This window comes from Ostrea edulis, chromosome 4 (assembly GCF_947568905.1).
Source record: "Ostrea edulis chromosome 4, xbOstEdul1.1, whole genome shotgun sequence".
NCBI classification, from domain to species: Eukaryota; Metazoa; Mollusca; class Bivalvia; order Ostreida; family Ostreidae; genus Ostrea; species Ostrea edulis.
In genome coordinates, this window is record NC_079167.1 from 7,590,386 (window position 1) to 7,654,153 (window position 63,768).

Sequence of the window (63,768 nt, forward strand, 5' to 3'; positions counted from 1 at the left end):
GAACGAATTAAAACTACCTCTCAAGCATGTATTGAAGATGAGAGAGAGTTACAGAATTTGATAAATAGGAAGAAGAAGACCCTACAGATAATGTTCCAAGAGCTGAAAGAATTAGATAAGGGCAGATTTTCCGTGATCATTGAAGTGATTTCAGAGTTTGTAAAACATGTGATTCCGCAATGTGACTTAATTCATGAAAGTGCAGATAATACAGTCGAATCCTTCAAAAACCTACAAACGATTAATTTTCGAAAACTTTACAGCCATAATTGGATACGAGTGGCAGAAAGGGCAAAGCTCAAGAAGGCAGGATTTGTTACGGGGGTCGATATGTTTTTGGTGACCAATCCTTCCGTGCAACCAGAGGATTTGGATTTGCACGTAACAGGGGAGGTAATGAGGACCAGAAAGAGACAAATGACTCCACCACACCATTCTGTATCTCAGAAACAACCAGATATACCACAGAAAGAAATGAGAACCAACCTTACTAACAGCACGACAACTTGTTCTAGTTTGAATACAGTGCTGAAAAACGGATTAACCATGAAATTTCCATCGCCGTTAGTGGTAGAGTATTCTGAAGATGAGATAGAAACAATAGAACTGCCAGAGGAATCATCTTGTCGTCTTCCAAATCCATTCCACGTCAAAGAATTCTGTGTTTTGCCTGAGGACGACCATCCCTGCATCAGAGTGAGCGGGGACTATTCAGTGGCGTCAGACAATGATCGCCCCGACACTTCAGAAAATAGCGATAGATCTATAGGAAGAATGCGTGACATTATCAGAGTGGTTGCAAACACAAATTACAAGGCTCAGAGAAAAAATGAACTCAGTTTCAAGAAAGGTCAAGTAATTAAACAGATGAAGGCATTTAGCGAAGAAGGATTTGCGTATGGATACACACGTAGAAACAAGCTGTCACGTAAACGGTATGGGTGGTACCCCATCAGTGTCGTATCCATTCAGTAAAACTGTCACACTTGGAATCGATGGTTCCGGAATTGTATCTGAAAAGCAATCATTTGAAGAAATAGTTTTTAAAGCATTTGAAAGTTATTATCACATTATCACTTTTAAAATATATATATATATTACAAATCTAAGAAACTGGTAAAGCAATATAAAATGTCACCCCATGGGATTTTAAAATGAAAGTGCTTGCGTTGGAATTTTATCTTTGTTTGTGGTTTATAACTACATATAAATACATCTAGCTAGTAGCACTACAACTACATTAAAAATACGTTTGTAGATTAGTGTAGTTGTAGTGCTAGATGTATTTATATGTAGTTTTTGCTATTATTCTCTGTTGATATTGGCCACATTATGTAATTTTTCGTTTGTCCTGAAGAAGGGACGGGTTGACAATCTGGTTGTTCGTGTCGTTGGTCATTTTAGTGCTTTGTATATATATATATATATATATATATATATAAAATCCAAAATATAAGTAAATATCCACACAAGTAATAGTATAATAAAGAAAAATTAGAACGCCGAAAATAACTCAACCGGTTTCATTTTCAATCTTCAGGACTTATTGCTTAACACACACACACATATATATATATATATATATATAACAATTACACAAGTTTTCGGGTTGACCCGTCTCTCTCTCGGGTCAAACGAAAAAGTTTACGGCAAACCAATCAAAATGGAGTGACGGTCAAACATGGACCCCTTGGACACACCAGAGGTACCCAGAAGGAGTAAACATCCCCTGTTCGCTGGTCACAACTTCACGGAAGCCGATAGGTGCCAGGGTATAGAATTAATATTTATCTAATTGGCGGCCGCCATTTAATTTATGTGGCGGCCGCTACTTAATTTAACTGGCGGCCGTCATATAAATTAACTGGCTGCCGCCAGTTATTTTTATATGTGGCGGCTGCCAATTGCAAAAACAATGTAATTCGTATCGCTGAGTGATTATTTTGGAAAGCTTTAGAATAGTACGCAAACACGCAGCATCGTTTTTCAAAGTGTATAGGGACAGTCGTCGGAGAAATTGTCTTCTACATTATTGTTGACAAGCAGAAAAGGACCTAAAATGTCTCTTTTGTCCAAACTTCGTACTCCTAAATTGGAGGGAGGGGGCTCCGTTCATCCTTCAATTGATCAGTTAATTAATTATTACATTTTTACCATTCATTACTACCACCAAAAGAGTGGGATGGGAGCCAATCCGCCAATTAATCTTATTTCACATGTGAAAATAATTTAGTTTGCATGTGAAAATAACAGAAATTGAACGTTGTCATGGAGGGTCAGCCCCGTGGTTCTACGTATTTAACAGTACAATCGAAAAACAATAATTTAATGCTCTTAATTGTATATATATCACATACATATTACTAAGCATTGGGGAGGGGTTGCACCTCTTTCGTTTTGAGAGAGAAAGAGAGAGGAGTTGAATAACTGGCGATAGCCAGATAAATGATTTAAATTGAGTGTCGGCCGCCATATAAATTAAGTGGCGGCCGCCAGTTAAATAAATATTAATTCTATACGATGGCACCAATCTGCTTCCGTACTCCACAGACCTTGAAAGCCTAGCTGCATGAGAAACCACCGAGAAAATGTCCTTTCACCCAGAGAAATACAATGTGTTAAACATCAGCAGTGAGACCAAGCCCACAAAAACATCATATACGCTGCGCGGACACACCCTAGGTAACATTAGTGAATAGTGCCAAATACCTTGGATGCATCTTCACATCTGAACTATGTTGGGAAGAGCATGTAAACATCTATAACAAAGCCAACAGAACCGTTGGCTTCTTGAAACGCAATTCAAAACTCTGGCTGCAGTAGGGGTCGTATTTGTCCTTCCACCTCTGGCTGCGGTAGGGGTCGTATATGTACTTTTTCAGTTTCCGTACTTGAAAACCCTCTACTGCCTTTATTTATGAACCCATTTACATGATTTTGGTACCAATGGAACCAGAAAAATGTACTCAATAGCCTAGGGCAATAGGTCATAATACTTTATTGTCTTATACAATTATTGGTTTTGTTGGCTTTGTTATAGATGTTTACACTAGATATTGAACTTGGGTGACCTTGAACTGTTAAAGACTGTAATTATCATTAGTGGTTGATAACCCAGCATTTACATCATTTTTATTTTATAAATAAATCAATTTAGTACATGTATTTTTCATGTCTTAAAATGAATATGAAATGTACTAAGCATTTCTTTTTCTGATCAGCATAGAAAGAAAGACTTGCCTTTCAACTTGACATAAAAGAAGCCTTATTTTTAAAAAGAATCGAGTTTAATTTAAAAATATAAACATCAGGATTAATTGACTAGAGTGTACATTGTATTATGAAGTATGCATAACTGACAAATACCCCAAGCGTCTGTTGTTTTTACATCTCCACTTAAAAACAGTCTAGGCATTTATTTCTTTAAAAAGGTCATACACGACATTTCTAAAACTATTTTTTCATCTCCTCAATACGAAGGGTTTTTACATGATTTCCAAAATAGGTTTAAATTTCATATTGTTGCAATATTATCATACTTCGTATATCAGCGTGGTTAGATCACCTATTCAGTAATGCAAGGGTCCCCACATTCAATCTCGATTTTTCTTCACTAACTTAATTAGTAATTTCCAAATATACAACCTTCTGCAATACACAAGAGTTTACAGCAACAGTTTTCTTGCCACAACCAAGAACTATCAAATTATGCAAACTCTATAACAGACCTGGTAATATACCAAGATTTTTTTGGGGGAAATAAGATAGAATGCGGGTGAATTGTACCTAAAATGTCATGAAAAATTATATTGTTGAGAAACATTGTGTATGACCTCAAGTCGAACTTATAACAACAATAATATAATGTACAAACTATGTTCTGGAAGTTACATTCTTCACTTATGATCAATCTTATCAATAACATCTACCATCAATATAAATTAGAAAACTGTATGCAGCGTTCCAAACCCCATATCTCAAGAAAATTTGTTACATACATTACAAGGCTACAATGCTCAAATGAATTGTAGTTTGGGTGAGCTAAAAATTATTGTTTCAATACAATTCATTTTTAAATTTCTTGCAGTACAATCTACAAGTACATATATATATATATATTTATATATATGTCACATCATGCATGTATAAATGAAATTGTAATATGCATGAACATAATTTTGTCAGCAAGGAAACATTTTGTAATGCTGTGGCTGATTGTTCATGCATTAAGTCATTCACAACAGTTATAACATCTTTTAAAACATTTAATTATGATTTATCAAATTAAACAGAACATGGTCTTTCAAAAAGTGCTGATCTTGCACAAAATAACTTATTCTGGAAAGTAAATAAAGCTAAGTGAAACTTAGATGTTCTGCTGGGTAGAAGCTTGTGCTAACATTGTAATGGCTGACAGGGCCTCTGAATTCAGCTGTCCATCAGGACATTCAATCTCGTACTGGACTGAAGGGAAGCTGTACACCAGGGTACTGCTAGCTCCTTCCTGGTCCCCTTCAGTTGTTGACTCCACGTAAAACGTGTTCTCCGGGGCAGGCTCAGTCTCCTGAATGTAGTATTCTTCTATCTGACCAGGCTCCACTTCGATACGGATGTTCCCTACTACATTTGCCACACTGGAACTTCCTGTATCTTGCACTGTTTGAATGATAATGTTTCCTGGGGTCGTTTTTGCAACTGTTTTGGTTGCTGGTTTTGCCTTGTTCTGCAAGGCCTTTGGTTTCCTTATTGCCATAGGTTTGACTTTTTTCTTTTTCCCGTCACGATTTGGATCGTGTTGTTCCATATGGCGATTTAAATATTCCTTTCTGAAGAAACCTCTTTCACAAATTTTGCAGAAGTGGTTTTTCACAGCATCATGGGCTGATCTTTCATGACGTTTCAAACTCTCTGGAAAAACCCATGCATATACATGTCAATGAATATTCATAATAATATTTGCATATAATATTCTATGAAAAAAGTTCCAAAGAGTCTTATTTAAGTTACACAATGTTTATTTGCGTACCTTGCTCACATAGAAATGTGACTCTTAAGATTGAAACACTTTAAAAAGTGGATAAAAAATAAGCCCAAACCTGCCATTGGACAACTGCATGACAATATGCCTAAACACTACAGGTCTTGGGATGATTGAATTTTATTTGACAAGCTATAATTATTGTACTGTTGTTATAAAGATATATATATATTATTACTACAGTAACTTGATCCAAAGAGTCGGATCACGTCGAGTTGACAGGCGCGGATCATAGCGTTGAGTTTGATCTGATGATCCACGCCTGTCAACGAGACATGATCCAACTCTTCTGATCAAGTTACTGTAGTAATTATAAATTTATATACCCCTTATGCATTTTAAATCCACATTTATAAGATAACAAGAGGCCCAAGGGCTTAGAATCGCTCTTCTGATAAATTGTACAACCCCACCATTTCTATTCTTAGCCTCTTAGTATTCTAAATCTTTAGTTAAATCCTAAGAATTCAAAAAAAAGTAGGTCAATGTGACCTACTTTTTGGTTTACACATTTTGAGAACCCAAGAAATATCAACTGACAAAGTTTGATGATTTTAAGCCAATTAGTATCTGAATATTGAAATATAGCTGTCAAAATCCAATCGTAGGTCATGGTGACCTACTTTTTGGTCAGCAAACTCCGAACATGCAAGACCCATCAACTGACAAAGTTTGATGACTGTAGGTCAAATAGTATCTGAAATATATAAATATAGCCGTCCAATTCCAAAAGTAGGTCAAGGTGACCTACTTTTTGGTCGAAACCCTTCAAACATGCAAGACCCAACAACTGACAAAGTTTGATGACTGTAGGTCAAATAGTATCTGAATTATATAAATATAGCCGTCCAATTCCAAAAGTAGGTCAAGGTGACCTACTTTTTGGTCGACACACTCCGTAGACTCAAGATGCATCAACTGTCAAAGTTTGATGATTGTAGGTCAATTAGTGACTGAAATATATAAATATAACTGTCAAATGCCAAAAATAGGTCACAGTGACCTACTTTTTGGTCGATACACTCCGAAGACTCAAGATGCATCAACTGACAAAGTTTGATGATTGTAGGTCAAATAGTGTCTGAAATATAGTAATTTAGCTGTCAAATACCAAAAGTAGGTCACGGTGACCTACTTTTTGGTCGACACAAACCGAAGACTGAAGACGCATCAACTGACAAAGTTTGATGATCCTAGGTTTTACAGTGCCCAAAATATGCATCTAAAATTGAAAATGTGAAATTTGAATATCTGCAAAATTCAAAAAGTAGGTCACTGTGACCTACTTTTTCATAAATATGTTTCAAGGCTTCAAGATGCATCAACTTACAAGATTTGATGATTCTAAACCTCTCGGTATTTGAAATAACAACTTAAAATATATCTATAAATGATAAGCCATAAAATTCAAAAAGTAGGTCACGGTGACCTATTTTTCAGTTGACGCATTTCAAGGTCCCATGATCCACCAACTGACAAGTTTTGATGATCATAGGCTTCAAAGTGTCCAAGATATGCATCAAAATTAATTTTAAAATAAATACCTGCAAAATTCAAAAATTAGGTCACCGTGACCTACTTTTGAGACAACTTGACACAAGGTCCTAAGATGCATCAACTGTCAAAATTTGATGATCCTAGTCCTTATAATGACTAAAATATCAAAGATTTAAGGAAATATAAATTTAGGTCAACTTTGAAGTGACCTTGAGACCACGCCCTTTGCCCCAGGGTAATGCCTTGAACAATTTTTAATCTACAACATATCCTCATCCTTGTGTGTAAGTTTGGTGATAATCTGCCCAGTGGTTCTTGAGAAGAAGATTTTTTAGCAACCACTACTTTTGTTTGTATTTTCCTGATTATCTCCCCTTGTTAAAGGGTCACATCCCTCTATTTAGTATGTATGAAAGCCCTTGGGCCAATGATACCCTGTAACAAATTTGAAAAAAATTGGCCAAGGGGTTCTTGAGTTACAGCCCTTTTTCTAAAAAGTTTACGCACACCGCACAAATGGCCATAGTAGCATTAGCTCTTTGAGCCTTCGGCTCAGAAGAGCTAATAAATGTAATCCAGATTATCAAAAACACAGACATACCATGAAATTATATTTTGTGTATGTAGTTTTCTTTGTGATGCGATCAATATTTTCCACAAAAACGTTGAATTGATACATTGTGACGTCATCAGTTTCAGAGGATACTGATACGGAATCAGAAAACCAGTGTGGTGATCCAGAAAACCGGATCATACGCTGTGAAATCCACAGTATCAAAGAACGATATATTGATGGGTATATAATAAAAAACATTCCCATAGGTAATCTTTGGATTACTACGTATAGATGCTTGATTATTGAATAGCCTCATTGTTCATTTGAGGATTTTGTAAACCTTAACTGTAGCCCCGCCCCAATCCCTGTCCAGCAGAGGGAAGGCATGTGTTAGTACAGAATTGAATCTACATTACATTTGAATTATTGCATGCAGTGATTCATTGAATGATATCATTAATCTAATTTGAGATATCTTTCATTCCATTGACCAAAACTATCCACAATTGTTTTAATGACCTTCATAATTTGATGAATCAATCATTGATATCATTTAATCCAATGCATGTGCTCAATAATCAAATCAATGATATCACCACTTTCATTACAGTATGAAAAAATTCAATTGATTCAATAACAAATATATTTTGGTTCCCTGGTTCAACAATCAGTAAATATGGAATATCAGAATAAAATTTTACAAGAAAAAAAAGTTATTAAAAACATTAAATAATCTTCAAATCAGGCAGATATTTTTGCATCCAAAATGAATTTTCTTTAGCTATCACAAATTTGCATACAAGAGTTGCCAAGTGATGCATAATTTTCTGAAGAGTTCAAAATTGTTATAAATTCCATTATCATGTATTGCATGATATACTAGCTACTGTGATGTATCATATCAGCTGTGAAATTCAGCAAGTCAGTAGAGTGATAATGGTGATCCTTGAATAATTCTTTGAGATAAATTGTATACTCCTTGTGAGACTATTGAGAAGATTTTCAAAGAACATTATTATAAAATTAAGTAAACAAGAATATAAGCCCCTCTTGTGGCAATACTGACTAGAAGATAACTCCAATTTTTCACTATCATTATCCTTTTCAATATTACCACACTGGAGACATCTGTTTCTATAACAATTCTTGTTTAAAGGACACATCGCATGTTTTTAAACTTTTTAATTTTTTCAGCAAAATTAATTCATTTCATGCCTAAAACTACTTTACTTGTGTTTTAAATGAAACAGTTTGCGTAGTTTTCGAGTTTAAAAGCGATGAAATTCAAATCTTGCGATATGCATATTTTCTTCGATATTTTACGCGCCATTATCTGTGACGTCATATGCGACCTCGAGCGAGAAGATTTGAAAACAGTTGATAGCCATTTCATAAACAGATTAGATTTAATTGACAAACAAACAATTATCACATTAACAGCTTGTAAATAACACTGTATTAGGGTGTTTTGTGCCGTTTAAGGGTGTACTTGCTGTCAGTAGAGAGGATTTGGACTGTGTTTTTTATCAATTTTCGAAGGAAGGTATGAGGGACAAGACGTGAATATTTTTTGTCGGCTCAACGACTTTGCCATAAAACCCCCCAGTAGAATTTGTCCCTGTACTTTTTCTAACAAGCACTTGGACAAATACGTAGATAAACTGCGAGAAAGTGGTTCTATCGAAGCTACGCACTGTAACATATAAGCCTACGGCATATGCTTTCCGTTCTGCTCTCGAATTCAATACACACTCGCACCAACTGACCTTCACCTTGTAACAACATAAGCTGAACTTTGCTAGCAGTGTCTACCAACTGGTAGTTTTAAAAAAGAAATTTAAAGATAAAAGATAATTGGACTTTCAATTATAAATAATAAAATATAATATTTCCCGACTTTGAATTGAATTATAATGCTTTCATTTTTTTTTTAAGGAACGCGTATGTGTTTACAACAACAGCACGCCGCGCTCCCACTTCCTACGTAACAACGTGTTGATAACAAAAAATAATGATTAGGCCGAATAAAATTGCTTTAATAAAATAATTTAAAAGTATTGTGATTTTCACAATAAGTTTGATCATTATTATTTTTTTTTTTCTTTTTCGAAATGCACCCGTGACAGTAGGCCTGGTTGTCAATGATACATAATCGTATCATAATTTAGGCCTATCTAACTTCTCCAAAAATAAATTTAATAATAATTGCACTGTTTATTTTAGAAAAGCAACAACGCTAATTACAGTTGTTTACAGAAATGGCATTACCAAATTGTGTTTAAACAGGGATCCGATGTAAACATTATTTACTCGCAAATTTATGCAGATTTCATACTCGCTTTTCTCGCTACATTAGGGTCGCTATTTGTATGCACTGGTGGCTAAAAGATATAAGACTCTGGAAATTTGTCAACATCAAAATAAATGTTATCCATGGTAAATAAATTAGGCCCCTAAAACTCGAGTTTTAAAAAATATCTAACACTACGTTTACAACAAGTTGATCGACGAAGGTCGCATATGACGTCACTGTACCACGTGACTACCTATCTAATTAACTAGGCTTTTTGAAATCGGGGCTTAGATTTAAGTCCGTATTGTGGCTAATTATCGCAATACTTCAGCGAACGAACTATTACAATTAATTTCTATAAGCATAAGGAAGACAAAATGCATATAATTCTGTATACTTTGAAAACACGAGATGTGTCCTTTAAACAATTTTCCCTCATTATCTCCCCTTGGACATTCTACATATTAAATTGAAGGGGCATGGACACAATTTTTGATCCATTGAAAATGATAAAGATCTATTACCAACTATAAATAAGTCGATTAAAAACATTTTTAGACACATGATTCACTTCTTCTTTTTTTTAAAGAAAAAACCCAGGTCCCAAAATCGTAAATGCAAACATTTGTGAGATCAATGTGCGTGCACTGTAAACAAACGCTTGTCATAAATCCTATGTGGAAGTGAGAAGACCAAGATTCTTAAATAGAGATGTCAAAAGCACTCAACATTTTGACATAGGTTAATGATAAATCAATTTAGGTGCATCTTCAAAGAAAAAAAAATTGAACTATTTCATTCTAAAACTTTTTTCACTGAAGCCACTTACTTTGGTGCCATGTTTTAAATAGTCAAGTTACATGTAAACATAAACAGGGCTTGTGCCTCGTTTTGAAAACGAAAAGTTTAGATGTCTCAAACACATCTTTATGTCAGTTTTTGAAATTTAAGTTTGTTTTTATGTTTTACACGTATCAAATACTATCATATCAATTATCTTTTTTCCCCACTAAAATCGTGTCCATGCCCCTTTAATGATTTCTTGCTAAAATCAGTATTTAATTTGTGTCCCCTTTCCCTCCTAATGTATACAAACACTTCAGTCTATAGTGTAAAATCATAATCAGAATTAGGGCCAAATTAGACCATTAATAGTTTAATAGTGAACCTATTTCTTTAGTACAAACCCCATTTATAAATTCTGAAACAAAACAAGCACTTTAATAGGGAAAGAAAATGTTCCATACTTCTGCTGCAGAATTTCTTCCCGCACTGAGAACAGAGATGTTCTTCATCTTCTGGAGGATGTTTGAACTTCAAATGCTTCTCATACCGAACATCAGTGGCAAACTCTCTGTTGCACAGCTTACAGTAGTGGATATTGTTACCTCCCTTGGCATGGATTTGAAGGTGTGAACGCAGGCTATTGGGAACATGGAATCTTTTACCACATATGTTGCACCTAATTAATGAAAATGTTGGCTTCATCATACAAATAAGGGTGTCAATCTGTTGTTATTGCAGGGAGGCAGTTTTGATGTGTCTTACTGTGTACATGTACCTTTTCTTCATTCAAATTGTTCAATAAAGAATTAACAATTCCATTATTATTTACAATAAAAGAAAGAAAAAATGAAATGTATAACAAAAGCCATCATCAGGAATGCCACAACATTGTTTTGCTTTCATTGAAATCTGAAAACAAAATATACTGTGTACTTACAAGAATGGCTTCTGACCGGCATGTTTACCAAGATGGAATTTCAGTGTTTTCTTCAGAGTGAAGGATTTATCACACAATGTACACGGATAAGGTTTGATGCCCGTGTGGCCATACATGTGAGCTGTAAAAACAAGAGGACCACGGGTCACATCATTCATCTAGGTAGTTGCATTTTTCTGTGTAAAATACCTATTCTCTAGTGGTGTTGCCCTTGCCCCAGTGGTCATAATATATGTGGAAGCATTTGCTTGAATATACAAATTGTAGCCTTTTGGTTCTTGAGAGGATTTTTTACAGACTTTTCTTATACATGTATATTCATGCATAAAACTTTTAACTTCTACTGTAGTTATGCCCTGGACTGGGGGGTGGGGGTGTCAGGGTCACAGTATTGACAATATGGAGTCTTCACTACATAAAAGTTTTGGTTTCTCTGGTGCTGTGTTTCTTAATAAGATTTTTTTTAACAATCCACTCTATTTCATTACCTCCACTTGAAAGACAAGGATGCTTTTTTTTTTTTTTAGGTTTGGTTGAAATTGGCACATTGGTAGTGGAAAGAAAGAGTTTTGGTTCATATGAAGTAAAGACAAGCCTGTACTAACAGGATGGAGAAAATGATGGATACCAGATCGCAAGAAGCAAAACCACCTATCCTGGCATATGTAAGCCAAAGGAACTGACAGGAGCATTGAGAAATGATTTGATAAAATTTCCACTCATGAATGCACTCTTCATCTCAATTTTACCTGTACCTGGTCATTAAATTTTTCAATAATTTATAGTTACCTTTATATTTATTTAGTCCCTTGAACAACATTCCACAAATTTCACATTTTTTATTAATCATTTTGCTGACTTTCTTCTCTTCTCCCGTTGCTTCTTCTGAAATATATGTATAAATGTTGCATTAATGGTGCTAATATACAAGTATAAGATACGTTTGTCCATGAAATAAGTGAACTGAGGTCTATTTTTCCTGTGACGTGTTATGTATAACCTTTACAGCATAGTCAGAAAAATCTGAATCGATTCATTATTTGACATCATTTGAGTATCAAACAAACAAAAATAGTCTTATAATTCAAGTGCTGCATCATCTACATGGTAGGTATAAAGGTTTGGATGAAGAAGAAAGATCATTACCTTCACTAGCACCGTCAGCTGAAGGTTGCTTCTCTGTAGTTTTTGTGGCTGTTGCAACTGTGTCCTTCACTGGACTTGTGCTCTGTATGTTTTCTTCCTCCAGCTCCTCTGGAGGCAGAATAGACTTGACAGCAGTCGTAGTCATTTTATCACTTGCAAACTTGATTCTCGTCTCATTCCCCTCTATGGTGGTGTCAGGTCTGGAGGCATTTTCTGCATCTGTAGGCTGTTCGGTTATCGTCTTGGTCCTACTTAAAGTGTCACTATTTGAACTGCATTCTGTTTTTATATCACCCTGTTTCTGTGGAGTTTGGTTCTGGGACTTGCTCTGTTCTTCTATCTCTTTATCCTGCTCTTTATCCTCCTCTCTTTCTGATTCTTGATTACTCGTCTCATTTTGTGGAGTTTCGTGTTCTTTTTTCACCACTTCTGATATATCATGCATCACTGGATCTGTGAATTTTTCTTTCCCAGCAAGCAACTCATCTACAAACTAGAAAGATTTTTCATTACACCATTTGTTAAGTCACTTGATTTGAAAGCTCAAATAAGTTTTTCATTCTACTTTGTCATCTGTCAACTTGTCTACATTTTCAACTTCTTATCAAGAACCACAGGACAAATTTTGACGAAAACTTACAACAATGCATCCTTAGGTAAACGGAGTTAATGAATGAAGGACTATGCCCTCTACACAAGGGAAAACTTACTTCCTGGCATGACAAAAATTCAAGTTTGTAAAAACCATGAATTCCAAAGCTACAAGTTGTAAAAGTTGTCTTTCTCAAGAGCTACAGGGGTACAATAATTCGAATTCATAGATATACATCCTTTGTATGTACACAAGATTTAAGCTTGCCTAACGTGGCCTACAAGGGGGATCAAATGTATACATTTAAAAAAAAAATCTTTCAGGCACCTATGAAATATTTTGATATCATCACTTTTTATTTTATTTTTATCACAAATATTTTGATACAAGATGACATCTATCAATCTAAGCAGGAATAATGGAGTGTGGATCCGTAAAGGTACATATGCATTAATTTGTTAGTTTTTGTTAATGTGTAAAAACTATGCAACTTCATAATCGCCTCGAAGTCTGATTTTATGTTTTAGATTTTTAATCCCTTTTCAACTTTGCCTATAATTTCAGCTTCGGTATCTTAATAGTTTTACTCATTTTTGAGGTCTTTCAACTTTGCCTATAATTTCAGCTTCGGTATCTTAATAGTTTTACTCATTTTTGAGGTCATGGATTAAATGAATTGTAGTACACTAGTAAATCTATTTCACACATTTAATTACCAAAACCAATCGTGTGAACAGCTATAGTCAGGAGAGTAGCTATGCGTACGCTTTAATATAAAAGTACTAATCGCAAAATGCCTGATTTATACGTGTCCCATCTATGTGTACGCTTTAATATAAAAGTACTAATCGCAAAATGCCTGATTTATATGTGTCCCATCGATAGGTCCAAATATTTGAAAATTATCACTTTCACAATATTTGGTTTGAAAAATATGTATGTTTCAAAAACACAGAAAATAACTTATTTGTTTCACATTAAACTATCAACAGAACTACAAACAAACGGGGAAATAAAGATGTAGAAGAAAATTAGGAGAATGTTAATTAAATCTGAAATATCATACATCAATGGTCAAGATTTAAGTCATCTGACAATTTTTAAGAGCAGCGATGATGATTTCTATATAAAGGATAACTTCAAAATTCTATATATTTTGCTTACTTTGCAATTTACTATGTTTGAATTTTGGATGAAAACGAAGATTTTAGAGCAATAATTATGATATATTTCTTGTAAGTCTCCTATTTTGGGAACTTTTAGAATTTAGTTTCCAGAAATGTAGAAAATTCACTAGCATACAGGAGATTTTGCTCCCTGGATCCCCACCAGGGCTAAGACAGTGTCCGTACTGAATGTCTTGATTTTTAAAGGGAAATGAATTTCATCTTGTTATAGAGACATGCTACTACACCTCAAAAACAAATTATATCAAACCATGCAAACTGTATCATTCCATCCTCAAAATAAATCTTACAGAACAGTTCCATTCAAGCAAACCATAAAGGTCGCAAAACGTTCAGTCACATGACATTATTCTTGACCCTAAATCTTTTTCATCGCGGTTTCCAGAGGAGATTGTAAGTAATTGTTAGCAATCTGAAACGTGCTATTGTAAAAAGTGAAATAAAAAGGCTTAGAAACTTATTCCTATAAAGTTTTATTCTAAAATATCATAGTAATTCAGCAAGGACAAAATATCTTGACTACAGGACAAATTGTGTCATACAGAGAGCGATATATCTTACAAGCGTGGTTAGGGCGAGTTGTGCCATACAGAGTGATATATCTTACAAGCGTGGTTAGGGTGAGTTGTGCCATACAGAGCGATATATCTTACAAGCGTGGTTAGGGTGAGTTGTGCCATACAGAGTGATATATCTTACAAGCGCGGTTAGGGCGAGTTGTGCCATACAGAGCGATATATCTTACAAGCGTGGTTAGGGCGAGTTGTACCATACAGAGCGATATATCTTACAAGCGTGGTTAGGGCGACTTGTGCCATACAGAGAGTGATACATCTTACAAGTGTGGTTAGGGCGAGTTGTATTAGAAGGCAAGTTCTTCACTATTTGTTTAACTAGTATACTCTGCACCCACTTTCTGGCAAATAAAGTGTATGTTGAAATGATGTATTCTTTGCATTATTAACTACAGTGCCATCAAACCCCCGAACATGAGATTATTTCATATGGACACTTTGTGAAATAGAATTACTTGCTTTTAAGTTTCTGTTTCTAAAATACATACAAGAACCTTTCATTAACAGATGACATATAAATTCATGTTCTTGCGATTTGATGTATGAGTCATTTTGCCTCACATTGCACAAAAATTCATATAAAATACTTGAGGGCTTGTATCACTCTTTCGATGGTGAAATCATACTTCATAAGAGGTGTTTTAACGAGCCATTAAATAAAATTTTAGTGTAATGAGCTACCTCAAGTACTCGTGTAAAATAAGGAATCTACAGTATTGATAATTGATTTATATATATAGGAGTTTCTGAAGATAAGTCTGGAAAAAATGTGATGGTATGGGTGTGTTTAACTGTCTTTATGTATTTACATATAATTATGTAATACAGTCATATTGTCCCCAAGTGGGTCCAGGCAAAGCTACCAAGTTCTGACGAAATAAGACATAAATATTTTAGTGGGTTTTTTACATAATGTATGAGAATTAATTCTATCAAGTGAATTATCATGGTTCACCATGAACTAAACCTCTATATGTGTTGTACAAGTGGCAAGCAAGCCCTGCTGGAGACATCAATAATTACATCCATGCCTGGGTCAAAGGATGTTTAAAACTAGCTAAACCAAATTCGATCAAATATACAGACTACTATTAACACATAGGTTTTTATTCGCTTTACTGTTAATATATAATAAATTTAAAGTTTCATTTGATTGGGATCATATTACATTTGCTGAATTAGCTGATTTTGATATAGTGCACATGCACATTACACAGCTGTAAAAGGTTTCCTTGATTTTTGCCAATTGTGTCCTCAAAAATGAAAAGTACAAACTATCCAACCTTAAAATCAAACCATCTAAGAAACGAAGCACATGAAACTGTTTAGCTGGTAGAGCAGCATGCTTCAGGGTCTGTATGTGGAACCTCATAACACCTAATCTTATTGCAAACAAAGTCCATTACAATATGCAAGTATCCTAAGATTGTAGATTCTAAGTTTGTTTTTCCAAGTTTAAAGTGGAGTCAAAAGATGGAGAGGTGACCAAAATATTTGATTCCATGTTTATCATGAGAGATGTGACCCAAGGGCCTCTTTCTTGTAAGGTAAGTTCTTACAAATGATTTAGTTAAAGTAAGTATCATGCAGCATTTTTTTCTACCCACTGGTACCCATTCAATTGGGAAAAATAGCATCAAAATCTAACAAATTGGAAATTTTCTACCAATGTACATGTATCAGCAAATTATTTCAACTAAAAGAAAGAAAAAAAAAGAACATATCTCTTTATAAATTTATTTCTCTTGCTTTCATGTCGTCGTAGGCTCGATCTAGAATCGTCGTAGTTCTACAACACGCGCACTGCCATGATCTGTACTTTCAATTTAAAGGGACTGATTCACGATTTGCCCCAACATTTTCTTTTTCACCTTTAATGATCAAAATCTACTGTCTAATGTGTTTAAAAGAGTTCACATAAAAATTAAGGTTATACATTATCACAGAAGCTCAATTTAGAGAGTTTATTATTTGTTTTGTAAACAAAGATTGCGGTATGTTATTGTTTACGAAATTTTGAAAAGAAATGGATATCAATTTAATTTTTGTTATATCTTTTGCATTTCAAGCATTTTTGGGGTAAACTGTGTCATCTAAAAGTTAAAATTTGTGACTATTCAAAACTAAGATGCTTTATAATACAAAATCAATATTTCACTTATTTGTTTGTATACATAAAAAGACTCGAGTCTTTGTTTACATAACACAGATTTAAGGCTAAAATTTTGCTTTTATTCTTGCATTCAGAAGGTCAAAATTTTGGCTGTCAACATTAAATGAGTTATATTTTTAATGTTTACCATCAAAAATGAAAATCATTTTTCTCAAAAATCGTGAACCAGTCCTTTTAATACCGGAAGTGAACATTTTAGATAACTCGTACAACGTTTCAGACTAAGTAAATTAAGATGTCAGCAGTCTATTTTTCAGCAAGTGAATTGGGAATTTTTAGTCTCAAAATTGGAAGAAATCAACAGTTTTTGGCATTGGGAATGGTACTGATTATTGGTACCAGTTATATAAGGGGAAAAAAACGCTGGTATGTATTGTAATTAAAATTCTTATTTCAAATCATACCCCATTCAGAAACTGTTTGTTGAAGAAGTCCACATTCCTGTTCAAAATTGATTTTGGAGCTCCAAATTCCTCTTCTTTTCTTTTACAACAGCCAGCCACAAATGTGTCTACACTTTCAGCCATTCTGTTCCATACAAATTTTTCTGATAGCCTTCGTAATGTTTCTGATGGTCCAAAGTGCTCACCTAAAAGAATGTTGAAATATTAATTAACAAGCATTCTGAGAGCATTGCAAAAGCAATACATGTTCCATACCGGTGCCCCTTATCTATAAATGGGATGTCATTATATGCAGATCATGTATATTTGGATGAGCAGGCAGATATTATTTTTCAGTACCAGGAACTATTATAATTTTGATTTCTTGTAAACAAATGCAGTGAATCAGACAAATTCTATTACAAATTGGCATGACTTTAATTATAGAAAACTCACACTATGAAAAAATACAGAAAACTAGAGTACAAGAATTTTATTAATTCAGTCAAAAATGAGATGAAGTTTTACAGTTTTTCTTAGAATAATTCAAATGTAATGAAAGTGAAACCCAATGTACATCTACTCATTCAATAACCACATATCAAATTTCCCAAGTTAAGGTATTGTAGAGAAAAATCAGGAAAACTACATCCTGCACAAAATTTCATAAAAATTGGTCCACTGTGATGAAACTTAAATTTGATCTGTAAACATATATATATTAGTAATTACATACCAAATTTCAGTTTTCAAATCAAAGCATGGTAAAAACAAGAGGCCCTTGGGCCACACCTTGACCCTACCATTGTTCAACTGTTGTGATTTTTAGAAGACTTTTTTCCATCAATCTTTCTTTATGGATAAAAACAGACTTCCTCAGATCAAACCAGAAGTTGTCTATTAAATCAAATGGTTATCTATTATATAATTTTTTTTTTATATTGAAAATGTTGCTTTAAAAATAATAATCAATGAATCAATCAAATATCAAAATATTTCTGATGATGCTTAATATGAACACTATACCAATAAATAAGATTATCAGAGAATTTAATTGTTTATTATCATTCCTCTTAACTTGGTACATGGTTTAAAAATTGCTACAGTATGAACACCCCCTCCTTCACACACACAGAAAATGGATTTATAGAAAATGGAAAAATTCATACATTCATTATAAATCAAAATGTATATATAAGGTACATAAATGTTATTATACTTTAATAAAAATGTATGTAATAGGTCTGATTCAACCTTTTTAATTTGTTATTGAAATATTCTCCACACAGAGACCCCCTCCCATTTAAACAAAATAGAAATTAACATAACATTCTAATACTTTAAATATTCTAATTCAAAATAAGAGGTACTGTGAGCAATGCTCACTAAGAGTACCCCCATTTACCCCAATCTCCAAAAGGGTGTTGTTAATAGGTATAAATTACCTCTTTCCTGAGTGTAAAAAAGAAAGGGCATGACAAAACCTTGGGTAGTCTCTTCTCTAGGGGTGCGCTTGACCTTTGAGCCCCAAAATCGATAGGGAACATCTTTGTCCATATGTATGATATGGTGACTGTAGGTGGAAAGGGTAACGCTTTAGAGCCAGGAAACCATATTGCTACTTCGATGTCCAGTGTGCTTGACCTTTGACCCCATATTTGATAGGGAACATCTTCATCCCATGGGTAGTCCATATGTATGATATGGTGACTGTATGCGGAAAGGATAATGCTTTAGAGCCCAGAAATCATATTGCTACTTCAATGTCCAGTACGTTTGACCTTTGACCCCAAATTTGATGGGTAACATCCTTGTCCCATCGGTAGTCCATATACATGTATGATATGGTGACTGTAGGTGGAAAGTATAACGCTTTAGAACCCGGAAATCATAGCGCCTACAGACCCACAGACGGACAAACTGATTCCAGTATACCCCCTAAAACTTTGTCGCAGGGAGTATAATAAGAAATGCATAACTTCAGTCCAAGAACAATGTATTTACAACCTTTAAATCGAATCTCTTCATGAATTTTTAAGATATATATACTCCTTTTAGTTTAAAAAATGACTAAGTCCATAAGTAGAAAAAAGCCTGTAAATGCAAGAAAAATTGTCCAATCAATATGAAAATACCAGGTGCACATATTCATATTGCGAGTATTAAATGAGTGTAAAAATTTTCCAGAAAAATCCATGCACAAGATTCTTAGAACATGCCGATTTCAATATACCCCCCAAAATTTGTTTGCAGGGGTTATAATTACTGTTCATAATGAGTATGACAATGTTAATTGCACATACTTACACCAGTGATTTTGATTTGGCTTGGAGCTCTGTAGTTATTAGCACATCAAAAGCTAAGCTAAAGTGAAGTAGTAGTTCATAATTATGAGCTTCATTGGATGGTTTTGTCACCAGATAATAAGTTCTATCAACCTGATATGGGCTTGGATAATTATAGAATGTAAAGTCTAAGTACAAGGAAATGAAATTTTGGTCATCTGATGCTACCAACTGTCATCATGTTTACACCGTCAATGAAGGGAAGTGACTTTGATCAGAGTAAAACAACAGAGGATGGTGTGAACAAGAGGCCCAGAGGCCTTATCAGTCACCTGAGTATCACTGGCCCCAAGAGCTAGGAAATCCAAATATTTTTTACTGTTTTGCATATCTAAGCTAAATTCTAATATTCAGCAACAGTATAAAACAAGATGTATTCTACAAACTTAAATGCCCCCGAAAGTGCCAATATACTTCATCAAAGAAAGACTTTCCATAATATAATACAGGTAATATTAACACAATATGACTAATTGGGACCCATCATAGAGTCAAAACTCTGGGGTTGCGAAATCCACAATATTGGTACATCCTTTCCTGCTTTTCCTAAATGTTTAGTTTTTAAACTGTATCAATAACTTGAGAACTCTCTCAAAAGATTAAAGACAAAATTCACTAATAATTTTGGCCTCATCTTGGAACCAAAGCCCCATACCCCTGGGATCAATAAAATTTATAATTTTGGTATAGGACTATCTACTCTATCTATGGCGTCGGTGGCCTAATGGTTAGGCTGTCAGACTTTTGACCGAAAGGTCGTGGGTTCGAGTCCTGGCATTGGCAGGGCTGACGTTGTGTCCTTGGGAAGGGCACTTTACATCAATTTCCTCACTCCACCCAAGTGTAAAAGGGGTACCTGGCTATAGACAGTGAAAGATATTGTTAGAATGTTAGTGCTCTAGTGCTTGTAATGGCAGCCTGCACTGTATGCTTCCTAGGCGGCTGAAAAAGTTCTATATTGATACAAGGTCTGCCGGGGTAATAATGTACATTGATTATTGTAAAGCGTTTTGAGCAGCATACGCTGGAAAAGGCGCTATATAAAACCAATCATTATTATTATTATTAAATGTTTTACTCACACTTTTTATACCAAGTTTGGCACCGTCCTGGAGTCAGAACCCCTACCCCTGGGATCATGAAATTTACAATTTCGGTAAAGGTTTCCCTGCTCTACATGATTATGCATTTCGATTTTCTTACACATGTGTGGTTGTAGAGAAGATTTTTGAATATTGGTCAATGTGCGGCAGTTTTTACTCAACCCCTAAGGCCCTCGTGATGCAAATTTACAACTTATGTCACCCTTGTCCCAAAGATGCTTCATACCAAATTTGAAACAAAAATAGAATGGTAGTTATAAAAAAGAAGTTAAAAATGTTCAATTTTTAACACATTTAATCACTGACTACTTTGGCCCTACCCTGGTACAAAAACCCATACCCCTGGGATCATAAAATTTACAATTTTGGTAAAGGGCTACCTGCTCCTTCTAAATATCCATTTACTTTCAATTTAGAATCAAATTATCAAAAGAATTAAAGATAACACAAATACATTTTATAATGGATGTAAATTTGCAGGTAAGGGTCACCTACAAAATCCACTAACATTTATGATTCCACAGTATAGTAAACAGTTTCCACATGAATGATTCCCCTTTTCTTCAGTCTACTTAGGGCCTACTACATTTTATATCTACAGGTATTTTAAGCAATTCCTTTAGTAACAGAGTGATTAAAATTGGTTGTGACTGTTCTTTTACCAAGTGTTCAGATAAGACTTTACAATATTCAATGTTCCATTTCATGGCAGGTATTGGCATGATAAAGAACCCTCTCTAGTCTGGTCCAGAGCACCTAGCATATGTCAAAATTTGTTATACTTCAACTAAAGTTGGAGACATTTCTATGTTAGTGCAAGACTTCTTCATCTAATCCAAATGTACTATGGGGTACCAGTAAATTTGATAAAAGTTTCTGAGATATTCAACTACGTGTATCCCCTTACCATCACTAACATGGGCAGCCTGCATTGCCACTTTCCTGTCCTTAGTCCCTACTTCTAGACATCTCAAGTCGCCCGATTTTCCCTTTTTGTGATACAGCACACCCTTCAGGATCATATAATGTCTAGCAATACTTGTAACTGCATCCACCTTCGACTGTAGAGTCTTCACAGGAAATGTTTGCTTCTGGAGGTAGTTCAGCAATAGACTGTAGTTCTCCTCTGCCATTTTAAGGACTGGATCCTGTCAAAAATTATTTGAAATCATCTAAATTTGTCATAGCTTTACACACACTTTAATAGGAATGGCAATCGGTCAAAATTTTTTAACTGGTTAGTCATAAATTCTATTGACAGATTAACCAGTTAAACATTAAAAAGATTATCTTGAGCAAAGATGGATTTCTGTTTAAATTTTTTAGCTTTTTAATTCACTGTAAAACATCAGTATGATAAGTTAAATAGTTATACACGAACAAAAAAATATGCAAACATGAGTAAGTTTAAGAATTCAAACTTCTTAGCTTTTGCAACATCACGCCAAAACGGTGCATCATATAATTATTCATATTTGATATTTATATTGGATTTGTTAAAAAAAATAGTTTAGTAAAATAAACAAGAAATGAAGGAAACGGCCTTGTAGCTTGTTTATCACAAATCCTAGTGAAGAAAATCCGTTTGGATGGCACTGAAGTTCTTACAGGATGTGCAAGTCAGTTCCACCTAACACAGGTGACATTTTTCAATCTTCCTGTCTCTTATTTCCATTCATGAGACATTTGAAGTGTCATTTCGATTACAATCTAAAAATTACAATGGCTAGTCTGGAGTCTGTAAATCGTTATCAACATAATTATCAGCGTAACACTGCCCAGTAGCTTATCCATTTTGTGCATGATTGAGCCTAACTGGGAACTTTCCAGGAGGTATGAAATACAAAATAGAAGGTTATTAACATAATTACAGGGGAGTCTACTTTGACAATTGACAAGTGTATGGAGCGCCAAATTAACATAAACTCTTTAATTATTTGAAGATATCATCAATTCATTTGATGCGCGCAACAATTTAATTAAAGAACTCTTCAAATAATTAATGATATCTTCAATTCTGAATTATTGCGCGCATTAAATGAATTGATGATAGCATTAATTCTTCAACTGAATTGATGCATGCTTTAATTGAATTAATGATCTCTTCAAATGAATTAATGATATCAACAATTGAATTGATGCGCACTACAATTCAATTGAAGAGAGCAATAATTGATATAATGCGCGCATTAAATCAATTGATGAGAGCAATAATTGAATTGATGAGCGCATTAATTCATTTGATGAGAGCAATAATGGATTTGATGCGCATTAATTCAATTATTGCTCTCTTCAATTGAATTAATGATATCTTTAATTCATTTGAAGAGAGCAAAAATTCTTTTAGAGAGCAACTAAATAATTAAAGATATCTTCAATTCAACATATCCACAATTGAATTAATGATCTCTTTAATTGAATTGTTGCTCTCTTTAAAAGAATTGATGCGGCATTAATTCCTTATACAAAAGCATTGTAAATAATTAAAGATATCTTCAATTGAATTAAAGAGATCATCAAATTATTTATACCGAGCTCTAAATTAATTATTGCGAGCAATATTTCTACGAAATTGATGCTCTCATCAATTGAATTGAAGAGAGCAATAATTGAATTAATGCGCTCATTAAATCTATTATTGCTCTCATTAATTCAATTGATGCTCTCATCAATTGAATTGAAGAGAGCAATAATTGAATTAATGTGCACACTTTTTAAATCAATCCAGGTTGCTTGAATGTTTTTCCATGTGAAATCCATTTTCATTCAATTTAAATATTTCTATACTGTAGAAAGGCTATGGTTATGTTATTCAATCATTAGCCTATGCAGTAATAATTTCCAGCATTCTATTTCCTCTCTTAATCAACCAAAAAGGACAAATATGTAAAATGGATTACATCTTTAGGAGGTGGTTTGCTAGCAGGTTCACTTCTGGTTTCACCGAGAGTACAGTACGGACAGGCTGCTGCAAATGCTGTACAGTCCACAGAAATACCTTTCCATGCAATCTTCTTATCAGTCATCCACTGTGTCATCACATTTTTGCACCTGTGTTTACCTTAAAATATAAAACAATGCTTTATAGGTACATCTGTATCTTTCTTTAAAGTTACTTCATTTACCATTAGTTGCTGATCTGCAACTAGTACTTAACTTTTAAAGCATTCAATATTCAGCTGCCAGAGTCATATTTGCCGATTGTTACCAAAACGACTAAAACAGCTTTACAGTACATAAGAATCACCAATGACATAAAAATTCATACCTCTTGCAATCTTTTGTTGTAATTTTAACATTTGAAAATTTATTTTGTTTATATGAAAACAATGGCAGAGGCCTTATTGTATGGAGTAAATAATTCATTGAGGAGAAATTTTACAAATACTTTCATAAAATTTAATTGGATGTCGATTTTTTTCACTCTCAGATGTATTTTTCTTCATTTTTAACACAATCCGGCATTTTAATCATGATTCAGAATGAAAGTTTTTACATCGTAGTTGACAGCTAATGCCCCTTTGAATAGAATATATTCTTAGTAACTGGTAATCTATGTGGCTCATATAGACAATTTGCAGTAAGAATTGTTGGATATTTAGAGGAAGATCTTGCTCATTATCTTCACATTAATTGTATATACTGCTGTTGTGGGCTTTAAATTGAAAATAAATATCACATTCATTGATTTGATTTATTCAGACCTTTTTCACTAATGTGGCATTTGGCAAGATAATACACTCTCTCTTTCCACGTCACAGGAACATAACGTAATTCACCATCCGTTATGTAGTAGAGCTTGTCATCATCAAACAAACAGTAGCTGACTGCAGATTTCCGTAAAACTCGTTTATAATTATCCGGACAACCAGGGAGGTAAGTCTTGAATTTCTTGTATTTGAAGATGGCTTGGTAATAAGCATCAAGTTCCTGGAAAAATAAGGTTGTGTTTACTTTTTTTAAAAAGTTCTTAAATCCATAAGCAATGTTTATATATATATATAAAAAAAAAAAAAAAAAAAAAAAAAAAAAAACCTGCCAAATTGTCCATTTTTCTCTTCGTGAAATTTTTTATATAAAAAGCTATAAATATGCACTGTAATTTAGATCTATGAAAAAATGAAAATATTGAACAGTGATCCAATTTCATAAATCTTATAAATAATACAAAATTGAGAGTAGGGTAAACATGAACTCCAGAAACACAAGAGGAAGGATCTGTCCAGGAGGAGTAAGCATCCCCTGTTGACTGGTCACACAAATTTCATTTCCACAAGACTATTCTTAAAATGCGATTCCAATAAAATATGCATTAAAGTACCATCAAAACATAATAATTCTGAGTCTATGAGTTTGCTAGAACTAATTTACTATTGCTTGGATATAATCAAACTGCAATATCCAAAGGCAGTGTACAGTAGAGGGAAACAAGTGTATGGTGTGTACATTGCACAACACATACAAGGTTCTTAGCTCCATATACAAATCAAGAGTTGTTTCCATTATATTAGAACATGTGCCAAGAAATAATTTATACAATATAAACATCCTTTTTGTCTATTCTTAAAATTATGCATGCATCCCTCAAATGTCTAACCTCAATCAGAACAAGAGGCCCATGGGCCACATCGCTCACCTGAGTCACCTTGGCCCATATCTGAAGACTTTCCATATATATTTGCATGTAAAACCTAATAGTCCCTATTATGTCCCAAACTACCCTTTGCAAACTTGAATCTACACTATGTCAGAAAGCTTTCATGTAAATGTCAACTTCTTTGGCCCAATGGTTCTTGAGTAGAAGATTTTTAAAGCTTTTTCCTATATTTGTATGTAAAACTTTGACACCCCCCCCCCCCCACACACACACACTTGTGGCCCCATCCTACCCCCCGGGGGCCATGATTTGAACAAACTTGAATCTGCACTATGTCAGAAAGTTTTCATGTAAAAATCAGCTTTTCTGGCTCAGTGGTTCTTGAGAAGAAGATTTACCAATTCTGGCCAGAAGATTTCTTTAGAAAGAAACAAAAGAATATGTGAATTATGTAACCTTAATTGTGTTGAAGATGAATTTCATTTCCTTACTGATTGCCCATTCTATGTTGAAGAGAGAAATATGTTTTTTAATGGTATATACAAGCTCAACAAAAATTTTATCTATCTAACAAATTTATTTGGTTGATGATTAATGAAGACAAACCAGTAATTGTCAAATTGAGTGAATATTTAGTGCAAACTTTCAGAAAAAGAAGTGATGCTTTAAAACTGCAAAAATCATTATAGTTTATTATTCATATATTGGTATAATACTGATACTGTCCATCTACTTGTATATATACATGATTAGCAATTCATATATGTATGTACTTGTTTCCCCAACATGCTGCATCCACACGCAGTTTGCAGTCTCTGTAACCTGTAGTTAATGTTGTAAACTTTCTTTCTTTTTTGAATTTCCTTCTTTATAAAATGTCTTACTGTTATGCCCTCTGGGCCCAAAATTGGAATAAACTTATCTTATCTTATATATTTGTATGTAAAACTTTGATCCCCTATTGTGGCCCCATCCAACCCCCGGGACCCATGATTTGAACAAACTTGAATCTGCATTATGTCAGGAAGCTTTCATGTAAATCTCAGCTTTTCTGGCTTAGTGGTTCTTGAGAAGATTTTTAAATGACCCCACCCTATTTTTGCATTTTTGTGATTATCTCCCCTTTGAAAGGGACATGGCCCTTCATTTGAACAAACTTGAAAGCCCTTCACCCAAGGATGCTTTTGGCCATGTTCTGGAGAAGAAGATGAAAATGTGAAAAGTTTACAGACAGACGGACGCCGGACAAAATGTGATCAGAAAAGCTCACTTGAGCCTTCGGCTCAGGTGAGCTAAAAACTCTTATACTCGTCAATGCATTTGCTTTTGGCTCAGGTGAGCTATTAATTTAAATCTGACCATGGCAGTGCTATCAACCCTCAACAGTATGAGATATACTAAAGTTATTTCACAATTTCATATTCCTGTAAATCACTAAAATTTTGTGGTACTTTTTCTTCAATGCTGTGTTTGTATAGCATACATCAAAATTTTATCTTTGCAATATTTAAAAGATGACCTCACTAACGAAATGTAAAAATGTTCTCATGGGTAACAAGAGTATTTTCGCTCAACCGAGTCACCTTGGACCATATTCAAAGATTTTACCTACATGTATATATTTGCATGTAAAACTTCAATCCCTATTGTGGCCCCAACCTAACCCTGGGTCATGATTTTTACAAACTTTAATCTGCATATGTCAGGTAGCTTTCATGTAAATAAGTAAACCTTTCTGGCCAAGTGGTTCTTGGAAGATTTTCCCTATATATATTTGTATGTAAAACATTGATCCCCTATTGTGGCCCACCCTATCCTCAAGGGCTGCGATGTCAACAAACTTGAATCTGCACTATGTCAGGAGTCTTTCATGTAAACTCCTCTGGCCCAATGGTTCTTGAGAGAAGATTTTCCCAATATATTTGTATGTAAAACTTTGATCCCCCATTATGGCCACACCCTTCCCCCAGGGGCCATGATTTCAACAAATTGAATCTGCACTATGTAAAAAAGTTTTCATGTAAATGTAAACTTATCTGGCCCAATGGTTCTTGAAAGATTTTCCCTATATATTTGAATGTAAAACTTTGATCCCCCATTATGGCCGTACCCTTCCTCTGGGGCCATGATTTCATCAAACTTGAATCTGCACTATAGCAAGAAGTTTTCATGTAAATGTAAACCTTTCTGGCCCAGTGGTTCTTCAGAAGAACAAGATCTTTAAATAACCCCATCATATCTTTACATTTTTTGTGATTATCTCCCCTTTAAAGGGGGCATGGCCCTTCATATAAACAATCTCAAAAGCCTTTCACCCAAGGATGCTTTTTGCCAAGTTTGGTTGAAATTGGCCCAGTGGTTCTGGAGAAAAAGTCGAAAATGTAAAAAGTTTACAGACAGATGATCAGAAAAGCTCACTCGACTTTCAGCTCAGGTGAGCTAAAAATTGAAATACTACCCATGGAGCGCCAAATTAACATAAACTCAAATAATTGAAGACAACTTTAATCATCAGAAGATTCATCAATTCAATTATTGCGTGCAATAATTGAGTTGATACTTGCATCAATTATTGCTCTTCAATTCAACTGATGTGCGCATCATTGCACGCAATAATTGAATGAATGCGCGTAAAAACTCAATTGATGAGAGCAAGAATTGATTTGATGCACGCATTAATTCATTTCATGAGAGCAACAATTGATTTGATGCACGCATCAATCCAATTATTGCTCTCATCAATTCAATTGCAACATCAATGTGGTGGAATTATCGCTCACAAGATTGGCTTTGGAGTTCGGTATAAATGATTTGATGACCTCTTTAATTCAGTTGATGATAACTATAATTATTTACAATGCTTTTGTATTAGGAACTAATGTGTGCAACAATTCAATTTAAGAGATCATTATTTCAATTGTGGATATGTTGAATTGAAAATATCTCTAATCATATAGATGCTCTCTCTTAGTAAAAGAATAATAAATTGCATGTTGATATCATTAATTCAATTGAAGAAAGCAATAATTCAATCATTGCACGCTACAATCAAGGTTTGACACAAACACTAATCCGGTAGCCCCGAGGCTAGCAAATTTTGTCCCGGACTATCAGAATATCAGTTACGAGTAGTCTGCTGTACTGAACAAGAGTCCCACATGCCTTATCGGTCACCTGAATACTAGTGAAAAACTATCACTACTTCCATGGGCTATGAAATCTAGAAAGAATTTCCTGTTCTGAATATCTAAGCTAAATTCTAATGTTCAGCAACAGTATATAACAAGACGTGTTCTTATAACTTCACTGCCCTCAAAAGTGCATACACCGATGAAAGACTTTGAATAATAGGTGTATTAACATTAAAACATCAAAATATATGACTAATTTGGACTCATCCTAAAGTCATAACCCTGGGTTGTGAAATTCACAATTTTTGTATATCCTTTTCTGCTATTCCTAAGTATGCATTTAGATTGTATACAGTATCAGCACACTTGCACATAAATACTATATAAAGTTTGGCCCCACCCTGGGGTCAAAACCCTTACCCCAGGGATAATCAAATTTACAATTTTGGTAAAAGACTACCTGCTATATCCATTTAGTATCAAAAGCACTAAAGAAAATGTTATTAAAGTGTTTTACACATAAACACTATATAACAAGTTTGGCCCAACCCTGGGGTCAGAACCCCTACCCAGGGGATCATGAAATTTACAATTTTGGTAGAGGCCTTCCTGCTCTACATCACTATGCATCTAGTTTTTCTTACATGTGTGTGGTTCTCAAGAAGATTTTTGAAAATTGGTCAATTTTGGGCAGTTTTTGCCTCGACCCTAGGGGTGATTGGAGTCCTGAAATTTACAATTTATGTCCCCCTTGTCCCAATGATGCTTCAAACCAAATTTGAAAAGAATTGGACTGGTAGTTATTAAGAAGAAGTTAAAAATGTTCAATTGTTAACGCACGACGACGGACGAAAACCAATTGCAATAGGTCACCCTGAGTTTACTCAGGTGACCTAAAAAGTGTGGAAAACTGAACTGACAGACAGCGGACGGAGCACAAACATAAAGTCCCCTTTGACTTCGTTGGTAGGGACTAATAACACTGGTAGTGATGCCTTCTACAATATGCCATATTCAAGGGATACCCCATTTAAAGTTGGTTTTATATAACTCAGAGCAACAAGATCCTGATAAAGGCTCTAAAACAGAAGACTGTCTTAAACTTCTTATGGTAATTGAAGAAAATCTGATGACCCCCCATCACAAAACTTTGTTTTTCATAAATACTAATTTTACAATGTTACGAATCATTGATACTTTTAAGTCAATATTAAAATGATATGAAAATATTACTGTGGCTATATTCTATTCTTCAATATTTTGCAATCTATCAGTCTGGGTCTTTCATGAAACACTTCTTTCTTTTCAGAGGAGAGGGAGCATGCATGTATGTCTTTGTATCACTTTGGCAACTTGATCCCTTGTAACTTGCAAACAAGATCCGTCCTGGATTTCTTGAAAAGAAATTAAGTCGAAACTTGGACTTAAGTCTGAGATTTTACTCAAATTTTGACTTCTCAAATAAAAGGAAATTCAAACTTAAGTTTGAGATTTTTTTGAGAAAATCGAAGCCAGTTCTGCATAAAACATTTCTTTATTCCTTAAAACATAGAGCACATTTGACAGATTATTAAAGTATGCTAATTAAAAGGTATCATTCTTAACAAATGAAGAGCATGACACATTAACACGCCATGTTATTAATATCATCTATGTGTATGTACAAAGTTTAAAAATAATCATGATTACTTCTTCATTCAATGAACTTTGAAATAACATTGTCAGATTTACATGAACATAATCCATGATTAATACATTGTGAAATTTCATTCAGCATACATGTACATTGTACACCTAGTGCAACAACATAATCAATATCAAGTGATCATGTAACATGATCAAGAACATCAGAACCATCATGTCTGGGCGATAATATTGACTGCCATAAAAGTGAGGACCAATCCTGTAAATTTTGTTACAGCTATGAAATAAGTATAAATTACAACCAAAGGATTGCTTTTTTAATTGCAAAACAACAAATGTACACCATACAGACACTAACACATCTTAAAAACCAAATTGCACAATAAATGGTAAAGTTGTACCATGAAAAAGTTTAATAAAATTTTACACTGCATATATAATGCCACAAGTGATGCTATAAAATGTGCTAACTTTCTACATATAATTATGGTTTATATATCAAAATTGATGATCTCAATCGACACATCACATTAACTTAAGGGGAAACAAGTTTTGCACATCTGGACTGGGCATACTGCACTTCTAAGTCTAACAACTAAGGTACATGTTTATAGAATAGACTTTCAACATCAAACCTTAGGAAGTTGAAGTCACATCAGTCTGAACATCAGAACTGTCAACAGCAATATTCATTTGTGTAGATTCAGAAAGCTGCATTATGTTCTCCACATTTTCAGTATCTGTAGTGGTGTATGTTGCATGCTGGTCCTTCTGCTGTTCATCTGTTTGTAATGAATCTGCAGTTACTGTGTAAGTAGTGCCACTGTTATCATCTGAATCAGTAGGAAAGGAATCTGGAGCCTGATTATGGCTTGGGGTCATCTGATCGGGATTAGCTGCCACTGTGCTGTACTGTACAACCTCTTGCACCTGGCTGGTCAACTCGGGTGAAAACTGCACAATTTCTTGTACAGGATCAGCAGAAGTTTCTGAGAAAGCAGTCCCAGAATCTGCACTCTGAACAGTGGAGATTTCAGGATTTTGAACAGCATGTATATCAGTTTCTTGTGCAGCAGAAATTTCACTGCTTGGTGGATCAGTGGCGGATTGTTGGTCTGTGCCTTCTACATCTTTAACAACAACACTGAAAGTGGGAATGTTGGAATTTTTGTTTGTGTCACCAGTTGGTGTCACACTGTAAGCTTGAGGAGAACTTTCGTCGGTGACAAGTCCAAAAGATCCACTCTGTACCTTCTGAAGCAATGCAGTTGGCACTTCACTGTAAGCCTCGGGAAGAATCTTTTGCATGTGAGAAGCCAGGTCACTCTGAATGCCAGTTGGTACTTTCTGCACACTGGTAACTGTTGGCTGTTGAACAGCATACGTCAGTGGTACAGACTTCTGGGTCTGGCCTGCAGCAATGACTATGGGTTGTTTCTGAACAGCCAACTGTACTTGATCACTTGTTGGTGCTACATAACCACTTGGCAGAATACTGGTTGCTTTCATCCTGGTAGGATCAGTTGTCATAACTGTATAGATATGTGGTAGCACTGTTCCTGCTGATTTTGTCTGAGCAGTAGTAATTACTCTGTAGGTGGGAACACTGGAACTAGTTGTGCTCTTCAGCTGTGATATCAGGGATTGATCAGAAATGATGCGATATGTTGCAGGAACAGTAGAATCTGGAGTAGCTGCTGCTATCTGACTTATTGGTTCACTAAATGTGTTTAGAATTGTTTTCTTTCCCACATCTGAGTAAACTTGAGTTTGAATTTGGGAAACATTTTCGGTGTTTGCAACTACTGAAGTCTGTGGCTTATCTACTTGGTATGCTGCAGTTGGTTGCCCCAACATAATATTTCTTGTGTTTTTTGTAGATCCATCTTGCAGGGCTATCCAAATATTGGCATCATTGACATCTGGTCTCTTTTGTGATTCCACTGAAATTCCTGTCATAGGAAATTCCTGAACACCTAAAGATGTTGCTGACTTTGTGGGTGTTGTTTGCTGTACAGCCTGGTTATCTAGCTCTTTTTCAGAGGATGTAAGTTGTCTGGAGAGTTGATCATTGCCCACCGTTACCAGACGTTTCTGTGGTGTGTTACTCTCGGCTGTATCCATAGCATCAGTTCCTACACTTTGTTTTGTAGGAATGTCACCATTTCCACAATACCCTGCAGATATTCTCCTCTCCACCTGTAACTTAATGGCTTCTACTATTTGGTTAAGGCTATTATTATGGCATTCTTCCATCCCTCCAGCTTCTCCTGCCTCAAACAATTCACCAGTACTAGCCGATTTCTGGACTTCAGTTTGGTCTGAGCTTGCCTTATCCGGGGACGAATCAGATTGTTTAACATCCTCTGGCTCTGTCTTTGCAAGATGAACAGTTCTAATGTGACGATTTAGATTGGTACTAAAGGAGAATTTTATCCCACAAATGTGACAAGGAAATTTTCCATCAAAATGTGTTGCCTCATGATGCTGGAATGAATTTTTACTAGGAAAGCCTTTACCACAATGACTGCAAGTGTATGCTCGAGACATTCTACAAGATTCTCTGTGAGCCATAAACAAGTCTTTATTTGGGAATATGTAACGACAATGGGGACACTTAATGTCAGATCCTTCAGTGTGCGAGGCTAAATGTTTGTTATAGCTCGAGCTTGAGCCAGATGATTTACCACAGATCGGGCATGGATATTTCTGCTCATGTTCCTGTGCAATATGGAACTTCAGTCCAGACTTGGAAGTATAATTTCTGTTGCATTTCTCACAATTGTAACCATCATGAGCTGTTGAAATGTGCTCTTTCAATTCCACCTTGTTCCCAAACATTTCTCCACATGCTTTACACTCACAACCTTTGCTGTGGACTTGTTTGATGTGTCTTGCCAGATGATGCTTTCTCTTGATGCATATTCCACATTCAGGGCAGATGTTTATCATGGACTCGTGTGTTTCATGCATCTCTCGAATGTGTCGTCGCAAAACATCAGAGCGTGAAAACTCCTTGCCACATCCATTACAGATGTGCTTCTTTGGTGTGGGTGGAGTTAACTTCATGACCAATGATGATTTGGGACTCGGAGATTCCCCATCCTGAAAAATCAAGATGGGAGATGCATCAGAAATCAACATAAATTTAAGATTTACTAAGTATTTATTAACTGTTCATTTTCAATTTTGGAAAAATTAGAAAATACTTGGAACCTCCTAGAATCAGATGCATATCCCATCTGGATTTTTCTTCAGAGGCAAACAAATAAAAAAAAAAAATGGTACAAAAAGAACAACAGCTACCCTTAAAGCATATATAAAACCACTGCAAGTATTTCAAATTATGAGGAAAAGAGAAATAATGCATCTGATGTAGTATCAATCTTACCATAACTAACCTCTTCTCCCCTCTTTCACTTCAGATATCAATATCAAATGTATATTGTGTGTACATATCACCACTAAAATACTTTTTTTCAAGCAATTTTCATCATCTATTCATATACAAAGTAATCCACTCACCTGTTCAGTGTTAACTTTGACCATCTTGCTACTAGGTGCGTAGTCTTTGTCATCCAGATCTTGATCTGGAGGAGGGTCATCCTCATCATCGTCATTTTCGGCATTGATAAGGCGAGTGATGCGACTGATGTTGCGCTTCCTTTTTCGACCTGTTCTGGGGGTTATATCTGTAGCCGGAGGAGGCATGTCCTCCTCAGCCTCTTTATCCGAGTTTGCTTCATCCTGTGGGGGAGGAGGAGGAGGAATAGGATTTTTCTTTTTCCTTCCTCTCTTACCAGGCTGACGAACAGGCTCACTTGAGTTTAGCGACGGTATTATACAGAATGGTTGAGAACAGGAGTTCCATGCCTGAATGTTTTTACCATATGATGAATAAGCCATTTGGAATTTATCTGTTAGTACTGTCATATCATCCAGACTCAGATGGGGCTCTGCTGTAGGAAAATTATCACTTTCTCCCTTTTGCATACTTGAGGGCAGATGAAGTTCTCTAAAACATGAAATTTATGATTAACCATATAAAACAAGTTCAGAACATTAGAATTCAACATTTGTTTAAACAGATTTTCCATTTCTAAAACATGTGTCAGTTTCTTGTTAATGTACTTTTTATGTTATCATGCATTTAAACAGTTTGTTAAGTTTTACCTTCCATAAGTAATGTAAGCTGGAGTGTACTCCGATCGTTCAGGACGAGAAACTCTATGTGGTAACAGCGCAAATTCCAGGCAATGTGGCCAGTGAGAGTTGTTTGTGGTAAACTGATCCAAATTGACTCCTATTTCCTTCCATATTTTATCTATAATTATCAATCAAACTTGTATAAACTTTATTTCCTACAGTCTTGTACAGAATTTACAGCATTACAAATTTGTTTGTTTTTTGGGGGTAATTATACAAATGAGAAATAAGCCAGTGTAATTACCAGAGAGTGCTGAAGAAAACTGATTGATATTGATATCGATCCCTGCATTCTCTAACGTCTTCTGCAGGGGTGTAAGATCCTCTTTGCTGTAATTTGTAGACTCACGAATCATCATTGTCTTCATACATCCAAACCTGAAATCAAAATTCCATTTTAAAACCCTTTAAAGCATAGAAATTATTGATATTCATATTTTCCAAAATTCATAAGCATACACCTTAGCTGTTTAGCAAAATTTAGGTTTTGTGTAGATGCTGTGTGCATACTTTGCAATTGCTGAGTTTGATTCCAATATTTAAGAAATTAAGATAATACTTATAATCATGTAATATAATACACAGTAATTTAAGGCAGGTTATACATTCTGAACTTCAAGCAGTTTATCAGAAAAGAATACTCTGAACCATTTATATCACATCAACATGAAATATGAATTTAATGTGATGTAAAGCAACATTCAGGGTTCGACACTAACTTTTTTAGGTATTAGTCCAGCCAGACTAGTGCCTGAATACTTTTACTAGTCCGCAGGAAATTTTATTAGTCCGTCATAAATAGGGAAATAAATGTGTAATTTAAAAGCAAAAATAATTTATGATTAATACAATGTACTTATAATAATAATACTTTTCTTTTAAATGCAGAACACCATAGATGAAGCTTTTGATAAATACTCGATACTATCGGGTTGAAATTAACTTTTTCTACCAAAGGCTAATTTTAGCCTGTGGGTAAAAAATCCACAGGCTAAACTGAAAACCCACAAGCTAAAATAAAAATAATGAAGCAGTGCTCTTTTTTCAAAGTTTTTTTTTAAATCAATGATTTCCCCCATCATTATTAAGCCTAGTGGGTCAACAGGCATCGTTTGGACAAGACACAAAGTTACGCAAGCCATATGGTGCAATGACCTCTAATCCACAACCTGTTTACCGCAGGTCTAGATCCAATGTCTTCCAATTTCATGCCACATCAGGAGTGTCACTAGTGATTTTTCAAAGCGAATCCTGGACTCTTGGTTTATAAGCAGCACGATCACGAGTCCCATGAACTTTTTTGATAATTGTCTACGTGCCGAGCAGTGCACTCGTGTCATCACTACAACACGACATCAATATGACAATAAATTAATGTAGATCCAATGTAGGTCATTCTGATAAAAATGACTACCAGAAGAGTTGGTAAAACATAAGACTCTGTTTTTTTTTTTAAATAAATGAATAACAAAAACATCACACTTGGAATTCAATTTAATCACCCCTATAAGTGAACAGGACTCGTGGCACATGTTTATATTTTTTATCATAATGTGATGTTCAACCTCTAAAGCATTTGTTTGACTCCCTAGTTTTTTTAAAAATCATAAAAGAAACAAGAGGCCCATGGGCCACATTGCTCACCTTGGCCCATATCTGAAGACTTTCCATATATATTTGCATGTAAAACCTTAGTCCCTATTATGGCCCCAACTACCCTGGAGGCCACAATTTTTGCAAACTTGAATCTACACTACGTCAGAAAGCTTTCATGTAAATGTCAACTTCTTTGGCCCAATGGTTCTTGAGAAGAAGATTTTTAAAAGATTTTCCCTATATTTGTATGTAAAACTTTGATCCCCCTTGTGGCCCCATCCTACCCCCGGGGGCTATGATTTGAACAAACTTGAATCTGCACTATGTCAAAAAGTTTTCATGTAAAAATCAGCTTTTCTGGCTCAGTGGTTCTCGAGAAGAAGATTTTTAAAGATTTTTCCTATATATTTGTATGTAAAACTTTGATCCCCTATTGTGGCCCCATCCAACCCCCCCGGGGTCCATGATATGAACAAACTTGAATCTGCATTATGTCAGGAAGCTTTCATGTAAATTTCAGATTTTCTGGCTTAGTGGTTCTTGAGAAGAAGATTTTTAAAAGATTTTCCCTATATTTGTATGTAAAACTTTGATCCCCCTTGTGGCCCCATCCTACCCCCGGGGGCTATGATTTGAACAAACTTGAATCTGCACTATGTCAAAAAGTTTTCATGTAAAAATCAGCTTTTCTGGCTCAGTGGTTCTCGAGAAGAAGATTTTTAAAGTTTTTCCCTAGATATTTGTATGTAAAACTTTGATCCCCCCTTGTGGCCCCATCCTACCCCCGGGGGCCATGATTTGAACAAACTTGAAATCTGCAACATGTCAGGAAGCTTTCAGGTAAAATTTCAACTCTTCTGGCCCAGTGGTTCTTGAGAAGAAGATTCTTAAATGACACCACCCTATTTTTTTTTATATTTTTGTGATTATCTCCCCTTTGAAAGGGACGTGGCCCTCCATTTGAACAGACTTCAAAGCCCTTCACCCAAGGATGCTTTTGGCCAAGTTTGGTTGAAATTGGCCCAGTGGTTCTGAAGAAGAAGATAAAATTGTGAAAAGTTTACAACGACAACGACCAAATTTTGATCAGAAAAGCTCACTTAGCTAAAAACTGTTTCGGTTGTTGAAATCGGTCGTTCATCTTACAAGCGTTTGTATGATTATGAATGCAAGTTTAAGAAAAGCGAATAGCGCATCACCATATACGATATGATCATGGTTTGTAAATCACCACTCGCTAAGATTTTTAAATGTTCACTATTTTTACTCATTATTTTTTAAATGTACTCGCATTTTATGAGTATTTCTCCCTAATTTCGAACCCTGTACTATTTGCATCTTGTTTCTAGATTGTGGCATGTGTCAAACTAATCATGATCACTGAAACGCTTTACTCATCTAAAATCAATTATAAGCGTTTTATTGACTAGGAATTATGTGACTACCCGCCATGCTAGATAGCTAAATATACATTCAGGGTTTTCCAGTAAATTGTCGACAATCGTACATTGATAATTTATACAAGTTCTTAAGCAGAAATTCTTATTAATCCGACCAGACTGACCAGACACAGATTTTATAAGTCCGAATTAAAATTTATTAGTCTGAGACTAAAGTTAGTGTCGAACCCTGAACATTGTTATAAAAACATTCTGTAAATCTTGATTGTGACAAAGTTTGTAGTCACCATATGGTGTGGAAAAGCAGTTGACCATCTTATATGATACAAATTGGTTTAGTGAATGCCAATTAACCAATCCAATCCTGGTTTAAAACCAAAATTAAGCCATCCTGACATCATAAAACTATACTGTAATATGGATTTCTATGCAGTGCCAACCATTCATTCAAGGAACATGATCAATATTAAACATTAGGCCATATTTAAAAATATGTTTGTTTCCCTTCTCCTGACCCTATATTTCAGTGGAAGGTCGGTCAGTAGGTAAAAAGTTTTTTTTAGTTAGCAGAATTTTATTTAGTATGAAATTCCCATGGCCATTAACGCCCGATACCGAAACTTTGTGAAGCACTCATTCCATGTTTCCTCGTCAAACTCGTATAGTCGGTTCTCGCGTAAATTCTTATTTGAATGCCACATTTCGCAATTAGGGGAAGGTGTCGATATTTCGGACAGTACTTCATGTATTTCGGAAATGCTCATTATCTAACCACTAAACATAGACATTGGACTGCATGTATACATAACGGTTGATTCGACGAACACTCGGGTCATCCGATTTTTTCTGCCATTTATACCATATACTAACAATTAAATAAAGTAAGGGAGAATGTTGCAACTACGGACAATGGTGTTATTTTGGAAACATGGCGTTATAAAATTGGTAAATTCCGTTGCTGTCTTATATTTGTGGTTCACTGGCATTTTATGCTTTTGTTATTGCACATTACCTTAATTTACATATGATATTGATTATATTTTAAAATCATATCGGTAGATCTAACTTTTACCAGAAAACGTTTCAACGGGACTTGGTTTTGCCAATCAAACAAAATGGGTGCTGACATCAACCAATCAGAGCTGAGTTACACATGCGCATACAGAGTTGGGCAGTTAAAACCGCCCCCGGTTTTAACCGTCCCGGTCAATACTCCCCAAGTGGTCAATACTGGTCAATTGTGATACAAACTGTCCATTTTCCTATTTTTGTACATTTCTTGCAAAGACAAAGATAAATTAAGTCTTCATTATATGGATCAATTGTTGATTAATATTCTTCTTAGATAATCAAATGTAATTTCATAAGTTTAATATATTTGGTTTGCTAAAATTGACCGAAATATCATCAGTACCTACCAAAGGGTCACAGTTCTATAGCATAGCTTGACAATTGGAGACAGACCTGTTAATACATGTACCCGAGCAGATTAAGAATAAAAGGTAGCTGGACATTACCTGATCACAGGAAGCAGAGTTGATAGGTGTTATCGCAATTCACCTTTGAATTAGAACGCTTTACCCGATATAGTATTGCGTTGTGTGACGACACAATTGAATGAGACGATTGAACAATTTGAATGACATGTTTGATGTAATACAACAAGAGTTTTCATTGGCCGATTACAGCCCGCCCACTTTCTCGAGCGGATTCAGTGTACATAGCTCTCTGAAAAGATCCACCTCTTATAAAAACCTTCGATTTACGGGTCACAAAAAGCTGCGGACGGTTGAGGCCTGAAATCGGTGTATTCTTGTGTTGCTGTCTCATAAACTCAATGTAAAAAAATCTTAACATATTTTCCTACTATATACTTGCATCCAAACATACCTTCAAACATTCATTAAAGTCACACACCACCCGAAAACTCGCAGCTTCAAATGATTTCGTTTGTTGATGTAGCCATGTTAGGTAGCTGGTCAATTCGAACTCTTGCTATTGGTATCTATTCATAAAATCGGTTGTAAGTTATGTATTCGCTCTTCATTTATTATCAACACGAATAATTAATAGAAATTAAAACATTTTTGTACCAGTTTTTGTAAAGGTAAAATAAGCTCTAGATGAACGAAAATGCTACATAAGGACACTAGATGGAGACTGGCCGGCGCGGCCGCTCATGACTAATGAAAGCCGCACTGCCGTGAGTTTAGCTATTTGAATAATTATCATTTAATAGGACTGGGGTGGTATATTATTTAAACAATTTAGATAAAATATTTGTGGGGTATTAGTACACATCTAGACGCTATTGTGCCAATATGGAAATGAACCGGGATTCGAATTGACTGGCTACCTAACATGGCTACGTCTACGAACGAAATCATCAAAAGCTGTGATCGAGTTTTTGGGTCGTATGGGGCTTCAATAAATATTTGAAGGTATGTTTGGACACAAGTATAGTAGGAAAATATGTTAGAATTTTTTTAATATTAAATTTATGAGACAACAACACAAGAATACAACTTTTTCTCTTTCTTCCTTTGAAGTTTTTTTTCCATCTAGCATCTGGCCATCATGTTTTCAAATGCTGACTACTCCCGTATAAGGGAATTTGGGCGGACTTATACATATGGACCAATGACAGTTTCTGTTGCATTTCGCAATTGTATTACAAACAGATTCAATTGTGTCGTCACACAACGCAATACTATATCGGCCAAAGCGTTCTAATTCAAAGGTGAATTGTGATAATAAGAATAGGCTCCAACCAGAGATGACCAGTGTGCCTGTTATTGTTATGAAAACATCACCAACCCACCCCCTCAAATGTTTATTCAACAGTTAAAAATGAAGATTGGTGAAACAATACTTATAGGTAGTTTTCCTTTAACTAAAGAATTTGAACAGAAACTTTTACATCTTCCCCAATTCAACAGTCATTTGTACATTATTTATTTAATATTATGACTTATAAGTATATTATAAACTGATGGTGCATGTTATGAATTATAGTATTTACCATAATGGTCACTTAAACATTTAAAATAAATAACACAAACTATAATGACCAAATAATTTTCAATCGACCAGTATTAACCAGTATTGACCGGTTTTAACCAGCATTGACTACTGGCCCGGTCAATACTTGTATTGACCACTTTTTTGCCAACCCTGTGCGCATATAATTAAGTGTTTTCCAGTTTGTAAATATAGCAATTTCGGAAATAAGTTAAATTGAGAATGTTTTTTATTGACTGTCAAAAATATCACATCCATCGGAAATACCTTTCATCAACACTTACCCCACTGAAGAATAGGGCTGTGCGGTTCACTGAAAATTTCGGTGCACCGCGATTCATACCATTCAATTCGATGCACCGATTACAAATTCTGGATTTCGGTTCGGTTTAGATTTTACTTATACCAAAACAACAAATATGGTGTCCGAGAGATGTTGAAAACATGTGGTTTTTTATGCAACAGAGATTTAAATCACTACTGTGTTGAGAGTTAGCATTTTCACCACTCATATACCAACAGAATATGGTCCGTAAGATCATTGCAGTTTATCTTTACATGACATATAGCATTTCTGTCCGTGGTGGAGTGAAATCAACATCGTAGGTAATGAAACAGATTTGACAGTTAATATGAGAGGAGTAAATCAATAAAGGAGAGATTTTCAAAGACTCTCAATTGATAGAATTGTTGAATTTTTGCATATCAATGAAAACAATATCATATACATTTTAGATTCACTATAGATTTGTTTAATAATCCAAAACTTATGCAGCACATTAATATAACAAATTTTGATAGACTGTCAGTGTTTTCTTTTTTCTATCAAAGTTATAAAATGCCATTATGAATAGATATGATGCTTACAAATGACGACATATAGTTATATAACTTGAATAAAATGAAATCAAATATGCTACTCATTGAAATTGTTAATTTTTGTGGTGTCTTTAGATAAATTGGACCTAACATGAACCGAATCGAAAATAACCGAACCGTGCTGTTCTGAATCGAAACCGAACCGAATCGAGCTAACCCTGAATCGTCCCAGCCCTACTGAAGAACACAACTTACACACCCGGATGCCCCGAAGTCTCTTGTTTCCTAGCTCCTCTTGTAGACAACATTTCTCCATCTCGACCTTGCAGATCACTAGTCCGAATTGTGAGCCGAATTCAATGTTAAACTCACAACTAATCTTATTACTATCGATTAAAAGAAAATATCACTCCAAAATTCGATAACAGAAGCCAACAATTGTAGTCAACCGAATTTTCACTGCCATTTGAGCAAACTAGTCATGTGACAGTTTGCTAAAATGTTTTCAAGAGACTGTTTATGTGATGAAAGAACTCATACAGTGATTTTTCTACATTTTTTACAAGGGTCCTGTGGCTTTCGAATCGGGAAAAATTGTCGACATTTCAGTCAAATTGGGAAAAATCAAGTTTATCGTAAATAAGTTTTAAAATCATATCAAACATTATATTATCTTTATTTTACACATTTAATTCTCTTTAACCTTCTACAATTTTCAACTATTCTATCCAAATCATCATTCCCATAACTCTTTGTTAAAGTCTTCTGTATATAATTCACATCGAATGTTTATTTTTTTCAAATACATTTTCCTTTCATAATTTTATCTTTGGGAGAAATGCAAGCTAAATTGGGGAAAATTGACAATTTTTAGGAGGGGAAAGGGCCGAAATTCAGACCCAAAATGGGCCATAAAAAATCACTGCCATAAAATTGATATTAATAAGTACAAGAAGAATCGTTTTATTGATTAGTTATGAGCTTAAAATTGAATTCGGTTTGTAAGTATTTGAAATCGGCCTGAGAATGCTGCCTCCAGCTGGCGAAATTTCTAGATTTCAGACCAGAAGACCACCTGTATTCGTATCATTACTTTTTTAATTTTGGATCAAAACCAAAGAAGATATAGAAATTTTTTGTCATTATAAAATACTGATCTGTACCAGAAACGACCTGGAAATTTTCTGGAAATAAAAAAAAAACTTCGCCAGAATGGCGTAATAAAAACTTTTGGGTCGGTGTGAATTTTCAAGCTCGGTCGGGCGAGGGGAAACAAACAATATTTTTATTTTGTCCTTATTTTTCATTTTCTAACTCCAAATGTAACAAATCATGTTTCAAATACTGCCTGTGTGGTTACCTGCAGATGAGGTTCAATGTGAGATGCGTTACTACAGCTGGAGTGACGGAGTCCACAACAAAGGCCTCAGGCCAATTAGAGAACAGATCCAGGAAAACAATTATGTAATGTTTACTGTCTATACAATCATATGGACCCATTACATTCATCTCCACCTGCAAAAAGATTTTCATTTGATTTACTAATAAAAGACTTAAAACAAGAGGCCCATAGGCCACATCGTTCACCCGAGTCACCTTGGCCCATATCTAAAGATTTTCTCTACACACAGGGCTTGAAGCTAACTTTTTATGTCACCAGTCCAGCCGGACTGATGGGGTATAATTTCAACCAGTCTGAAAAAATATTTACCAGTCCAACAGAGTTTTCCAGAAATAATTAATCATATTTCGTTAATGTTATTAAAATGAAATTTAACTCAATATGCCTCAGACAATATTGTAACACTTAAATGTTAGATTCGTCAGATATCTACAGATCGAAGCATGCCAATTGTGTGTATAAAATTTCAAATTAAGTATATTTTCCAAAATTATGCTTTAGAAAATTAACCAGTCCATCGGACTGACTAAAACAAATGTCAGTCAGTCCGCCAGACTTTTAACCAGTCACAACAGACTGACGGGCATGTTAATTTCGAGTCCTGTACATATTCGCATGTAAAACTTTGATCCTCACTGTGGTCCCAACCTACCCCTGGGGCCATGAATTTTACACACTTGAATCTGCACTAAGGAAACTTTCATGTAAATGTAAACTTCTTTGGCCCAATGGTTCTCGAGAAAAAGATCTTTAAAGATTTTCCCTATATATTTGTATTAACAAACTTCAATCTGCACTATGTCAGGAAGCTTTCGTGTAAATCTCAGCTTTTCTGGCCCAGTGGTTCTTGAGAAGAGGATTTTAAAAGATTTTCCCTATATATTTGTATGTAAACTTTGATCCCCTATTGTGGCCCTATCCTACCCCCTGGGGTCATCATTTGAACAAATTTGAATCTATTCTAACTAAATATATATCACAGGCAATTGCATCGCTTGGGGTCGAATTTACTATTAAAGAGTAAAGGTATAGAACTCTAAATATAGGGTACCCAAGTTGGCCGATGTAAAAACAATAAACCAATTGATGTGAAATTCTACTTTGTATTCTAATATATTCATACATAATCAATCTACATTATTACCAAAGTTCATCCAGAAATTCTGTATACTTGACATTTGTTGATTTGTAACGTGTAAGATGCGATGTTGTAAGGTACAACTATGTAAATACTAAGTCTTCAAACGGAAATACTGTAGGGATGACCGCAAATAACTTGGGAAACAATGATGCATTTTTATAAAGAGAAATGTAAGATAAGAAATCAAACGATTACACAAATGAATAGTACAACAATGAAGTATAAATTTCTGAAAAACATAACCTACACCCCCTGAGTTACATATATCCATAGCTGAAGCTGAAAAATGAGCATGGTTGCAAGTTTGGATTAACAAGTTTACATGCTTGGATTTTTTAACACGATTACCCTCCATAAATGTTATGAGGAAAGGAGGATATTGTTATGAAAAGAAAATATGCTTTCAAAGTACATTAGAAGTAAATGAAAATGGGTTTTTTTTCTGGTGATATCCCCCCCCCCCCCAAATGTTGCGGTCTATGCCAATTCAATGAGGTCTATGCCATCTTGTTTTAGCATAGACCCATGGTCTATATCAAGTTTTAAACCAATTTTGAACACTGTGATTGGCCTGTAATTTAGAATCAACATCTTTGTTTCAGTTGCAGGCAACGACATTACGGGGAAATACTCGCTAAATGCGAGCGAAAAATTGAAATTGCAAGTAAAAAATCACAAGTGATGGCAGCTTTTTGCGAGTGACAAAAAAAGAAATTTTTTCCGGATTTCCTCGGTTTATTGGCTGTATTTTGGCGTTAACAATAATTTTGTCTTGTGCATAGAAACGCTTTACAGAATGAATATACACAGTGTGCGAAACTAACTTTAAAGTCCTAGACTTTTGGTCCATAGTCATTTCATATCATATAGACCACAACAAATTCTTATAGACCAAAATTTAACATGCAATATTCAATGTTATTAAAAAATAAATAATAGACATTAATTTGATTTAATTATATTCTTTTTCAATTTCATGTACAAGCTTTTCAATTAGAATTCCGTTTTCTTTTTCATTTTGTTACAGCTCAGTTTCACTGTCTGATTCTTCATTTAAGTCACTTCTACTACGTTTCGTTTTCTCATGATTTTCTGCGACTTTAGCCTTACTGGAACTTGTTGTACTGACCGCCTTCTGTTTGATTCCAGGGCGTGCTCCTTCCACATATTTTATTTTAGTTCAAAAAAGGACATTCCAAATTTGCACGAAAATGGTGACCATTGAAGTAAATATCAAACTGATCCCCACCCCCTGTTGAAAATGGAATAACCTGATTCGAATGATTTGTGGAACATTTTATTACAGTTAAGGGGTGAACAGAAACATCAGCATAATACATATAAACTGGTATATGTTTAATACGTTATTTACTCAGAATTCCTATAGACAAGTTGGTCTCTAGCTATTTTGATCGTTATAGACCAACTCCAATTTCTATAGACATTGTCTATCGGTCCATGGTTAATTTCGCACACTGTATACAAGTATTGGAAAAAGTAAACGTAGATCGAATAAATAACTAAGGCCTTCATCTCAGTCAGTGATGTCGAAGATGGCCTACTTCAAGCACACTTCGGGCGTCTCAGTGACGTCTGATTTAAATAGCAAGCATGTTGATCTCGTCCGTGTCTACATGAAACAACACATGACAGTGTTAGTGTCACCGTTTCACGCGGTGTCCTTCTGTACTCTATAGTCAAACACTTAGAGGTCGCAGGTTTTTTTCCCAACTAGAATTTTTTTGATGAAATTTCCAAAAGTTTTGATCATATAGTTTGAATTGGCGCAAACAGTCTTCAAGATTTCAATCCACATGATGTTGTAAATAGGTGGTAGATCTCTGGACAGCGAGTACACCGCACAAGTGTACTCTATGACCCTCACCATGCATCATGTATGTTGGCTGATAATTCATTAAATTTTAAATGAAAGAATTCTCAATCTTATTTTTATTAATGCACTTTAAAGAAGATTTTCCCTATATTTTGGTAAAGAGACATGCTTGTTTTCTTTAATTCCTGTAAACAGCAATCGATTGAAAAATGCTAGTAAAAGCTCAATTTCGCTAGTTGGAAAATAATCCACTAGCTAAAATTCGCTAGTAGTGAAAAAAGTTAATTTCAATCCCTGAGTTGGTATTGGTTTTCCTTTTTTTGTGGAGTCTTTCTTGTTGATTTTTCTTCTATTGTGCTAACGTCTCCATGAGTGAAAACTTCTCAAGACGGATGTTAAAAAATATACTTGTAATCAATCCACAGTCAGAGCTGCCAACATTATGAAATGGAAAATAGTAAGGCCTAGGCCCCCTGCCACTGGAGAACTTTTAGGAAAAAATATGTAACCTGAGCAATTTTAGGCATATTTCAAATCCATATTTAATGAATTTAGACATTCTAATTGTCAAGTATTAAATGATTTTACAACTGCAAAAAGTCAAATTTTATACATCTTTTATTGATTTTACCATCTAAAACTTGTGTACAAAAATCTTGCTACATTAGTATATCATAATTTTACAGTTACTGTGTCTGATATTCCGACAAGTTTTTTAATGTCATTTTCCCCACCGTGAGAAATGTTGAAGTTTGTCAAACAGGTTGAACACTTAGCTTTCAAACTCCCCCTTTCTGACTTTGAAAGAAATAGATGTTTACTTGCATATTGTTCTTTGAATTTCTGGCTTCATTAGGTTTTCTTCTTTGGGGGATTATTGTTGTTATTTCCATCAATGCATGCCTTACGTTTAATAGCAGCTACCATATTGTTTATTTCAAAGCATTAAAATGATCAAAATTTTGTATATATATAGACTATGCAAACAAACGTAGAAATGACTATGGCTTGTTTATTATCAAAGTAAAAACCAATGACGGACAGCTCTGAAACGTTTGAAATGTCAACTAAGCGAAAATCGGAAGATATATAGTGAAATCGTAAGGCATATTTTCGGCCCTAAAATCGTAAGCCTTACGCCAAAATCGTGAGGGTTGGCAACTCTGTACAGTGTTAAAAGATTATGTTACAAGGCATGTATTTATCAACAATTATTTTATTTCAACCTCTTTAAATATTGGTCCAATCGCAATGATTATTCTTTCCCTGATGCATTATCATTGACAAATTTGTATTCAAATCAACTATATGGGACGAAGAACGACTTTGAGAAGCTGAGTTGTTCACACCTGCTATAAAGCTACAGTAACATCATATTGCATAAAACATAGACAAGAATTTAAATGAAAAATAAACGCTAGCATAATTCATACATGTACCCTGTCTCCTTTCCCTGTGACTGCATGTTTCATGTCACCTAACTCTATCAGGGACCTATTCTCTTCAGAAAAGTGGACAGGCATAGCCTACATCCACTTCTCTTTGCAAACATAGTTTTAAAAAATTATTCTTGTTGATCAACAGAAAAATTATTTAATCATGTACACAAGATGTTAAAAAGCTTTCCAAGAAACAAAATACAAGTTTACTCATTTTCCCAAATTTTCTGACTTTGGATTTTCAATTTCTTTCTACCTTTAAAAGATAATATCATATTTTAAACATAGGAGACAGAATGTGGAAATGGATTAACAGCAAGTAATTGTTGATTTCCCTACATCAGATGCATGCATTAATGCTAAAGTTGTAAAAATCATTTGTCATAAATCCCCGCATATTTGAGTCGAAATATTGGTTGAACCGTAAACCACTACTGCTTTTAGCATTTACACTGTTTCAATAATCAAATCATTCAAGTTTGCGAAGAGAAGTGAATGTAGGCTATGCATGTCTACTTCTCCGAGGAGAATACCTGAACCCAAGCATCAAACTCTTGGGATTTGTGGAAGACTGGTTCAATTTATATTTAATATTAACAACACACACTTACTATGTCCCAAAAATGAAGGGCTTCTTGAGACCGGGCAGGCCATTCCGACTTGATCGGCTTGCAATCCTCAGAAATTGATACATTTGAATCCGAGTCATCCATATCATCATAATCTGATATGGCAGATGTACTTCCATCGGACATTCCTTCACTTAGCTTGAAGCGTGTGCGACAAGAGGAACAATTCAAAAGATATTCTCTGACTTTGTTGTTCATTCCTACAAAGTAATATTTCTCGGATAGGGCACCCAGGACTTTTTCCCTCCCCAAGTGATTGCCTGAAAAAAAAAGTGTGCAATACAATAGTAGGGTAATAATCTGCAAAAGTATAAAAAGCATGTAAACATTCAAATATTCCATGGCTACTAACTAAGAAATTCACATTTTATCACGGCATTTGTCATTAGACCCACCTCCCAGCATTATGTTATATGTATTTATTTTGTGTATATATATCTCGGACACTAAAGGTACAAGACTGATATTATTAAGTAATTTGTTATTCATAGATATCCCAAAATTCAAAGCAAATATACATAACAATGTAATCTTATAATGCATTATTAAGGCTTTCTTTATTTCCATTGTCCTCATTCCGCCCTTCATGATCCGCCATGATTGTTCAAGGAATGGCAACTCGTGGTACCTTTATCATCAACATGCAGTTCGGCAATGACTTTACTTCGTTCAGCATCGTCCGTGAGAACAAGTCTCTCCCTTTGCACATCGTTCCCAAACTTATCTTTCGTTGTGGAGACATGAAACAGCTCGCTGCCTTTCAGTTTGAACATTTTCGACCGTTTTCGCAGGTTCCTCTTTACATTTTCATTTGCGCCATCAGGGTATCTTCCAAGAGTCATATAAACAAATATGTCGTGCGTCGTGTCAGTCCGTGGACCTGTCTGTGATCTTCTTCTCATTGCTGACATATTGAAGGTTTCAGTAATGTTTACTTAATCTACAATGCACACCATTATGTGGAAATAATAAAATCCAAATTCTTCTACCGCCATTTTGAGACGCGCATTATCAAAATGCCCGGATCAACTTAGATCCGCCTAGTCATTTCCGGAAATGAACGCGAGAAAATGGCGCGAAGTTGCGAATTCTGTATCTATTCTAGACATACTCACGGTCAATCGGATCATGGCTCACGGTTTAACAAAATTAATTCAATGGCGCGTGCGAGAAAGTTTAGTGCAATTCACCCAGACTGTTTGGCCTGCTTGCCCCAGTTACCAGCTCGTCTTGATGGAGGGGAAAAAAAAGGGGGGGGGGTGTGCACCGCCTCATCTGCCCCCCCCCCCCCCCCCTAAAATTTTCAAATTTAAGGTAAATCGCTCTATTTTGTTTCGGAAAATGTACTAAACGATAAAAGAAGCAATAATTTCTTCCACTCAAGGAGAAATAAATGACAAATCCTTTGATTTCTTGAATTACTTTATTGGGAGAACTTAATTTTTTCCAACAACCCCTTAAAATTTGGATCAATTTATTAAATCACCTTATTGAAATGATAGAAAATAGTACAGATGACTTAATAGGAGAAATATTTCAAGCCCCATAAAATCTGTAAAATCCAGGAGCTTCCGGGGGCTTCGCCCCCTGGACCCACTGCCTCGTATTTATACGTGGCGCCCCCGTAACCACAATTCCTGGATCCGCCCTTGCTGTACGTCCGTCAGTCTGTCCGTTCGGGGTTTTCTGTTTCTAATTTCATTTCTTTGTCACATATCAAGCTGAAACTTGCTATGTGAGTGTGAGGACCATCTTGTTTTACAGAATGTATGAGTATATTCTAGATGTGGATCACAGACATTTGAAGTGTGGATAACTTTTATATATCTTAAAATGTACATACCCCCCCCCCCCCCCTCTAGAATGAAATTATTTTATACAGAACCAAAAATGTTCCCAAAATATGTTATTTCACCATCGATCACCCTCATAAGTCGTTCTGAATAGTCAGTTTGTACCTTCTATAAGCTTTTGAGATGACCACTTGTGAGATACTATATATATAGTATAGGGTAGTAGAGGGTGATCGGTGGTGAAATCACACATTTTGGATATATTTTTGGTTGTGTATAAAATAATTTCATTGTAGAGGGAGGTGCTTGTGATGTTGATGTGGCAAGGATTTTTCAAGATTTTCTTCAATTTGAGAAAATTATAGGTTGTAGAAGTTATTCTGTTTTCAGGAAATATTACAAAGATAATACATGATTTGTCTTTACTTTCACAGTTTTCAAATGAGGACCTTATTTTACCATGCCAGGAAATTCCTAGCAAAATCTCCGGTATAGAAAAACGGCCACGGTTATAAATCAGTGACCGCAATTAAGAGAAACGCGACGGCTACTATTAATTAGCATGTAATATGGTCCTATTGAAGCCAACGAATTCAGACCGGACGGAATTTCTTGGCATGGTCATGATTTTTGTGTATTCAACTAAAATACTCAAATAACCCCATACCGGCTTATTTGGTCATTTTTGAAAATTATTTTTGCACATCAAATCTTTCTGGCGTAAAAATGCATAATGGCAAAAATTACAAATTGTGATCCACCCCTCCCCCCTTGCACTTGATCTCTAAGGAAGGATATCATATAAACATATTTGGAATGAATCGTTAAAGAAAGTTGTAATTTATCACGCTGGAAATGCTTATTGTTACCCGTCTCGTCTGCTGACACTGCAAAAACAACATGCTACGCAGAATTTTCGAAAGTATTTACCCTCAAACAAAACTACCCTCAAATCCACATGTTTTTCACATGTGTGTAAACAGCCTGAGTGCACCTCAGGAAGTAGCTTCAGCTACCAACATCAAATAGTTCCTTTGTATACAACTGAATATTTTTTTAAATTGCATAAAATTTTCTAATCATGGGTACAAAAATTAAAATAAAGCATTAAAATCAAAAAATGACTCCGACTGGTCTGCTTATAGAAAAGTTCGGAATTCGGTTAACAATATGAAAAAACACGCGATAACAAATTATTATGACAATATAGAAACCTACTAAGACGATTCTAGTAAAGACAATAATAAGTTATATTGGAAGTTGATGAAAGATTCGGTTAATATTAAATCATCGAATGAAATACCTCCAATACAAATTAATGATAACGGCGATAACAAGTTAGTATATTCTGATTCTGATAAAATAGAAGCATTGAATGCGGTTTTTTTCATCAATTACCAATATTGATGACACCAATGAAACACTACCAAACATGTATTGCTTATGTAATGGTTCCTTAAATAGCATTATTATTGAAGAACAAGAAGTATCGGATATTATTACAATACTCCCAGTTAATAAAGCTGTTGGCCCAGATAGCATTAGCCATAAAATGTTGAAATCAACAAAAACTACCATTATCAAACCACTTACTATGCTATTCAACAGATCATTGTCAGAAAATATTTTCCCATCTTTTTGGAAATTGCTCACGTCATTCCTCTTTTTAAGAAGGAAGACCCGTCAATAGTATCTAATTATAGACCTGTCTCGCTATTATCATGCGTTAGTAAAATTTTGGAGAGAATTATTTTCAAACATGTATATAATTATTTTCATAGTAATGATCTATTTTATCGATATCAAGCTGGATTTTTACCAGGTCATTCTACAGTTTATCAATTATTAGAAACTTATCATAGTATTGTTCAAAGTATTGATGAAGGGAAATCATGTTGTATGATATTTTGTGACCTGTCAAAAGCATTTGATAGAGTATGGCATAATGGTCTTATTTTCAAATTACAAACTTATGGTATATCTGGTAGTCTTTTACATTGGTTCAGAAGCTACTTATGTCACAGATCACAAAAAGTAATGTATAAGGACCTTTTATCGTCACAACTTGATATATTTGCTGGTGTACCCCAAGGTTCTGTTTTAGGACCTTTACTATTTTTGATTTATGTTAATGATGTTGCTGTAAATATGCTATCAATGTGTAGATTATTTGCTGATGACAACTCACTCCAGCAGTCCTCATATAATATGCTAGAAATTGAATACAAGCTTAATTATGATTTACATATACTAGAAAATTGGTCAAATAAGTGGCTACTCAAATTCAATCCATCCAAGACTAAAGCTGTTTATTTTTCGAAAAAAGATAACTCTATTTTACCGAAATTATTTTTCCAAGGTGATAGATTGGAGTGTGTTCCAGTCCATCGTCATCTAGGCTTATTATTGTTACATAACCTCAGTTGGTCTTTATACATTGATTCCATAGTTGATAAATCTTTTAAAAAATTAGGGCTTTTAAAAAGGCTTAAGTTCAAAATTGGCAGAAAACATCTGTCAAAATTGTATATAGCTTTTATTAGACCTACTCTTGAATATGCTTCAATTGTTTGGGATGGCTGTTCTGTTCAAGATACTGATAAGCTTGAAAAAGTACAATTACGTGCAGCTAGAATTGTTACTGGTCTTCCTATTTTTGCATCTAGAGAATCCCTTTATTCAGAAACAGGCTGGCTAACTTTAAAAAGTAGACGTTATATTGCAAAAATGACTACCATGTTTAAAATTTGCAATGGTAGCGCCCCTGATTATTTAAATGAAATTATTTCACATAAACATGAAAATATATCCCTTTATAATACTAAAAACAATGATAAGTTTTACATTCCAAAATGCAGATTAGAGTTATTCAAAAAATCATTTGTACCTGACTCTGTAAAACAGTGGAATTTATTAAATGTAGAAACCAGAGAAGCCATCTCAATCAATTCATTCCGCAAAAATATAACAGACATTACAATACCACCATCATATTACTCTTTTGGAAAACGATATATCAACATTATTCATACAAAGCTAAGATACAACTGTATACTTAATTATGATCTTTATAAATTAAATATTACAAATTCTCCGTTTTGTACATGTGGACATACTAATGAAGATATATATCATTTCTTTTTTGCTTGTAAAAATTACTCCAGGGCTTGAAATGATCTTTTTAATCGCCTTTTCATGCTTGACTTGGTTAATATTGATACAAAATTGTTATTATGCGGTGATGTCAATTTACCTCTGCAAACTAATATAACTATTTTTTCAGTTGTTCATAAATTTATAGAAGAAACTTGTAGATTTGTTTAATCATTGTACATTATACCTGTTAATTATTACTTTGCATGACATATTGTAATATTTTAGGAGAGGGACTTGTAAGTTGTCAGAACTTGTTCCCAATCCTTTTGATTTCATCAATAAAATATGTTCAAAACAAAACAAAAATTAAGAGAACAGAAGACGAGAAAATGAGGAATCGCGCAGGGGAAAAAATCATTCTTTTTTTAATATATGGAACTACAATCTATTTTGTCGAATATTGAATATACCTTTCTGTATGCAGAATGTATATTGATACAGTAGTTCATATTTTTTTAAATTATTTTTACAAATCCTTTCAAATTTTTCGTTCCAAATTCGGCTATATCGTACTCGTTTACCGCGAATTTCTTAACACGATATATTACCCTTCAGAAACATACTAGCCTACATAACTTTTTTCTTTGTGAATATCTAAAACGTCAACGTCACAGTGTATCACACGCACAGGCACTTGTTTCTGTAAATGACTTATGACCTCTGTATACTAATAACAACACAAGGTAACTAGCTTCAAATGACACCTCCGAGAATGTCGGCCTTTTGAGCTTCCAGGGAATATGCTATGTAAATGTATTTACTACCGTTGTATTGTACAATCATTCAACTTAAAAACCATGTATGACATGACTGCATTCATTGCCTCTTATCGCCGAAAACTGCAACAAAACATGGATTTTCCGTTTTATACCACGAAGTGCTATGTACTGATACCGCACAGAATGAAAATTGTATATTCGTTGTGTTGAAAAATGAAGTCTCATTGTTTTATTATCACAATAAATTGATACGATGTTTATTACCAAAAAATCTTGAACATATTGCTTTGTTAACAAAATAAAAATTTTGAATTGAAGACGCTGTACGCTATTTTTAGTTACTCAAAAAAACCAAAGCTGTTCGTACGTTTCGGGATTTTACATGTCATCAGAAGATAGAAGCTAAGACCTCCCGAGTGGAGATTTAAAAATATTTTCGTGTCGGAATCATTTCTGATGAAGATTATAATGAAATTATGACTTACTGTAAATACAACTTCGTTAACTAGTATGAGAAATATTTCTGCCAATTGCATGTTTCATGCAGATCTATGGAAAGTCAGAGAAAATACAGATAAAAGATTATTTGGAAGTATGCAAAATAGAGCAAGGAAAGTTTTTTTTTTAGTGATGTGTTATTGATTTTGTGGTATGTATTGATGTGGCAAGTACCTGTTGTTACATTGAAGTTTTATGAAACCCACCATAAGTACCAAGAACGCTGCAGGCACATATCAATGTTTTTCGGAGGCGACTGGCCAACCCTTAACATTAACTGTTATTTTCATGCGTGCAAATGGAGATATATTGCGAGAATGGCCCCTCCACTATTTTTGATAGTACTATGTAGTAGTGAATGAGAAGATATTAATGCATGTAAGCTTTATCATAGTCTGTCAGGAAATTTAAACAAGCCATGTGCAACTTACAACTTCTCCGACCGAACCCCCTCCCCGCATCCCTAATATTACGGATCTGTCCCGATATGGAAAAATTCACAGGCATCTGAAGTATGGACACCCCCCCCCCCTTTCTGATTTTTTGGGGCGGCGATTATTTCTCCGAAATGTGTGGATTCCCCGTCTATTCCATCCTAATTTCGATTTATGTAATCGTAAACTTGCTTTTTTGTAAGCCTTAAATACCTTACACTGTTTATAATAAGTATATTCTATATTATACCAGTCCAGTAGAAGGCCAATCTCTAAAGCTTGTGAAAAGCGTAAAACAACTACATCAATCGAAATTGGGTTGAGAGAGACAAGGAATCCACACATTTTGGAGGCATTGTCACCGCAAAAAAAAAAAAAAATCAGATGGGGGGATTATAGTTATCAGGTGTCTGTGGAAAAAAATATGGGGGGATGGAGTCCCCTTTATTTTTTGTAGCATTTCCCCCCTAATGTTAGTAACTAAATTATATAAAATAAGATCAACTGTGGTTAATGGTCACCATTAAAATCATCCTTTTGCCTGTTATTTTTAATTCATCTCTGATGCTCTATCTTTCTATAAATAACTCTAAAGAATTCCAAACGTAATTTTAGAAGAGCGTGCTAGCCAGTCAAAATCGCCCACGTATTCTGTGCGGTATCAGTACATAGCACTTCGTGGTATAAAACGGAAAATCCATTTTTTGTTGCAGTTTTCGGCGATAAGAGGCAATGAATGCAGTCATGTCATACATGGTTTTTAAGTTGAATGATTGTACAATACAACGGTAGTAAATACATTAGCATCGCATATTCCCTGGAGGCTCACTTGAGCCTTCTGCTTAGATGAGCTAAAAAGGAGAAGAGGCAATTCAGTAACGGATGTAGAGCGGGCTATGAAATTTACCCCTTCCCCCTAGTTATTTAAACATTTTTAACAACAACAAAAAGTTCCCAATCATTTTATTGAATACTGTATACAAAATAGCCTCTGGCTCCATTGCAAATAAATGACGATAATTAAAATTATATTTAAGAAAAATAATACACTCAGATCAAACTAGCTGTATTTCTAATAGATTTATACACACGTTTAATATATGATATACTACAATACACAGAAATGAAATTCCAGGCCTCCTTCTATTTTGAAAAGGCTTTTGACACTTTATCGTGGAAATTTATACACAAAAAAAACCGTTACATTACTTTAATTTTTTACCCTCTATTAAAAATGGGTACAAATCATTTATAAAAGAATATTACATCTGCAATAATATATTGCTGGATGGAAGTAGAGAATCTCTCTTTGAAACCTTTAAATATAGCAATGAAATTTTGTTGGAAAATATTAAATCAAAGTGAGGTGCTAATAGATCTACACTACTGGGAATTGTTTTTGATGTCGACCTCCGAACAATACCTATACTTAATTACGAACCCAAATTAGGAAAAATAAAATCTATTCTTTACCAGTGGAGGAAAATATTCTTGACTTCCAAATGAGCATTGGGGAATGTCATGCCGAGTCAAGTGTAGGAGATGCACAGTATTCACTATGACACTTGTCCCTACCCATAAGTATCTGATCTGTAATAAAGAAACTCAAGTACAAGGACAAAACACAAACTAGTAAAGTGTGTAACAAAAACAGTAGAAGAAGCCATTAAAAACCCTGCAAAGAAGAAAGGTGACTATAACACAATAATTATAGTTCGAGATATTGATTGGGCTGCTATATAAAAGCAATGATTTAAACCTACACTGAGTCCGATGACCGACACAAGTCAGAAACTAATGATGAGAATCAAGGAAAGGCATTTGATTATACATGTATCTGAATACCGTGCAGAATTACATGGCTGAGAGTATGACAATGCTCAGAGAGGGATACCTGTCACTTATCGCGTCTTACATAACAGTGATTACTAAACTTGGAAACTGAAATAAAAAAATAGATTGAAAATTTGGTGGCAAATTTTGGAGAACTCCAAAAGGCGAACTTATATATTCTGCATTTGTTGCTGCTAAACAAGCAATTGAATCTGCACTTGCTTTAGCACTTTCAGCCAAACGACAAGTCAAAGAATTTGCTTTGATAATCAGAAGGTAGATGTTTGACTGCCACAAAACTGCCAATAACCTATTATGACCACCCCTCCATCATCTCTGAGTATGTAGAATGATAATCTTCGAAATCTTAATTTTAATTACATTTCTCGATTAAGTCGTGTCAGACAACCCATTTTCTCTTTTTTCAAGGGCGAAAAGGTTTGTCAAATTGTACTCTCATAACATATTTGCCTAAGCTATGTTCCTAAGCACCTCACTCTTGAAATGACTATGCACCATCTGACAAGAAGTACTGAGTTAATTACACTATTAAACATATTAGGACATTGTAGTAGTTACTCGCAGAAGCTGGAGCTTGAAACTGCTATTTGCAATGCGATTACAAATTCTGGATTAATACTACCTGCAAGCATATCTCTTACAAATAACTCATAATTCATAAATTCTCCTCGCCTTAATGTCAAACAACTTGATATATAAACAAGGGGTTAATGTTTGCCCCAAAGACTTGAAAAGGTCTCCATGCAAACAATTAATCTGATTTACAATTAAGGGTGATGTACTTTCAGAAAATAACTGTTTTCAAAGGTCAATATTATCTATATGTGATCTGAAGGGGTTTTCTACATTAGTCGATTTTTTTGAAAAGGGAGAAAAATCATGTTTTAGCCCTAGAAGTCGCACAAGTCCCACATATTTATGTTAAACATCTTATCAATGATATATAGAATATATTATAGGATTTGGGGAAGTTTTCCATTTTTTGTCGATTTTTTAATTTAAAATAAATAAATATTTTAGCCCCAAAACTACTAAATTTCCAAACAACTTGATATACATTTTTGTATAATCAAAGGGTTACGTACGTTCAGAAAACATACTTGTTTGCAAATCTCAATGACATCTATATTGGATCTGAAGAGTTTTTATCAGTTTTCGGCTCCTAGTTTAACAAAAGTTCATGGTTTTGTCCCAAAACTCGAAAGGGTCTCCATGCAAACAATCTGACTTATAGTTAAAGGGTTACAAACAATCTGACTTATAGTTGAAGGGTTACAAACAATCTGACTTATAGTTAGAGGGTTACAAACAATCTGACTTATAATTAAAGGGTTACAAACAATCTGACTTATAATTAAAGGGTTACAAACAATCTGACTTATAGTTAAAGGGTTACAAACAATCTGACTTATAATTAAAGGGTTACAAACAATCTGACTTATAGTTAAAGGGTTACAAACAATCTGACTTATAGTTAAAGGGTTACAAACAATCTGACTTACAGTTAAAGGGTTACAAACAATCTGACTTATAGTTAAAGGGTTAGATATTTTCAGATAATAATTGTTTCCAGTCTATATAGGATCTGAAGAGGTTTTCCTTTTTTTTTTGGCGATTTTTTTTTTTAAAATCATATTGTAATCCCAAAACCCATAAATGTCCCTACATATTTATGTCAAACAACTTGATATATAATCAAAGGGTTACATACGTTCACAAAATACTTGTTTGCAAATGCCAATGACATCCAAATCGGATCTGAAGAGTTTTCCCATCTTTAAAAAAATTTTATTTGTTCAAATTTGATGTATTTGGTCCCAAAACTCGGAAATGTCAAACAACCTGAACCTGACTTATAATCAAGGGACTCTGTACTTTCAAACAATACTTGTTTGTAAAAATTCCCTGGGGGGCCCCCATTAGACCATGGTCTACAACCCATGCATTCATTTTTAGACGGTGACTATTTATAGCCAGTGTCTCACATTATTTGTTGAAATGCGCATCTGGTGCATCAAAATTGGTACCGTATAAGTTTTACATTATGACCCCTGGGTCGAGGCCTCTGCTGGTGGACTGTTAGTCCCCGAGGGTCTCTACAGCCCAGTAACTAAGTACTTCGTTAGTAGCTTGAAAATACGGATGTATATTTAATTGCTGTGATAAAATTTGGAAATTCATTTCAAAATTAAGGATTATCTCCCTCATGCATATAATCTGATTGAAACCAGATCATGAGATCCGCTCACTTAGATCGCTACACTAGCGTAGCGATCTAAGTGAGCGGATCTCAGGATCTGGTTTTAATCAGATTGTCATGCATAGCTCTTATCCTTAGACGAATTTGACTCCACTTTTTGTCACTCTGTTTCCCCCTAAAATAGCTCTAGCAAGTTTATTGTTATTTCGGATTTCAAACATTTCGGTTGAGCATCATTGAAGAGACATTATTTGTCAAAATGCGCATCTGGTGCATCAAAATTGGTACCGTATAAGTTTTACATAGTAGAGCTTCTGTGGACCTGTCGGTGTAACTGGATTTCTTAGCGGCGGACGTTTGCTGGCAGAAAATTAAGAAATTTGAGTTGTATGTGTAATTCTAGTCTAGATATCTCTCTGATAACTCCAACATCATAGTAGTTTGAGAATTGAGATATTTCAAGACGAGAATAACAACTGATTTAGAAATTTAGGATTATATACGAAAGAAGATAAGATAACCATTTATGGGAAGTCAGAAACACACGACTAAAAGACTTTTACTGAGTCGAAATATCTTGAGAACTCGAACATCCCATTACCTTTTAAGATTATTTACTTTTAGCAGTTTTATTGAGACGTTAGCAATGAGAATATATAAGAATTATTGAACATATGAGAACAATTTGAGAAGTATTTGAACATATGAGAAGTATTTTGAAGATTAAAATAGATGGGAATTATTATCTGACCTGCAATAAGAAAAGTAATATTTATGCCTCTTCTGAGTTTAATACTTAACGTGAATGACATGGCATGCTGGAATCCTATGAATATTTCAAAATGATTCTTCGTTTTACAAGGTGATCATTCCCCGTGTTCTGAGATATTCCTTATAAGTTCAAGAGGAAAGCAGTGCATGGGCACGAGTTTCCTGTTCCTTTTATTCTCTCCTGGGGAAACAGGTGGCTCATTTACAAGGCATGATCTAATGGAAACTGCACTTTAAAACTATATACATTTACTAGATTTTATTCTGTGCATGCACAGATGGATATAAGATAAGATATAAGATAATCATAGTGAAATTGGAAGTAAAAATAAGATATCATGTCTTCCAACAATCTGTTGAAATTCCCATGGGCACGAATTGTACTCCTTTGTTAGCAGACCTGTTTTTATATTCTTATGAAGCAGAATTTATTCAAAAACTTCTGCGTGAGAAGAAAAAATATCTTGCTATGGCCTTCAACGCGACATTTAGATATATCGACGACGTTTTATCGATTAACTATAATAATTTTCATTCATATGTTGATTCGATATATCCCTGTGAACTCGAAATAAAACACAACACAGAATAGTCCACTTCTGCTTCGTACTTAGATATTTTATTAAAAATAGATATATCTTCGCCTTTCATTAACGGCAAACTAACAACTCAGCTTTATGATAAACGGGATGATTTCAGCTTCTCCATCGTCAACTTTACATATCTATGTAGCATTATTCCATTATCACCTGCATATGGTGTTTATATCTCTCAACTGATTCGATATGCAAGAGTTTGTTCTGCGTATGATCAGTTTTTTAATCGAGGTAGGCTACTGACAAACAAGTTGATGGTGCAAGGGTTTCAACAGTGTCGTTTAAAGTCAGCATTTCGCAAATTCTATGGTCGTTATAACAATCTAGTTTGCCAATACAACCTATCATTGAGTTAAATGCCCTCTGACTTGTTTCATACTGATTGTTAGGCCGTTCTTGGCACACTGATTTGGACTACGAATAACTGGTTTACAGGGCATGCTTACTCCTCCTAGGCACCTGATCCCACCCCCAGTATATCCAGAGGTCCGTGTTTGCCAAACTCTTTATTTTGTATTGCTTATAGGCGTTATGAGATTGATCACTGTTCGGTATCTTCACCTTTCATATTTGAGTTTTGAAGCCTTAATTGAATATAGATTGATCCAATAGAATTAGAAATTGGTCAAATTTCTATTTTAAATATACCCATCTTTAAAAATTTGTTACCCTTTCTTTAACTGATTTATAAATAATCTGATAATTGAAGATAGTGTCAAATAAATGAGAATTTTGAGTTTAGAAATACAGTGTATTTTATGTTTTGTAATATTTGAACTTACTATTAGTATTTTTTTATTATCTATATTTAGATTTATCCTTGACATCTTCAGATAATTTGGCATAACTATGAGTAAAAATGAGATAAATTTACTTTTAAAAAAGATAGCTTCAGTATATTATCTCAAGTTGAAATGCTGGAAAAAAACCACATGTTTACTATCTATTTACTAGTATCTATCTACTAAAATCCATCAATTCAACCACCCATCCCTCTTTCTTTCTCACGTGTTATTTACCAAAAAGCTTCACAATCCCGAGACATGATTCTCGATCTTCGGAAGTATTTGACATGTTGAAGCAGAACCAATGAATTGTTCTTCCGACATCTTCAAAAGCAACAAGTCTATGAATTATTGAGGCAAATTGATCCCCTTTTATACCAGAGCATCCCCACAATGAGTTATAAATGTGAGTTTTTAAAGGGACATGATCACGATTTGAGCTGAAAAATTTCAAATTTTATTTTTCCATTTTTATTGTTTACAATGCTCAACTAAAGTATTTGTAATGGTCAACCAAAATTTGAATATAATTTGTTGAGTTACAAGTGAGATAAAACACTCACAATTCTTTATTATGTAAACAAGGCTTGTGTCATGTTTTTGTTTATATATAGATTGCTTAATAGAAAATATTACATTGTGTTCAAAATTAACTTGTAAATTGAGAAAAAAAAGTGCTTTAAACGAAACTTTTATTGTTATATTTAACGTATGTTAACACATGTAAACAAAAACATGGACCGAACCTTGTTTACATAACAAACAATTGTGAGCTCTGTATCTCCCATGTGCAACTGACATTCAAATTTTGGTTGAATACTGACCATTAGAAATACCCTAATTAAGAATTCTAAACATTAAAAATGGAAAAATAAAATTTTAAAAATTTCAGCTCAAATCATGCCCATGCCCCTTTGATAGAGTGACTGGTTAGAAAGCCCCTCCCCCCTCTCAGACGGGTCTCTAGAAGTTGGGAAGAACATCAAATTAACAATTAAACATTAAGCAATTATTTATATAGCAATTCACTACTTATCATAATACACACACACACACACACACACACACACACACACACACACACATATGCCCACCCACCCACCTATCTATCTATCTATTTATCTATCTATCTATCTCTATATATATATATATAGGGGCTTAATTTATTCATGGACAACATTTATTTTGATATTGACAAATTCCCCGAGTCTTACATGTTGTAGCCACCATATATATATGTGTATGGTAAGTAAGTAAGTAATTTATTTCCAATTTTGGGCCCAGAGGGCATACAAAGAATACAAAGTTCATATACATAAATCATAAAAGAGTGATTATCCAAAAGATAGATGAAAAATAAAATTTACAAGTTCATGATAAATAAACTTTTCTTAGTAATGAACAGCTATATATGTAATTGGCAAATTTTTCAATAATATTGTTACATTCGTTGCTCATAAGCCAGATAAATTTTTGTCTATTACACAGGTTTATAAAATTCTTGCACAAAATGTTCATGGACTCTACGAATTGTTTTCTTAAGTGTTGGTATGCTATGCAGTCAAATACAAAATGGAATTCATCTTCTACACGGTCAGACTTGCAGACAGTACATATTCTCTCATTCACATGTGTTTGTGTGTAACGTCCAGTTTCAATAGCCAAAGAATGAGAACTGATTCTGAAATTTGTGAAACATTGCAAAACATGAGGATTACGAATTACTGAAAAATATTTTTCTCTACAGAATCTTGTTTTGAATAGTGCATAGGTTCGTAATTTACCAAATTGTTTGTCTGCATTGTCTGAGAGTGTATTACACCACTGATATTTAAATCTTTCATATAACTTATTAGCAACAATTGAAACAATATTTTTATCATGTATAGGGCATTGTATATCCAACTTATTCAAAATATAATGAATGCTACTGATCCAGCTGCTTTTGTTATTATCGTATAATACATTGTTTTCATGTACAGCATTTCTTAATAAGGAATTTACTTCGGAATTTAAAATTCTTTGTAAATATTTAAAACAGCTTTTTATGACATCAATATACATTGGGAATCGACCAAGTTCACCAACAATAGCTTGATTTGAGGCTTTTTTATGTACACCACAAATATATTTCAAAAATTTAAAGTGCATTTTTTCGCAGTACATTTTGTTAAAGAAGTTTTCCATACAATAATTGGGGCGTTTTGCAGAACATGTATCTGTATTTTTGTTCCCCAGATTTCACACGCATAAAGCAGTACAGGTTTTACAGTATGATCATATAAGTGTATCAGGGTATGTATTTTAGGTTTAATATTTCCAAAACATTTGACTAATTTAAAATATGCTTTTAAGGCTCTTTTGTAGAGATCAAACTGGCAATTTGTGAATGAGCCTGATGAGGAGAAAACAATTCCTAGATATTTATATGATGACACTTGTTCAATAATTTGATTTTTATAGAAAAAATTTTCAGCTGATTTTTTACCACTTTTGCAAAATATAATAATTTTTGTCTTCTTGAGATTGACAGACAGGCAATATTTTTCACAGTAGCGTTCAAGCTTATTTATACATTGCTGAAGTCCTCTTTCAGATTTAGAAATAATACTAAATCATCAGTATACAATAGACAATTTAGGGAAATGTCACCTAATTTAACCGGATCATCATTATCATTAAATAAAGATGGTAGACCAATGATTAATATTTTAAAGAGATTTGGGCTTAAGTTACTAGTATCTCCTTGTCTAACACCCACTTTAGATTCAAATGATCTGGTAAGTTTGTTTTGAAGTTTTACTGACATTGAGTTTGCCGTGTACATATTATTAATGTAAAACTTATACGGTACCAATTTTGATGCACCAGATGCGCATTTCGACAAATAATGTCTCTTCAGTGATGCTCAACCGAAATGTTTGAAATCCGAAATAACGATGAAGTTTTAGAGCTAAATATAGCCAAAAACAGCGTGCCAAAAAAGTGGAGCCAAATTCGTCCAAGGATAAGAGCTATGCATGAGGGAGATAATCCTTAATTTTGAAATGAATTTCTAAATTTTATAACAGCAATTAAATATACATACACATGCCAAGAAATTCTTAGCAAAATCTCCGGTATAGAAAAACCGTTATAAATCAGTGACCGCAATTAAGAGATAAGCGACGGCTACTATTAATCAGCATGTAATATGGCCCTATTGAAGCCAACGAATTCAGACCGGACGGGATTTCTTGGCATGTATATAATATATATATATATGATGGCTAAAACATGTAAGACTCGGGGAATTTGTCAATATCAAAATAAATAGTCCGTATTGTGGTTGATCATCGCAATATTTCGGCGAACGAACTAGAATTGATTACTATAAGCATAAGATGCACATACTTTGAAAACGAGATATTTTTGTTTTGTTTTGTTTATAATTTATTTATTTTTATGAAAAGGCATACAATGATATCTTATTTCAAAAGTACAAGTATACAT

The 63,768-nt window shown here is 34.5% G+C and overlaps 1 protein-coding gene and 1 long non-coding RNA gene across 3 annotated transcripts; one reads left to right on the plus strand and one right to left on the minus strand.

Annotated features, from left to right (window-relative positions):
• Positions 1 to 2,473: 2,473 nt before the first annotated feature.
• Positions 2,474 to 12,730, plus strand: LOC130053968 (uncharacterized). Its single transcript, XR_008802199.1, has 2 exons — positions 2,474 to 2,682; positions 11,635 to 12,730. It is a non-coding gene; the product is annotated as an uncharacterized LOC130053968 (long non-coding RNA).
• Positions 3,121 to 48,502, minus strand: LOC130053965 (uncharacterized). Of its 2 annotated transcripts, XM_056161807.1 has the most exons (15): positions 48,099 to 48,502; positions 47,453 to 47,730; positions 42,386 to 42,540; positions 34,434 to 34,567; positions 34,157 to 34,307; positions 33,509 to 33,998; positions 24,316 to 24,541; positions 23,512 to 23,672; positions 21,519 to 21,759; positions 17,185 to 17,369; positions 12,254 to 12,746; positions 11,897 to 11,992; positions 11,108 to 11,228; positions 10,632 to 10,846; positions 3,121 to 4,908 (listed from the first exon to the last, which is right to left on the minus strand). In XM_056161807.1, the coding sequence occupies exons 1-15, from the start codon at positions 48,379 to 48,381 to the stop codon at positions 4,367 to 4,369; spliced, it is 3,771 nt and encodes a 1,256-aa protein (XP_056017782.1). In that variant the 5' UTR covers positions 48,382 to 48,502; the 3' UTR covers positions 3,121 to 4,366. The 2 variants fall into 2 exon arrangements, with proteins under 2 accessions (XP_056017782.1, XP_056017781.1); XM_056161806.1 differs by lacking the exons at positions 3,121 to 4,908; positions 10,632 to 10,846; positions 11,108 to 11,228; ... (4 more) ...; positions 23,512 to 23,672; positions 24,316 to 24,541 and adding an exon at positions 29,855 to 33,088.
• Between the last annotated feature and the right edge of the window lie 15,266 nt (positions 48,503 to 63,768).

Coding starts and splice junctions, on each gene's coding strand:
- LOC130053965 (XM_056161806.1), bottom strand. CDS start 48,381: ATGTCAGCAATGAGAAGAAGATCACAGACAGGTCCACGGACTGACACG. Junction 47,731..48,098: donor ACTGCATGTTGATGATAAAG/GTACCACGAGTT, acceptor TTTTTTTTTCAG/GCAATCACTTGGGGAGGGAA. Junction 34,308..34,433: donor GTTTTCTTCAGCACTCTCTG/GTAATTACACTG, acceptor TGATAATTATAG/ATAAAATATGGAAGGAAATA.